The sequence below is a fragment of the Myotis nattereri genome (genome assembly GCF_964212035.1).
Source record: "Myotis nattereri genome assembly, chromosome: 10".
Classification (NCBI taxonomy): Eukaryota; Metazoa; Chordata; class Mammalia; order Chiroptera; family Vespertilionidae; genus Myotis; species Myotis nattereri.
In genome coordinates this window covers 70,273,171-70,345,259 of record NC_138085.1, presented here as the reverse complement: position 1 = coordinate 70,345,259, position 72,089 = coordinate 70,273,171, and the positions used below count along the sequence as shown (strand labels likewise).

General features: G+C 41.9%; 1 protein-coding gene across 2 annotated transcripts; it reads left to right on the top strand.

Annotated features, from left to right (window-relative positions):
• The first annotated feature begins 46,282 nt into the window (after window positions 1-46,282).
• YPEL5 (yippee like 5) lies at window positions 46,283-70,410 on the top strand. Of its 2 annotated transcripts, none has more exons than XM_081101407.1 (3): window positions 46,283-46,396; window positions 66,885-67,049; window positions 68,542-70,410. In XM_081101407.1, exons 2-3 carry the CDS (start codon window positions 66,909-66,911, stop codon window positions 68,764-68,766), a joined length of 366 nt encoding a protein of 121 aa, XP_080957533.1. In that variant the 5' UTR covers window positions 46,283-46,396; window positions 66,885-66,908; the 3' UTR covers window positions 68,767-70,410. The 2 variants fall into 2 exon arrangements, with proteins under 2 accessions (XP_080957533.1, XP_080957532.1); XM_081101406.1 differs by lacking the exon at window positions 46,283-46,396 and adding an exon at window positions 47,268-47,421.
• The last annotated feature ends 1,679 nt before the right edge of the window (window positions 70,411-72,089 follow it).

The window sequence follows — 72,089 nt, the reverse complement described above, 5'->3', positions numbered from 1 at the left end:
GCACATCATAGAGAGCAGTTGGGCGGCCTTAGCATATCATTAGTATATTACGCTTTGATTGGTTGAACGGCAGATCAGATGACCGGACACTTAGCATATTAGGCTTTTATTACATAGGACTGGAGGCCCGATGCACAAAATTCATGCAAGGGGCTTGGCTTTGTCCAAAAGATCATCCGGAAGGACATCTGGCCTAATTAGCATATTATGTTTTTATTATTATAGATATTTTTATCCTTCTTTCAGCATTTTCTCATCTATTACATGTGAGTGAAAATATCGACCTCTTAAACTTCATTTGGCCTTACCATCATTATGGGGTAATATCAGCATTTTAAGCACAGTGAACATTAGTTGTTAAATTAGTATAAAGTATCATTAGTTGAAAGTAAAAGAAAAAAGAAGCATCTCTAAATTTTATGAAAAATAGATTTCTATCCTACTAAGCTCTTGAATAACAATAGCGAGAAACCCTTTCATTAAAGATTTTGGAATTAGACTTTTTTATATATATATTTTATTGATTTTTTACAGAGAGGAAGGGAGAGGGATAGAGAGTTAGAAACATCAATGAGAGAGAAACATCGATCAGCTGCCTCCTGCACACCCCCAACTGGGGATGTGCCTGCAACCAATATACATGCCCTTGACCAGAATCGAACCTGGAGCCCTTCAGTCTGCAGGCTGACGCTCTATACACTGAGCCATACTGGTCAGGGCGGAATTAGATTTTTTAAAGTATTTTCTGCAGAGCATGAATCCTGCCAGGATCCCCTAATAAAGAGGCTCCATTGTCAAACTGATTTTTAAAATGCTGCATCACAAATCCTAGACCTCTTCCCACCCTACCTCTCCACCCCTGTGGTAACTTCTAATGCACTATAACATACCAAAATGTGAAAAACTGCAGTTAATGAATCTATTTTGGTCACAATTCTTCTCATCTCTTATTTTTAAAATTTGTTCATACCTTTTACAACTAGATCATATGCCCCATGATAGCGCAGATTTTGTTTGGTTCCCTGCTGTAACCCTAGTCCTGTACACAGTCGTGGTTTAACAAATGGTTATTGAGAAAATAAATGAACCAGCATTCCAGTGAACACATATTAGAAACTGCTAATCTAGAATCATTACGTATGAGCTAGTCCTGACAACTAAGGCTAGTCTGTTTCAAAGATGAACAAGAATAGTGACTTGAACTCCATTAATGTTGTTTCCACTGAAACTGACTTCCAAACCAGCAAATCAAGCAGAGCAAAGTTGTTCCCAAGACCAAGCATCCAAGCGAATTAGTGGAGCTCTCCAGGGGCACCCAAAGTGAGGTGGTTTGTGCAGCCCTCACAGACTCAGGCTGAAGAAAGCTTCTCAAACTTAAATGTGCATACATATTCTGATTAAGTGGGTCTGGGGTGGGGATTGAGATTCTGTATGTCTAACAAGACTCAGGTGACAGGATGCTGGTGGTCCATGGACTGCACTTTAAGAAGCAAGTGGTAGAGAATCCATGGCATTAAGGGTTGCCAGCACTCATATGTCCATTCTATGGCTATGTAAGGAAATTCTTGTTGCATCTCAGTGACACATATTGTCTTCTATTTGTTTTCTGGTCCCACTGTAGACCTGGCCAGGACCCACCACAGTCATGGAAACAAACTTAGTGTTGTGCTTAGCAAAATAATATTTATCCCTGTGATGTATATCTTCTACAGTATTTTTTGTTGTTTGCTTTTATTTACTTGCAATTTATCTTTACTGTTTAAAGTATTATAAATGTCCCCTCCCCGCCCGCCCCCCCTTGACCCTCTTCACCCTGCTCCCACCCCCTCCCCAGTCATGGTTTTTAATAGTTGCATGCTATTCCACTGTATAAACATACAATAGTTACTGAGTAAAATCCCTAGTGACAGATTGTTTATAATTTTTCATTATTACATACAAAAGTGAGATAAAAAACCTACAGCTTAAACTTTGACCATGCACTTAATTAATTTTTCCTTAGGATAAAATCCTGGAAGTGGAAATACTTTATTTAAAGTTATGCCTTTGGGGGGAGTGTTTGTTTTTTACTTCTTGTTTTCTCTTCATTTCTGGAGCCAAATGTCACAATTGTTATAAAAGTGTGTGGATGTGTGTGTGTGTGTGTGTGTGTGTGTGTGTGTGTGTGTGTGTAAGACAGGGAATAAGATAGAAAGTGAGAGAAAGAAAAAGACTAAAAGAAGTCAAAACAAAAACTGTTATATCTCATTAGCATTAGTTCAACTCCTGCTTTATTCCAACTTTTCTTTGCTCAAATCAAAAAGTTTACTATTTCTTCTCACTGTTGAGCCCTGGACCTCTAGAAGATTCTCTAAAAATAATCTATCAGCCCTAGATGGCTTTGCTCAGTGGATAGAGCGTCGGCCTGTGGACCAAAGGTTCCAGGGTTCAATTCCAGTCAAGGGCACATACCTTGATTGCTAAAAGCAACCAATTGATGTGTTTCTCTCACATTGATGTTTCTCTCTGTCTTTCCCTCTCTCTTCCACTCTCCCTGAAAATCAATGGGAAAATATCCTTGGGCGAGAATTAACAAAAAATAAAATTAAAAATAATTTAAAATAATCAATCACAAAGTGGCCAAAATATTGGCATTCAATAAGGAACATTTACATTCTCATCATTTGCTCTCCAGAAGCTTAAGAGGTGGCCATCTGTAGTAACAGATGAGAATCATTCTCTTCATCAACACATTAAACCAGGGCATGGGGGGAAGCGGGGCACTATAGAATCTACAAAACTGCAGATAAACAAGCATGTACATTTTTCTGGGAAGAACTCTACACAAAAATTTCAGACATTTTTTGTGATATAAACGAAAGTATTTTTTAATGTTTCTTAAAATAATCATGTCTGAATTTAAGTTTTTACTCCACTTTATTCCAATGCCACCAGGATAGCTTTGCTCAGCTCCATAAAAGAGTTTATACACACAAGTATTGAAAGTCTTGTAAATTAGCCACAAAAATTCATGCCACCACATACTGCCACCATAAAGGAGGGAAAGCAAGTAGAGCTAAAATAGCCATTTGTGTAAGGAGCTTTCTGTAATATTTTAAATAATTTATTGAAGTATGAATGACCTACAATTCACCCACTTTGAGTTTGTAGTTTAAAAAGTCCCCTTATACCTATCTGCAGTCAATCACTGGCACTGGAATACTAGGCAACCCCTGACCTAGTTTCTGGAATCATAGTTTTGCCTTTTCCAGAAGTCCATCAAAATGGAATTATACAGTATGGAGTCTTTAGTGTGTGTGTCTTTTATTTACCACTAGAGGACCAGTGCACGAAATTTGTGCACGGGGGGGGGGGGGGGTGTGAGGAGGTGGGAAGGTGGTCACTGAGCCCAGCCCAGCCTGCACCCTCTCCAGTCTGGAACCCCTCGAGGGATGTCCGACTGCCAGTTTAGGCCCAATCCCTGCTAAACTGGCAGTTGAACATCCCTCTCACAATCCGGGACTGCTGGCTCCCGACCGCTTGCCTGCCTGCCTCCCTGCCTGATCACCCCCTAACCACTCCCCTGACAGCCTGATTGACGCTTAACTGCTCCCCTGCCGGTCTGATTGCCCCCAACTGCCCTCCCCTGCTGGCCCAGTCACCACCAACTGCCCTCCCCTGCTGGCCCAGTCGCCCCCAATTGCCCTCCCCTGCTGTCCTGGTCACCCCCAACTGCCCTCCCCTACCAGCCTGGTCACCTCCAACTTCCCTCCCCTGCTGGCCTGATCACTCCCAACTGCCCTCCCCTGCATGCCTGGTTGCCCCCAACTGCCCTCCCCTGCCGGCCCAGTCACCACCAACTGCCCTCCCCTGCTGGCCTGGCTGCCCCTAAATGCCCTCCTCTGCAGGCCTGGTCCTCCCCAACTGCCCTCCCCTGCTGGCCTGATCGCCTACAACTGCCCTCCCCTGCCGGCCATCTTGTGACCACATGGGGCATCCATCTTGTGTGAGGGCATGGTGGTCAATTTGCATATTACCTCTTTATTATATAGGATGATGGTTTTAAGACTCATCCATGTTGTTGTGTGTATTCATAGTTCTTTTCTTTTTATTGCTGAGTATTATTCCATTGCTTGGATAGTCCATATTTTGTTGGTTGATATTGAGTTATTTCTAATTATAAGATACTAGGAATAATGCCTCCATGTGTGATTATATGGTTTGTTTCTTGGCTAGATAGGAAGCAGAATTGTTGGATCATAGGGTAAGTGTATATTTAAACTTTATTTTAAAAAAACTTCCAAGCTGTTTTTTAACTTTATTTTTATTGTTGACATTATTACAGATGCCCCCACCTCCACCAAGCCCCCTCCCCCCTTTCCCTCTGGCCATCACTACACTCTTGTCTATATATGCATATATGTTCTTTGGCTAATCCCTTCACCTTATTTCATCCAGTCACTCCCTCCCTCTTCCCTCTGACAGCTGTCAGACTGTTCCATGTATCCATACCTCTGTTTCTATTTTGTTCATAGCTGTTTTGATGAAAGCTGTTTCATATTTTCAATTCCACTAGCAATGAAAATTTCAGTTGTTCTACATTATGTTCAACGCTTTACTATTGTCAATCTTTTCAACTACTCTTGGGAGTCTAAGAGTATCTGATAGTGGCTATATTTGCATTTCCCTAATAACTGCTGACACTGAGCATCTTTCATAGGCTTGCCAGCCAATCCTACATGTTTTTTAAAAAAATGTCTATTTGAATAATTTGTCCATTTTTAAAATTGTTTGTCTTCTCTTACTGAGTTGTAAATGTTCTTTACACTTTTATATATGTCCTTTATCAGATATATATTTTGCAAATATTTTCCCAATCTATAACTTTTCATTCATTTTCTTAATTGTCTTATTATCAGCAAAAGTTTTTAATTTTTGTGAAATCCAATTTATAATTTCTTAATTTTATGGTTTATGTGGGGGTTTTTTTGTCCTAAGAAATCTTTACCTAACCCAAATTCTGAAAGATGTTATGTTTGCTTATAAAAATATGATGATTTTAAATATTTCTTATTCATTTTTAATTAATTTCTGTGTATGGTTTGAGGTAAGGGTCAAAGTTCATTTTTCCATATAAATAACTAATTGTTCCAGCACCACATATTGGAAAAATTATTCTTTCATCATTGAATTACATTGACACCTTTATTTAAAATCAATTGGCCACATAAGGGCAATCTGTTCCATGACTCTCAATTTTGTGCCAAAGATCCACAAGTCTATCCTGTGCCAATAAGATACCGACTTGATCACTATAACTTTTGGGGTAATTCTTGAAATCAGGAAGCATAAGTTCTTCAATTTGTTTTTAATTGTTTTGGGTTTTCTAGGTCCTTTGTATTTCATATAAATTTTAGAATCAAAGAGAGAGAGGAGAAGGAAGGGAGGGAAAGAGTGAGGAAAGAAAAAGAACACAGCTATAAAAAATAAAATGGCAGTAAATATGTACCTATCATAATCATTTTAAATGTAAATGGATTAAAAGTTCCAATTAAGACATAGGGTAGCTCAATGGAAAAGAAAACAAGACCCATATATATGCTGTCTACAAGAGACCCACCTCAGAATGAAAGATGCCTTTTATTTTCTAAGTTGGAAGTTTAGAATATTGATTTTAGCCCTTTCTGCTCCTATAATGAAAGATTTAAAGCTACTTATTTCCCTTTAATTATTGCTTTACTGACATTTTACAAATTTTGATACACAGCATTTTCATTTTTCATTCAGTTCTAAATATATTCTAATTTCCCTTGCGATTACTTCTTTAATCCACAGATTATTCAGAAGTGTGTTGTTTATATTTTCACATATTTGGGAGTTTTTCAAATTCCTCTGTGTTGATTTATAATTTAATTTCACTGTGGTCCATAATTTTAAGTTTCTAAGTAGAGGCATTTCTTTTATGGAGATCAAGAATAGCCTTATTATACACAACAAGGAAAATGAAGAGTGACAGAAAGGATAACCAGTTGTTCCAACACCATAGAGTGAAAGGCTATCCTTTCACCACTGAATTACCTTGACACATTTCTTAAAAATCAATTGACCATTTAAGGACTCTCTGATCTGTTCCAGGACTCTCAGTTCTGTGCCAGTGATATACAAGTCTATCCTCATTCTAATACCATGTTGACTTGGTCACTGTAACGTCACTGTTCAGTGATTTTAAGTTCCTGAATAGAGTCATTCCTCACATGGAAATCAAGAATATCTTTATGTACAGTGAGGAACAGGAAGAGTGCCAGCAAGTTTTACCGCCTACAAACATACATTCATTTTAAAATTCAGAGGCCTGTGAAGAGTCATAAGTAAACCCTGCCCCTGAGAGCAGTGAACTGTTGCTCAGTCTAGATGTCCCTTTTTTTGGTAAAGCTTTCCCCTACATCCCAGGCAGAGTGATAGCCTCTGATCTCTCAGATTTGTTTTGATGTACTTGGTTCCTGTGTTTACTGTGGTGGCTAAAAACCAAGATGGACCTACTGGGGTCCAAATACTGGCTTTGACTCTCACCTGCTGTGGATTTTTAGTGAGTTACTGCTCATATCACTGCCTTTATGCCTTTCACTCTTGTACTCAAGACATTTGTAGCAGATAAATATAAACTGTTTCTCATGTCTTACTCAAAGCTTTAACTTTCGTTTCCTCTGTACTTTTAAAATATCTACTCAGTCATTCTATTGTTAGATTGTAGTTAGAGTCCAGAAGACATCATCATACAAAATATTGTTTTTCATTTTCAGGGACCCAATCAATTTTTCTTCCAATGGAGTAAAAACCTTTTTTAACAGCACAAAGCCACGTTAAGTTGGCATAAAATAACCTAAAAGAAAGCTTTCTCAGAACTTTGAAGAATTCAAATGGGATTGAAATAATGGAAATTTCTATCCTAACCACAATCCTATCCCTGGCTATAAGTGTAATTTTTGAGCAACAACTATTGCAAATTACTAAATTGCTTAAAGTGTTCTCATTTTTATCATGAAAGGTTTGACTTAAATATAAATATACATATTTAAATTTATATATACACATATAAATACAAGTACACACACATATTTAAAAGTATGTAGCATGGAAAATGAAATCCACTCTCCTCACTCTAATTAAATTCCCATTTCCTAGAGGAAACACTGGTTGTTTTTTAAAATTGTCATTTAGTAGCCTCTAAAAGGCTATTATTGACAAGTTCTGGATGGCATTTTCCAGGTAGATGGAATCCTGGCATTTATTTCTGACTCTATCGCACTTTACTAAAATTTAAGTAAAAAAAAGAAAAGGGAATAAAAAAGACACAGGCTCACAAAGACAAAACAGTATCAACAAAGTTTTCTTTTCCCTGCTTGGGAAATCCAATTCACGCCCTAGGGCAGGGGTGGGGAACCTTTTTTCTGCCAAGGGTCATTTGGATATTTTTAACATCATTCACGGGCCATACAAAATTATCAACTTAAAAATTAGCCTGCTGTATTTGGTCAAACATTTAATTAACTCATTCCTAAGGCCTTGGCAGGGCCAGACCAAATGATTTTCCAGGCCTTATACAGCCTGCAGGCCGGACCTTTCCCACTCCTGCTCTAAGGTCTCAATATAAACGATTGGCCAAGAATCACCAGACATTTGAGGAAGTGAAGTTAACAGATAATATACAAACTTGAAAATGCACTAAGAGCAATATATTGCATGATACTAGAAACAGGTGATAAATAGAAAAATTAAAAGTAAAGAGCTTAAAAAAAGTCTTTGCTTATGGTGAGTGGAGCTCTAAGGTAAATGGGGTGAACAGGGACCTACAGCTTTTCCACATAAACTTTGTAGTATTAGTTACTTTTTTAAATCATGCATATGTATTAATTTGACAAAATTAAAATTATGTTTCTAAGAAGCCACTACTTGTTTGTTTGTTTGTTTGTTTAACAGAACTTTGTATTTCTATTTCACACTTGATGATGTTTTCACTCTGACTTAGGGAAGATAGCTTCAAGTGAATGACCAGTAGTTTTCATGTTTGCAACATTTTCTGTGCATCTATACATCATTTGGAGAGTTCCCAACTTCATGATGTCATAAAAAACACATTTAAACCAGGAGATGGATACTCTGCTGCAGTCATACATGAATATTTATGCATTATAACCTCCCATCTGGCTACAGATATGACAGTACTTATTTTATCAGTTGGCAAAGCAAATGCTCTATCCTCACCATCTTCAGTAGAACTTGATCCACATTTTTCACGTGCTTACAGTGCACTGTGCCCTGTGCTAAAGCCCTTTCCATGCATGATTACACCTAATGCTTATAACAATCCTGAGGTAGGTACTGTTATTATCCCTCATTTTACAGCTAAGGAGACCACAGCATAGAGATGTTAAATAACTCACCCTAAACCATCTAACTAGAAAGCTACGGCGCTAATTTTGTCAGACTTCAAAATCTACGCTGCTATCCGGTATACTATTCTGCTTCTTGTGCATTTTATAGCAAAATTGTTCTTCAGTATATCTGGTCCTTATTTCGGTGCTTCCGTACAACACTGGTTGAGGTGTTGTCGCCAATGCAATGATCCATTTCCCCCACACGTTGTCCATCTATCTGTAAGTGCTGTGAGATAAAAGCATCATTGCTTCTCCTTTGCTCCAATGCCATTTCCCACTCAGTATGACTGTGAAAAGATTCACTCGTAAAGAGCCTGCAGGGAAAATGAGATGGTCTTCATAATTCAAACATTCCCTCTAAGAATGCCCTCAAGGCTATTCGGAAGAGCATCCAAAAACAGACAGCTCTTGGGAGAGCATGACCAGGTGTCATCCTACCTACAAATGATGGGAGACAGAGGCATAGAAATTTGGTTCCTGGAAAATTTGTTTCTTGAGGATTTCAGGGTGACAATGCTGGGGTCATAAGAGGGTCACAGAAAAAGATTCAGGTGGGGAACAGGGTAGAGTACCTGACGCGCTCATCACCATGGTCCTCTCATTCACAGCCATAAGACAATCCTCACACACTGACTCATGCTGTTCTGCTTGTAGCCTTTGGAAAGCAACATTTCCTTGACAGCATTTGCAAATTATGTTTTGTTTTTCTGCTCCAGAATAATCTGCACTGCAGAAATTCTTCCATATGTCAAAGTTAGTCTCATCATTTTGCTTAGAGGAGGTAGGCATGGGAGAAGACTGCAGTTAAGGAGCTAGTTAAACCAGAACATGTATAAGTGCTGTAGTGGCATCCTTTTGGCATAATGCTCAAGAATTTTCTGTTCCTGTAGGCTTCACCTCATTTCTAAAGTGTAGGTGATTTTGCATTAGACATCAGGTTCTGACAAGAAAAATGTGGCAATACAGCTGAAATATAGCTTAATGTACTGAATTTTTATAACACTAACACCTTAGCTGTTATTGCATATATACTTATGCTAGCTAACTAGTTCTCATAACAACATGGTGAGGATGCATTACTGTGAGGAAGCATTACCTCACTGTACAAACTTGCATTGTCATGTAGTTGTGTACATATTCTATCCACTTCACTTGATTGTAGGCTCTTTGGGGGCAAGGCCTGGAGTCCATTAAGGGACACCCACTAAGCTACGGTGATGTCGTGATGGGAGATGGGACCATGCCACCAAATAACAATGGCCAGCCTTACCCTCTTAGACCTAGAAGTTTCCAAGCACAGCAAGTGCTTGAATGGCCAGTCTCCATTCAAAGCAGAAGAAACCCAGCCACATCTCTGTACTCTGTTCCAGCTCCTGTGTGATTGCTTGAACAACTGTGGATTCCATAAGACACAAGGTCGAGAAACTAAGATGGCGGCATAGATAAACACCGGGAAATAGTCGCCTCCCACAGCAATTGAAAATTATCCCAAAGGACGGAGCAAACATCGTCCAGAAAAACAGGAAGGCTGGCTGAGTGTAATTTCTACAACTAGAAGACAAGAAAAGCACGCTGAGAGCCAGAGGAGCTGTGGAGGCTGAGTGCAGAGGTACGGCGGCGGCTCACGCGCGCGGAAAGGGGGTGGCACCTGAGGACTCGGCTGTCTTTTTGAATCACAAGCTCCCGACTGCTCTGATCTCCGGTTCTGGGAAGTCTCTGGGGACCCAGGACACATACGGGGAGAGGCTGCTCTCTCAGGCGGCAGCGGGCGAACTTGAGGGCGGATTTCCCTCAGAGGTGCTTGCAGCCATTACCGGGACACTGAGACGCGCGACTCCGGGCGCGGAGAATCAGCCATTGCTTCTTTCTCCGGCCTTTTGACTCCCTGAGACCCCGCCCCACCCAGGCTGCGGCAGAGGCTTTTGCATGTGAATGCCCCGGCCCTTTGCAACCTGATAATTACCTAACTGCAGCCAGGCCAGCCAGACCCGGAACTTCCAAGAGAAGGCCCAAGGCCCCGCAGCGGCTTGCATTGCTTCACAGCTGAGCCTCTTCGCCAGGCTGTGAGGCCTCAGGCAGGGGCTGAATTAGCACCTCCTTAGATCCAGGAGCCACTGTACCCAGTGGTCAGAGGGGGACCATTCTCCCACTTCAGACACAGCTGCTTCCCACAGCCAATTGGCCTGGAGGTCAATTCCTCCCAGTGATCCTACATCAACCAAGGCACCAAGAGTGCACCAAGAGTGTCCACCCCAGGTAACTGGGGAGGCTGAGCTACTGGGCCCTACAGGACACCTGGCGCACAGGGCCACTCTATCAACACAGGGAAGCAGCCAAAATGCGGAGACAGAGAAACAGGTCACAATTGTCAGAAACGGAGGAGGACAGACGACTGGATATAGAGTTCAAGGCCACGTTTATAAGGTTTTTCAAGAATTTTATGGAAACCGCCGATAAATTTAATGAATCCCTCAAGGAGTATAGTGAGACCATGGAGGACATGAAAAAGGACCAACTAGAAATTAAGCATACACTGACTGAAATAAAGAATATTTTACAGAGATCCAACAGCAGACAAGAGGATCCCAAGAATCCCAAGTCAAAGATTTGAAATACAAAGAAACAAAAAATACCCAACCGAAAAAGAAAAAAGAAAAGAGATTCAAAAAGTATGAAGATAGTGTAAGGAACCTCTGGGACAACTTCAAGCATACCAACATCAGAATTATAGGGGTACCAGAAGGAGAGAGAGGGCAAGATATTGAAAACCTTTTTGAAGAAATAATGACAGAAAACTTCCCCCACCCGGTGAAAGAAATGGACCTACAAGTCCAAGAAGCGCAGAGAACCCCAAACAAAAGGAATCCAAAGAGGACCACACCAAGACACATCATAATTAAAATGCCAAGAGCAAAAGATAAGGAGAGAATCTTAAAAGCAGCAAGAGAAAGACAGTCAGTTACCTACAAGGGAGTACCCATCCGACTGTCAGCTGATTTCTCAACAGAAACCATGCAGGCCAGAAGAGAGTGGCAAGAAATATTCAAAGTGATGAATACCAAGAACCTACAACCAAGATTACTTTATCCAGCAAAGTTATCATTCAGAATTGAAGGTCAGATAAAGAGCTTCACAGATAAGGGAAAGCTAAAGGAGTTCATCACCACCAAACCAGCATTATATGAAATGCTGAAAGGTATTCTTTAAGAAGAGGAAGAAGAAAAAGGAACTCTTACCATTTGCCACAGCATCGATGGAACTGGAGAGCAGATAAATACCACAAGATCTCACTTATTTGTGGAATATAATGAACAACATAAACTGATGAACAAGGACTGATCCAGAGACGGAGAGGCTTTGATTGGACTGGCGGGCCTTGGAGGGAAGGTAGGGGAGGGTGGGGGCAAGGGGGAAGGATCAACCAAAGGACTTATATGCAAGCATATAGGACTAACCAATGGACACGGACAACGAGGGGGTGAGGGGATGAGCGGGGGGGGGGGGGGGGGGGTAGAGGGTACACATATGTAATATCTTAATCAATAAAAAAAAAAAAAGACACAAGGTCTAGGTTCAAGAATAGAAGCTTTTTTTTTTACTTCTGTTTTCCCTCTAGCAGTCTTCCAAAAGTCTGCCTTCTCCTAGGCTGTTAATTCTGGGAAAATTACAATGCATTGTTATTTTTGTTGGGGGTTGGCGGAGGATAGTACAGAGGTTGCATATAAATAAAGTATGAAGAGCTTGCAAACAAACATTTTGAATACCACTCCTTCTACAATGTTATCATTGTATAAACTTTCACGTGCAGTTTTAAATGTTCCTAAGAGATGCTTTTCTAAAGCAGTTAAAGCAAAGACAGCATCCAATAGAGATTCTGGTAGGACAGAAGTCTTTCTACCTGTCTGACCTGCATGGAAAGGTATGAGGCCTAGAAAGGTGCTTTCTAATCCTTCCTAGCTCCATATCCACTGTTCTCGGCCTGGGGCTGCTGCTGCTGCCACTGTCCTTTATGTCTCCAAGGCCTGCGGTCTTGCTCAATGAGGCTGCCATAATTCTAACCGGTGCTACACCCTTATATGCCTACACCTGTCCACCTCCAAATGATCGCACAGCAACACCACCAATGCTACCACCTTGCTGGGACCACAGCCACCTGACACCATCCCCTGCATAGTCTCAGCCAGTTATTCCACCAAAGTTCAAAGCCACTGTACGCTGTCTGCCAGACAACCATTTTGTCCCTCATGCTCAACTTTTCCCTTATGCTGCTTCCACAAAGCTATCATTATGGGTAACCCGACTGCTGCCACCGAGACCTCTTCCCAGCTGGCCAACGGAATTGCACACTAACACTTAAGCTCCCACACGTATCATAGTTTACTAAGGGCATAGTTAACAGCAAAGTTTCACAGTTGACTTAGCTTTTGTCCAGTGGTTCTCAGACCTGGATACAGTAGAATCACCTGGAGAGCTTTGGAAATATAATGGTTCTTGGACCTCATACCCAGAGATGCTGATTTAATTGGTCTGAAGTAGGGCCCAGGCATTGCTATGCTTTATGAATGATTCTAATGTGCACCCAGGATTGAGAACTACTGCTTTATCATCTTTAGGTCTCTACCTATATGTGAGGCATAGGTGGTGCTCATCAGTTTAACAGGCCACATCAAACACATACAAGTTAACAGAATTAACTGATACTGAGTAGTACATCTATAACATCTTAACATTTTTATAGCACTGAAGAGATAGATGCCCTTGTGGTGCTCAGGGCCTGAAGGCCCAGGGGAGGGAAAGCAGGGCACTTCTTTCTTCTTTCAACCCTACTTCCAGGGTCTCTACCACCTCCAGACCTCTGAGGTCTAAGCAGCTACAACTAAAAGAGGCAGGAGGTAATCCACAAGTCCAACGTGACAACAAATGATCTTCCTTCTCTCATGATGACGAAGTGCTTCTTGCAGGCCAATGTGCATCTTCCTCTTACCTTTAAGAGTTGTCTTCTGCCACCTGTTCTCAGTGAATAGGGCGTAGCATGTGTGGAAGTATAGTCAAAAGTGAACCTCTCTGGGGTTGCCAGGCTCTGACAGCCTATTCTGATCACCATGGCAGCCCCACAATAAGGCGTGGGCTGGAGGCGAGAGGTCCTATGGTATCATGAAGCCAGGCCCCCACAGCAGGCTCACTGGTTCGGTATGTCTTCGCCACCAGTGCGATGGGAGTTAGTGCAGCTTCATGGTGCAGTGTGAATGCTGAAGTGCTGGGCAGTATGCCCCTGTTTGAATTCCACTTTAATACTTCCCAGTTGTGTAAATTATAGGTAGTTATGATGACTTAAGTCATAGAGTTCTACTGAGGGTTAAATGAAATAATGCATATAAAGCTACTTAGCACAGTGCATGCTAAGTAATTAATATTTGCTAATAGCGCACGTAAAGTTTTCACTTGGCATAACTTTAGAAACCATTCAGGGGAACAAAAAACAGAGAGAGCCATGAAAAGACATGCTAACTATGACTTTCGCTGTTAATTTTAAAACAATTTAGAAGTGCAAATGCGGTGAATCCTGAGGAAGAAAAAAATGAAGTAAAATAAACCTCCTCACCCAAACCTCCCTCTTGTGTGTACTGAGGAAAGCTTCCTTCATAAATCAACTCTGCTCCTTCTCCCTCCTGATGCAGGATTGGGGGCCAGGGAGGACAGAATGATTCTGAATGAGACAATTCCAAAGAACTCGAGCCAAAAAAGCAGCCTTTGCAATCTCACCCCATGATTTCAAGGGAGCCGGTGAGGCTCTGGGACTTCTGCCGGACGCCCTTTACCCAGGCAGTTAAGATCTCCCAGGGACCACTGCAGCCAGGGCCATAAGGAAAAATGGACTGTGCCCGTTAGAGGGTGAAGTTGCTCTTCTGTTCCACAAGGCAGTTCCCCGCGTGTTCATGTGCCAGGGCAACAGAGTCATGCTGTGAGGGTCTAAATCGACTCTCCCCAAACCTCCCAATGTCCTTCGTTTCACTCGTATCTAAACAACTCTCAGGGAAGAGAAATTCACTCTCACCTTTGGTAAAGAAAAAAGAAAAAATCAATAAAATAATTTCCAAACTGTTCCTTACAACTCGATGCCCCACTGATCAGAAGGAGTCAGGAATGGACGTATTAACTCTGAAAGAAAACAGCTTTTGGAGATGAGATTTGATCGAGTTGGCTGAGCAATCGTTGTGCTTGGAGTGCTCTGTGCCAATTTGCCACTCAGTAAAGCACGCGGGGATACAGGCCACAGGGACAGCTCCTTTCATCTGGCACCAGCTTCCAGGTCACATCTATAATTGCTATGAAGATCATGAAACCATCCAACGACTTTAGACAAAAGCTTAATTCTCAGAAAACGAAGCAACAACTAGTTTGTAACAAAATAATATAGGTCTCCTTGGGACCCAGACCTTCACTTGAGCTTCTTAATTGACAGTACTATCTTTTACTAAAGATTTGTTTCAAAGTTTAGTTCCCATTAGTCCCTGCCTCCACCCAGCCCTATTCAACAAAGTCTTTGAGGCCCAGCTCCACACAGTCCTGGAACCAACCCTGACCAAGACAGAGTATATCAAGTCCCATGGCTTTTAGTGACTAGGTTTTAGATAAGCTGTGTTAACACAGAGCCAGAGTTTGGGATGATGTCTGGGCCCTTTGTGTCATTTTCCAGAATTATCCTATATCCATCTGACGATAACAATGTCATTTTCTGGAGACCCAGTTGTTGCATCCCACTTATTGCATTGGAAAGTCTTTTAGACATTAACAGGTTACCCTCCTCAAGAGACTGTGCTATAACTACTCAGTTCCAGCAGGCCAGTCCCAGAGTGTCTTACCACCAGTCTGCATAAACTGTGAGAAATGTTTGGGGGGTTTTTTGCTACACCCAAAAAATCTCATTAACTATAAGCTACATAGCTTTGGGCAAATTACCAAATATCATATAAACTAGGCTAAACTTTACAGAATGCAGGCAGGCTATACCGGCAAAGCACTAGATATATGCTCCCAGGCAAGTGAATTTACAAGCTGCCAGCATCAAATGTGTATTTTAGGTTTACCTAGTATAATGTGCAGCTGATGCACAGCCCAGATGGTCTTTTCTAGCACAGCACAGCACCCATCCTCCAGTGTTGTGAGGGCTGGCTATTAATGCCCTCAGCTACCCTCTACTTTGAAGAATTGTCCTTAGTCCCGTTTCCACTAGCCTGGGGAACCCACAGCCAATGACTGGTTGACACAGGATACAAAGGATTGCCTCTTCACCTCAAAGTTGGACCACCTGTGTGGTATGATTTCCACTCCAGAGCATACATGGGATCAGGCTGAAGCTGGGCTCTACCTGAGACTATGTCCTTGCACACCAACCCCCCACCTACACACCATTTCCTACTTCCCTTATACCCCTTCTCTCTAGAACACTCCCTCCATACATCACTCTCTCAAAAAACCATCATTCCAATGCCAGCTCAGGCTCTTCTTCTAGGGAACCCAAGTCTGATCCATGGGGAAAATGGAACAGGAAAAGTGTGATGGCAGGGAAACAAATTAGGAGGTTTCTGCAACAATTCAGTTAGAAATATTGGTTCTTTTCTTTTCTACTCTGAAATTCCATGACTCTGGATAGGATCCTTCCAGTAGTCATAGCAAGCTCATTAACTCTGTTCTGTATGTTAGAACAGACACAGGTAAAACTGGCACATGAGGCTGTATAGTGGTCAGAGAAATAACCAACAGAGCAAAAACAAAAGTATTTGGTTTACCAGGCATCCAGACTGGAAAAATTTACTATCTCCCAGTTCTTCAATGTTAAACTTTCTATTGCTTAATGTAGGTGATAGCTACAGGGGTGTTTATTTTTAAACTACTCGGCATATTATGAATTTGTTTCTGCAACAACAAAATCAGTGAATCATCTATCTGTAAAATGGGAATATCACCAAATTCGCAAGGTATTGTGATCCTTAAATAATAGTTGTAAAAGTTTTTCATTGCTTTGTAGAGTGGAAAGCATTATAAAAATGTAAATTTGATTGATATTCTTTTGGATTGTTAATGCAACTGATACATTGTGTCTATGAAATTGAGGATTTGGGGCCCACATGCTACTGAAAAGAGTTCATTGGTTTTGTGTCTTGTGAATTGCATCTTCTGAATTTTTGTTGGTCCTGGGCCTGCCTCCTCTCTGACCTACTCTCTGACACAGATCCTGAGCCACCGCCATACTGTGCCCTTATACTTCCCCCAATGTATCATGTACCCTCTGAACCCTGTGCTTTCTCATACACTGTTGCTTCTGTCTGGAATTCTCTAGTTCCCTAGGCCACCCTTCAAAGTTATCACTCACTTACTCACTCAACAAATATTGAGGACTTATTATGTGTCAGGCACTGTTCCAGGTACTCGGGATAAGTCCCTGCCCTCAGTACTTACATTCTGGTCATGGCCAACTCAGACCCTTCCCTCTGTGGTTCAACACAAGGATCACTACCTGCTCTAGGATAATTTCCCAAATGTACCCTCCACACTCCCCTCCCACAACCACAACTCACCAATCTCCACTGACTTAATGACTCTCCCTCTTTGCCCTCATACCATCCTGTGCTCTCAAATGCTAGTCTATCTTGACCATTCATGTAAATGGGGAGATCTCGAGAATAATGACTGTCTTTCAACTTCATTTACAGAGAAGAGCACATACAATAATAACAGCTAATGTGCATAGAGTGCTTAGTTCTAAGTAATTGTATGCACTAATATGTTTAATTCTTACAAAAAAGCATATGAGGTGGGCATTACTACGGACCCAGTTTAAAGATAAGAAAACTGAGGCACAGCAAGGCAAAGTCACTTGCCCACAGTCGTAGAGCGAATAAGTGATGGGAGCGTAATTTGAATGCAGATATCCCCACCTGCTCTCTGCACTCCACAACCTCTAAAAGACACTATCGTTGCTTGAGGGTAGAAGAAGGGCAAGGAGAGTGTAGGGAGGAGGGCCATTCACTCGGCAAGTAACAGGAGAAAGAAAACTTTTTTATCAGGTACTTGGAGTTGGGATGAGCCTAAGAGAAGAGAGTTTTCTATCTAGATTTCTGCCTCTATTCCCATTTCCTTTATCCCTTCACTTCCCAAAGTTAAGCTACCTAGGGATTACCCAATCAATTAGCATATGCTTTAATTAATGGCTTTGCTCAAGTTACTCTGAGTTCTTTCAAGTCCCCAAAGACAACATCATGAATAAAGTGGGGGATTGAGGACTCGGGGATTGCAGTCTCCTTCCTGTCAGTCAGCCGCGGATCCTTGTGGCTCAGGACATCTTCTGGGACACAATGTCAAGGCAGGCTTTCAAGGCTGGATTCAGCCCCAGAGACCACCTGGTCCAGCAGCAGCAAACTCAGAATGCCCGGGAGAGAGCAGCCAAACGAACTGTGGCAGGGTATCAGACAGCAGGTGTCCAGTGACTTGTGTAAGAATCAAACATAACAAACACTGCCTAGCAACTTTGTTTTTTATAACTTCATGTGGAACTCCTGGTTAAACATGGCATATTAAGCTCATGCATTCCATCAACCCTGGTAAAATGACAGTTAAAGGATTTTTTTTAAAAGTGTGAATTCATAAGGACAAAAAGGGGAGAGAGAGGGTAAAGCAGACAATGGTATCAACAAGACTTTGGAAAATAGGAGTGATAGTTGACTTAATAATACAGAGAGAGCTAAAAACTAAGCAGGAAGAGAGAGAATTTTCAAGAAGCAAGCCGATCTGCACCTCAGAAACACAGAAAAGCTGTGAATTTGGAAAAATCAGAAAACTCAAGAGTGTGGGGTAAAGGACAGGGCTGAAAAGGAGAGGACTGAAAGCAGCTAGGAGCCCCACCCTTAGGAACCAAGTGACTACACCTCCCACTTTTGGAGAAAACGGAAGGTATTAGCCATTAGTGTAACAGAACTAGAGAGGTTCTCTTGAGCACATCAGACTTACCAGGAAACAAGGGTCAGGTACCTCAGTGAAAACAGTAATATAAAATGAAATTCTACATACCGAAGAGGTAGATCAGACATAAAGATTTTGCATGTCTTTCTTTAAACTTATTCATAATATATATTTGATTGATGTTTTTGACAGTATTCCAAATAGTATTTTTAATTTCTATTTAATTTCCATTTTCTAACTGTTTGTTTTCTTGACCACAGACCTTGTATCCAATGACCTTACCAATTTCACCTAATTTTGGAATCCCACACCTATGGAATCTTATGAACTTTTTGAGTTTACAGTTGTGTCATCTGCAAATAATGAGAGTTTTATTTTTTCTTTTCATTCATTTTGCCTTTTTTTCCCCTTGACTTATATCCCGGTTAGGATTTCCATTACAAAGTTAGAGAGAAGTAGCATTAGGAGTATCATTGGTCTCCTTCCTGAGTTTATCAGGAAATTTTTCAAAATTTCATGTATATTTACTGTAAATTTTTATTACTTTTTGCAAATTCTTGTTATATGAATAAGAAAGTTTCCTTTTACTCCTAGATAGCTGACAGGTATGTGTTTTTTAATCATGAATGGATATAAACCCTTATCAAATGCTATACTTCATCTACTGAACTAATCACATGACTTTTCTCCACTATTGTGTTAATTTGGTCAAAATTGCATTGGCTAATTTCTGAATGTTAAACCAACTTAATTTTCTATATTAATCCAATGTGGTCATGATAAAATATCTTTTATATATATTGCTGGATCACGTAGCTAATATTTTGTTATTATTGAAGGGAGATTTACCTATAATTTCCTGTGATGGTCCTTAATAGGTTTGGGTACATTACTCAATATCTGTGAGCTTCTACTTCCATTTTTGTATAATGGAGACAATTTGCCATAATATATAGGGTTGTTGGGTGGGTTAAATAAGGAAAAATATATGAAATCACTTAACGCATTTCCTGGTACGTACTGAAATACTAGACTGGACTCCAGCTCTAATTAGTTAAAACTTGAGAATAAAAATGTATACAAAACAACTCCAAGAAGAAATCAATGAAAATAAAAAATGTTTCATTCCTAAAATTAGTGAGTAGGATTTGACACCCAACAATCTAATTTGTAGAGCCTCAGATGATGTTCAGATGCTTACTTAATATCTAGAGCAAACTCCAGACCAGGAAGAATAGGAGGGGATAAGATCCCCACTATGCCCAATTTTTCACTCCCCAGCAATAATTCCCAATTCCACCATTTCTGTTAAAAGCCTGAGCTTGTATCCAGGCGACTGTCCTTTATTAGTACTATGACCTTTCACAAATCACCTAACCTTTCTGGGCTGCAGTTTCCTCCTCCGTCAAAAGAGCAACAATAATTCCCATACTGCCTATTTCATAGGGTTGTTCTAAGAATGAAATGGGAGGGATGTTAAAAAGTTGAAACCAGCTACATGCAAATATAAGCTGTTATTACTACCTTATCATTACTAATAATAGGCCAAGTGCTTTCTATTGATATCAGTTAATACTTAAGTAAGCCCATGAGGTAGGAACAGACCTAAGACACAGGATGATTAAGCAAATTGCCCAAGGTCCTAGCTTTTAAATGGTACAGCCAAGATGTGAATCCAGCGTGAGGCCAGGGCCTATGCTCTTAACCTCTAGGCCAGGGGTCCTCAAACTACGGCCCATGGGCCACATGCGGCCCACCGAAAACATTTATCCGGCCCGCCAGGTATTTTTGCTGCTGCTGCCTGTCCTGCTTAGCAGCCGACTCGTCCCGGGCCCGCAGTGTGCATGTGTGGAATGTCTGAGGGACCGTGAACTGGCCCCCTGTTTAAAAAGTTTGAGGACCTCTGCTCTAGGCTTTATAGACTAAGAAAAAGCTGATTTTCCACTCAAAACAAAAACTTGCCTGTTTCATATTGTGACAGGTTCATAATCTATATATATAAAAGGCTAATATGCTAAGTGTCCCTCCACCCGTCTGACCAGTTGCTATGATGTGCACTGACCACTAGGGGGCAGATGCTCAACACAGGAGCTGCCAAGCTGCAGTGACTTGGCAGCGGTGGTTCTCAGGTGATGCACCCTGAAACCAAAGAGGAGGAAGCCCAATTTCTCGCAGGGCCATACAATTCCATCTTTGGCTGTGGGTTATATTGTTGCTGGGGCACTGTCGGCCCGAATCTGGTTTACTGCACATTTGCATTTGCGTTCCACACCCTGTATGACAGCAAATACCCCTCAGGGAATGTCGGAGAGCCAGTTTCAGCCCGATCCCACAGGCCAGGCTGAGGGACCCCACCTGCAGGAGGGACCCCACTCACTCTGCCGGGGAGCCACCCCAGGTGTGGCTGGCTGGGGAGGGACTCTGGGAGGTTGGCTCCAGGGCGTGTCTGGCCGGTCTCACCCAGTCCCACCCCACTGGTCACCTTCTAATTAATTTCCTTTCAATGTGCACAAATCCATGCACCAGATCTCTAGTATAAAGATCCAACATGATTTAACGTAACAACTATTAAAGAGGGGAAAGAAAAAATGCTTCCTTTTATAACTATCCCTCGCCCCTTTGAGAATCATTTCTTCTCTCTTTCATTAAAAAGATAAAAAGCACTGTCACAGGAAATGTTTCATCTCATAAAGCTCAGCTAATCAAAAGTTTCCTTGGCCAATTGCCCCAGATGGGCGACTGGAAGACATTAAGACTTTAGGGAACTCACAGTTCTCCTCTTAATCTGGTATTAAATTGTTCTAACATTTCATTGATTCAAAGATTGCTCTCCAACCTACAGTAGCTTCTGCCTCTCGACATCTTTGTCAGGTCTCTCTTGTCTCATTGGACTTTGCAAATAGCCACAGGTCTTCTCAGGCACATCATTTCTAAACACACCTGATATTGGCAACTCAGCTGAAATTCTCAGCTTAGAAACAGAAGTTGTAAAAGAAAGTTCCAGTTCTGTGGCATGAGTAAGCCTCCTATTCCTCATTGGTTCAATGGGATTCATCACATCAACTCCACCTTCCTGGGGTTAGTATACAGATTTAGTGAGACAATGCTTGAAAAAGTACTGTGAAAACTGAAAAACACTATTCACAGTAAGAAAATACATTTGTGACCTATCCACTTGTGTGAGGTTGTCAAAAGGACACTGGGACTCCATAGTGTTACTCTCATGCAGAAATTTTAAAATGTATACTTCTCGCCCTAACCAGTTTGGCTCAGTGGATAGAACGTCGTCAGCCTACGGACTCAGGGTTCCAGGTTCGATTCCAGTCAAGGGCATGTACCTTGGTTGCGGGCACATATCCAGTAGGGAGTGTGTAGGAGGCAGCTGATCCGATGTTTCTCTCATCGATGTTTCTAACTCTCTATCCCTCTCCCTTCCTCTCTGTAAAAAAAAAAAATCAATAAAATATATTTAAAAATTAAAAAAATAAAATGCATACTTCTCTCAGTTTCACTTTTGCCATAGTTTAGGCTCTTTTTCCCTCTTAACATTTCCTCACTTAAAATCTTTTTTAACTTATTTATTTAAACATGAAAAAGTTGTCCCCTTCCCCAGACCTTTCACTGCCGGAACCTGAGATCCAGACATTTGAATGTGCTTTCCATACTCAGTCCCCTTGGATTCTCCTCCACGATTCCCACCCTTATTCTTCTTCTCCTTTCACAACAGGCAGATTTACCTATGATTGGGGCCAGATAAAACGGGGTGTTTGTTTTCCACACCAGTCTTTCTGATCCTCACCCCACCTCCTCATGAAGTTCTAGATCTCTCTATTCTTCCTTAATCATTCAGCATTTGTTAGATGCCACCTGTGTGCCTGGCCCTGTTCTAGGAACAGAGGGTACAAAATCAAACAGAACAAAAACCCTCAAGGAACACAGAGTCTAGTGAGAGGGACAGATTACTAACCCAACAAATAGACGGCTACAAACTGATGTGACTGGTGATAAATGTGATGATGGAGAGGGCACTTTGGAGGAACAGCGAGCCCAGGACAGGGCTGTGGCTAGGGAAGGCACTGCAGAAAAAGAGTCCTAACTGTTAGCTGTTAAAGAATGAGTTCCACTTAGCGAGGTGAAGAAGAACAGAACATCCCATGTCAAGGGAAGAGCAGGTGCAAGGCATGAAGGCATGAGCGAGCATGGCCCTTGTAAGAAAATCACATGAAGCTGAGCACAGGCTTCATTTGAGAAAGTACTGGAAAGTAAAAGATAGAGATTTAGGCAGAAATATATCAAAGCATGGAGGGTGGCATTTGCTAAGCTAAGAAGCCATGGGAAGCCAACAAAGTAAAAAGGTGGTAAAATAAGATTTCTGTCTTAGAAGTTCACACTGGTGGTTGCGAGACGGGCAGATTGAAAGATCCTGGCTGGAGGCGTGAAGACCAGTTAGGAGAGGAAAGAAGTAAATAAATGAAACCTCAATTAAGTCAGCAACCTTGCAAATAAAGGGAAGGATGCACTCAGAGATATAGAAGAGAAAGAAGCTCCAGAACTTCCTGGTGGGGTTGGGGGAAGAGGTGAATGGGAGGGGGCCTCAGGAGGATGACACCCAGGTTTCTGGCTTTGCTATTAGGATGTATAGAGCAGCTATCACAAGGGCAGCTTAGAACAAGAGATGAGTTTGGTTTTCGCACATGTCACAAGTGATGATTAGGCTAAGTGAAAGGTGCCAAACACAAAAGACTATATACCATTTGATTCTATTTTCATAATTTCTTGAGCAGGCAAAGCAACATAGTGACAGAAAGCAGAGCAGTGGTTGTCAGGAGCTAATGGTCAGGGCAGGTGGCCACTGCAAAGGGCCAAAGGGAAACTTTTTAGGGTGGAGGGATACTGAGAACCAAGGCTAAAATGTGAAAAGAAGTTTACAGAACGGGCAATAGTACACTTTTCTAAGACCATCTTCATTGAGGTGGCAGTCACTGAAATTCATGAAACTATACACCTAGAATGAATGAATTTTAGTGTACAAACTTACTCAATTAAAGCTACTTTTTCCGTTAATCCTCACCTAAGAATACTTTTTCAATTGATTTCTACAGAGATGGAAGAGAGAGAGAGAGAGAGAGAGAGAGAGAGAGATTAAGATTGATTGGTTGTCTCCCACATGTGCCCCAACTTGGGCTGGGTTTCAAACTTGCAGCCCAGGTATGTGCCCTTGACTGGGAATTGAACCCACACAGACCGACACCCTAAGTACTGGCCAGGGCTACTTTTTAAAGCAATGTCCTTCAAGACACTCAGGTGGAGATGACAATAGTCAGATGTCTGCCTTTGAACAAAAGGGTGGATGGGGAGATTGTATAAAGTAGAAAACATAAGCCAAAGACTGTCCACCCCACCCCCAAAACAGGGAGAAGGAAGAGAAGCCCAGAAAGACAGCTGAGAAGAAACAACTAGAAAATCAGAAAATATATAAGGAGAAAATTGTGAACAATAGTTGAGGGAGAGTTTTTAAAGGGGGAGAATAATCAACTGGGAGCTCCAGAAAGATAAAAGCTAAACTCCAGAGTCCTTTGGCTTTGTTCCTCTGGAAGACCTCAGTGGAGGTAAAATCAGAGGTTTCCCTCCCTTGTCCTGCCTTTACAATACTTAGCATTGAGGCAGCAGACTTTTAACATGTTTTTAACAGCAATAACCTGAGGAAGAAAATGGTAAAATGTGTTGACTTATAAAAATTTAGTAATTTTTAGCCTTGGAATCTAATTTATGAACATTCTGGCCATAGGTGTACCTTTTTGATCATGCGTTGTAGGTAAAACTTAAAACTAAATTGGAATTGCACACTCTTTACTGTGGGGTGCGGTTACGGTGTTTTGGCCAGGTTCAAGCCTCGGACTAATGAAAGGACAGGGTCCTCTCATTGCCACGTGCAAGTCCCAGCTGGAGGGCAGGGCCCCCCCCAGCACAATTATAGCCAACGGCTGTGGTTGTAAGCTTGAACCTGTGGTCCAAACACGTAGCCCCACGTGCCTTGTGCTAGAGTTCAGGTGCATGTAGTTGAGTAGGATTGGAGCTCACGAGAATGCTGTAAACAACGTGATCACGCCCCTACTTTGCCTCGTGGCATCTGCTATAAAATAAAGACACGGCTTGTGGGCGCTGTCGTTATCTCCTCATCAGGGAGCAGCGTCCCACCGAGACCCAGCTATTATTCTCTTGTCTGTCTTTTCCTTAATCCTTTCACCACCACCACCACCACCACCACCACCACCACCCCCCCCCCCCCCCCACTCAGGATCACCCTTGGTCGTGCAGCCACACTTTACCTGGAAGCAAAGACCTAAATGTGGTGGTGAGGGCTAGACACATTGATGCCAGGAATTTAAAAACTGTAAGGATCACATACTGGAAATACACAACCCATTTGAGCCCTGCCATGCTCAATGCCCAGAACCAAAGGGGACAGACAGGAAGAGGAAAATTTACAGGATAGGAGATGATAATACATTATTTTAGGTCCAAGAGTGACACCCAGTGGTCATAGAGATCACTCCAGGCTCTCAACAACTTCCGCCTTTTGTTCAGGGCACAGAAAACAGACCTACTCCCAGGCAACATCCAGCCAGAGCTGCCTCTGGCTTCCCAGGTCAGGAGGGCAAATCAGGCTGAGGGGTGGTTAGAGTTAAGTGCTAGTGGGTGAATTAGCTATTCCCTGAGAAACACAAAGGGACCATCTCTTCCTTTCCCATGATGAGACCCGTAAAGAGAAAGCTTGACAGTCTCTGAAGCACTTTTGCATTTATTGTCTCATTTGATTCTCGCTCAACTGTATGAGGCAGATAAAGCAAGTTGTCACAACCCCATTTTCTGAAAAGAAGACTAAAGCACAGAGAAGTGAACATGTATCTACAAACATAGGTCTTCTGGTCCTAAGGCAAGTGCTCCTTCCTTCACACCACAGCATCAGGACTTAGCCAGGAGTAACGCCTGCCGGAGACCAATTCCAGCATCTCATAATTTTAAGAGTTTCATCAAAAGGTTGATGAAACTTGGGAACTCAACAGGGTTGAGTCACACATATAGTCACCTGTTGGGAATGGCTAAAGGCATTTCCCCAAACCTGAATAGGAAACTGATTGTGGCTGCCAGACAGTTAAAGGGCATCTTAATCTACATGTTATTGCCTCCTACTGGCCAAACACCTGAACAGCCTAGGCTATTCCCCAAACTGACAATGCCTCTGTACCCTTTGAAACCTTACCCTTTGAAGTGTATTATCTCTACCCTGCCTTAGGACAAATTGTGTTAATAAAAGCAAGGGTCCTAGGCAAGGAGGCAGTCTTCAGTTCCTTTAGCTGAAGGTCCTCTGACCCCCAATGCCTTTCAAAATTATATCTCATCTCTGGATTCTTTATTAGTCTCTGAATTCCTATGTCATCTACGCGCAGCCCCTTTTCCAGATTCCTGAACCCTTCTTGATGCTGGGACATGAACCCCGGCAAATGCCCACTGGGCCAAGTCAAGGGCAGAGGCAGAGAATGGCCCTGGCAGTGCACAATTCTGGAAAAGTCTGCACACATCACAAAAGGGAAACCAGCAAACATCAGCTTGAGTAAGGAAGGGATATGACATCTCAGAACTCACGAGTCACCACCAAGGAACAGGAGAAGCAGGAAAACATTTTTACACAAAACTAGCTGTCTAGGTAAGGGCAGGTAGTAAACAGCTCTGACACATCTGATCCAAGATAGCCAAATGGAAGTAAATGATAAAATTCTACCCAAAGAAACCTGTGACAATGCAGGATTTTATGATAAGTAAGCAAACTTGCTGCTCACTCCAAAAATTGGAATATGGAAAACGGAAAACATGATATATACTCTCTGCAGAAAGGCAGAACACGGTCTGTGAAAAGGTATTTTGAGGACTTGTGCTTCTGCTAAAAGGATGACCAGATACTGCAGAGTAGCAACTAGGAGGTAGGGGAGTGGAGTTCATGCTGTAAGTATCTAAAAGTGAAAAGGATATAATAAATATGTTTTAATGTATACCTAAGCTCATAGGAAAGTAAGAAAATCCTCAAGGTCAAAAAATGAAAGGGGAACTGAAAGGAGATTGATGAGAGAGCCTCAGGCTGTCCTGGCTTCTGTTCAGAAGCTCGAAGCCATGTTTTAAGAGTCCCATGGAAGATCCAAGAGCAAGCACTGTGGAGGCTGAAAGCGAGACATCTTCTGAACCCAGGATCTTTGAAGGGCTACATGCTACACCCTTGGAAAGGGGAGAACTAGAGGAAAATGTCAACATGGGAGCTGACAGGCAAATTTGTGAGTCTCAGGCCCAGCTTAAGGTTGAAAAAAAAAATGAATGGATACTTTGGGTGAGAACTTGCCTAGAAAATGTTTGCAAAATCTAATCTTACTATCTACAACTATCTTACTATTAATTTTGTGGAAGGCTTTGCATTTGTGCCATGTCTCCACTTTTGTGATTTGTGTACAGCTCTAAATTTACTGAATTGCCCTTAATCCTCTCACGCATGGTTTCTCCCTTGAGTCTTTTCTATTTTGGGTTGTTATATAAAACTTGCTTTTATTTACTATTGATGTCAGTAGTTCAGTTGCTGCAAAATCATGATTTTTATACTATAAATACTCTAGTATCTCATTTCTTTGCTCTCTGACTGTTCCAGTTATTAAGCTAAAGTTTCTATACTTTGCTCTGTGAAGCTATTGGCCGAGACTCCCTAAAACCACATTTCTGCCTTACCAGATGGTTCCCTCTGCAAACAGGAGGTGTCAGAGGCAGAGTGCAAGGATGGAGGAGGAAAAAGACTTTCTCTGTTGGCTTCCTGTCTGCTTCCTATTTCCGTGAATATCTTCTCCACCCAAGCAGGAGTGCTTTCCCATGGCAGCAGCTGAATTCAACTCTAGCAGAATAAGCCTCATTTCATACCCTCAGAGATACCAGCACAGCCAACCGGGACCCCTCCTCAGAGAGCTGGATCCCAGACCCATAGGCCCTTCCTCTCAGCTTACTAACACCAGCACCAGATGAGCAGTGGCCCTCCTGAAAGGTCTACATTTCAGCTTCATGAGGCTCTCCCAGCTTTAGGAATGGTATCTGCACTTCCTGCCTCTCTAACACTTGAGGGTCTTTTGTGTTGGACTGTTTCAGAAATCTACTCAACAAATTTATACCCGGTTAACAACTTTTCATATTAAATTATCTCTGTTAAAATAACTGGTATATCTCTCCAATCAATTATATCTTCTTTGATTTCTCTCTTCACTGTTTTGTAGTTTGCAGTATACAACTCTTGCACATACTTTAATTTAGGTCTAATTTTTTTCATTTATGCTATTTTAAATGGTACTTTTTAAATGAGTTAAAGGATTGAAGGACTCGTTATGTTAAGATGTCAATTCTTCCCAAATTCACCTATAGATTCAATACAATCCAAACAAAATCCTACTAGGTTTTTTTTCAGATATTGATAAATTAATCCTAAAATTTATATAGGAAGGCAAAGGGAATCAAATTAACCAAAACAATTTTGAAACAGAAGAACAAAGTTGGAGGACCCACACTACCATATTTCAAAATTTAACATAAAGCTATACTAATCAAAATAGTTTATTACACCTTAGTGAAAGGGTAGATATACAGATGAGTGGAACAGAATAGAGACATAACAGACCCTCAGATATATGACCAATATTGATCAATTGATTTTTAACAAAGCTGTCAAAGAGAAAAGATATCCTTTTCAACAAATGGTGCTAAAGCAATTAGACATCCATATACAAAAACAAACATATAAAATAAACCCAACCCATATTTCATACTGTATATACTTTCAGATAAATAAATACTAAGAGTTTTTATCATCAGCTGTCTTCACCTATGACATAGACTACAAAAGATTGAGACGAGATATACCATGCCTATATTAACTGGCAGAATTGATAGTTCTACTATATCATCCTATATAATAAAAGCCTAATATGCAAATTGTCCCCTCGACCAGGAGTTTGCTCACTATGACGTGCGCTGACCATCAGGGGGTGGCACGGAACACGGCAAGCGCCAGCAACCCGGCGCTGGCAGCAGGCAGTGGTGGAGGCGCTGCCGGCCCCAATGGGTCCCAGTGAGAGCCGGACCATGGTGGATGGTGGAACAGGTGAGCTGGTGGCACCAGGCCAAGGTGGGTGTGAGTGGGGCCTGATTGCCCCCAATTGCCCCACAGATGGCAACCAGCATCCATTACAGAAAAAGGGCAAATAGCAATATTAAAATATTTCTTCTAATTATTTTCCTTTCAATGTGCATGAATTCATGCGCTGGGCCACTAATACAAAATACAATTTAACAGAAAACATTATTATAAGTAATGGAGGTCACTATCTAGTGATAAAAGTCTCAATCCTCAAGAAGATATAACAATTCTATACTTGTATGCAACTAATAATCTATCTTGAAAGTATACCAAGCAAAAATTGACTGAATTAATAAATCTGACATCATAGGGAAATCCTTTAACCCACCTTTCTCAGTTAGCGAAAAAAATCAAACACTCAAATAATAGTAAAGTTACAGAAGATTTTGAGCAATATCTTAACAAGCTTGATCTAACAGTTATAGAACCCTTCCCCCCAACAATTAGAGAATATGCATTCTTCTCAATTCCATGTTGAGATATTACAAAAATTGACCACATATAAGGAAGGCCATAAAGCAAGAATCTATGAAGTTCCAAGAATATGCTGTACTAAAGACCCAATGCAGGAAATTCATGCAAGGGGCTCGGCCATCGCGGTCCTGCCCCCGCCCCCCCCCCATTGGTAGTGTTGGAAGGTGGTCCCCGGGGGACGATGGGCTGGCCAGTGTAATTAGCATATTAGCTCTTTATTATATAGGATTATTATATAGGATATGAAATAGTTCACATTTTTTTTTATCACAATACAATTAATACAAAAACAGCCAAAGCAAACAAACAAAAGCACTTTTAAAATGCACATTACCAAATAGAGTAGCTGATATTCCCAGTGGAACTTAAGCTTAGAGGCAAAAATAACAACCTCAAAAGAAAAATCAACAAACTGAAAAAAACATACTCCCAGCTGCTCACCAAGCCTCCACCCTTGTTAACCTGACCACTTCAGGCTCTTCACCTGGGCCCTCCCCCTTGTTCTTGAGACCCCGCCCCCTTGTGCACCTGACCACTGACCCACCCTGGCCAGGCAACTGAGCTCCTCACGCAGATGGGGGCCCTTCCCAATAGCTGGAAGTTGGGTTAAGGTCCGAACACCCACAGCCCCAGATCGCCTACCGCTCACAGGCGGCCTCCTACCCCATGGGGCGGGCAGCAAGCAGGGGGCCGCCAGCCCCCACTGAAGACAGCCATGGGGGAGGGGTCCATGCACCGAGGGATCCCCCCTCCCCACCATGGGGGAATCTCACACTGCAGTGGCCTGTAACCCTGACAGCCCTGCCTGTGGGCTTTGAAATCGGAGAAAGAGTGGTGTTGAGCCCCTGAAAACCCTTTCCATTGTGAGAGCAAATGTCCTGCCCCCTCCAGGGCCACTTACTGCTCGCAGCGTCCCTGGGGGCCAGCTCTCCGCCTCCTTCTCAGGGAACGCCCTTCCTTGAGGACAGGGGCCTTCTTGCTGTCATGCCGAGTCTGGACCACAGGAAGGTGGGGCTTCTGCTTCCTCTTGGGACCCTCCTCCCCATTCACGTGGCCCCATCAGCCTGTCCAACTTGACCACTTCCAGCTGTGGACCTGGCCCCAAGCCCTGGTTCACGTGACCAGTTCCAGAATTCACCTGTGCCCAGGCCACCTCTCGGTCACGTCAGCACTTCCGGCTGCCCGTGTGGCCCCTCCCCCTTGATGACGTCACCACTCCCAGCGGGTCACCAGGCCCCCACCCTTGTTTTTGTTTGTTTGTTTGTTTTTACAGTTGAATGTGGCAGAGCACTATCAACTCCAGTCAAAGAGACCAGCTCTACTGGTGTCAGCGAAAAGCCCTGCCATTAATATAGCACACTTCCGACACACCCTTGTTAACCTGACCACTTCCGGTTCTCCACCAGGGCCCAGCACTCCCCCTCCGCCCGTCACCACTTCCAGCTGTTCACCTGGGCTCTCCTCCTGAGTTCTTGAGACCCCGCCCCCTTGTGCACCTGACCACTGACCCACACTGGCCAGGCCACTCAGCTCCTCACGCAGACGGGGTCCCTTCCCAATAGCTGGAAGTTGGGTTCAGGGCCGACCACCCACAGCCTCAGATCGCCTTCCGCTCACAGGCGGCCTCCTACCCCATGGGGGCGGCAGCAAGCAGGGGGCTGCCAGCCCCCATTGAAGACAGCCATGGGGGGGTCCATGCACTGAGGGATCCCCCACCGTCCCCACCAGGTGGAATCTCACACCTGAGTGGCCTGTGACCCCCCCAGCCCTGCCTGTGGGCTGTGACCTCAGGGAAAGAGTGGTGTTAAGCCCCTGAAAACCCTTTCCATTCTGGGAGCAAATGTCCTGCCCCCTCCAGGGCCACTTACTGCTCGAAGCGTCCCTGGGGGCCAGCTTTCGCCTCCTTCTCAGGGAACGCCCTTCCTTGAGGACAGGGGCCTTCTTGCTGCCATGCCGAGTCTGGACCACAGGAAGGTGGGGCTTCTGCCTTCTCTTGGGACCCTCCTCCCCACTCACGTGTCCCCATCAGCCTGTCGAACTTGACCACTTCCAGCTGTGGACCTGGCCCCAAGCCCTGGTTCACGTGACCAGTTCCAGTGTTCATCAACCAATGGCATCCTAAAAAGGAATGAAGACTTTTGGTAAGAACTTGCCTAGAAAATATTTGCAAAATCAATCTTACTAAAATATTGAAGTTGTCATTAATTGAGATACAGAAGACTGAAAGTAAAGCAGGTTTTAGGGCAGGAGAATTATTTGGAGCATATTATAAATATATATGGTAAATATAAAATTTATATATATATACATTTATATGGTAAATATAAAATTTATATATATATGTATATATATATATACATTTATATGGTAAATATAAAATTTATATATATGTATATATATATATATACATTTATATGGTAAATATAAAATGTCTATTAGACATCCAAGAAGAGATTCTTTGCCCCCGTTTAGACATATCAATATGAGTTCAGAGCACGTGTCCTGGTTGTGCACTGAAGCCCCGGGAGGGGGCGTGCAGGAGGCAGCCCATCAATGATTCTCTCCCATCACTGTTGTTTCTGTCTCTCCCTCTCCTTCCCTCTCTGAAATAAAAATATTTTTTAAAAAATAAATAAACTGAGACTCACAGGAAGGATGAGGGAGCACAAGGGAGCAGATGGAGAGGAGGGTGGATGAGGTGATGGCGTTGGCGGAAGCTCTCTTCTGCTTGCTTCAGTGATCTCCTAGGAATAGGAAGCAAGGGCTTCCACGAGAGTACAGATGTCCTATTGCAGGTGACAGCAAAGAACTAAACTAACAGGAGTGGCACCAGCTGAGCTAGAGATAGGCCGTCTCCAGGCCCGGCCCCACCCGGGGCCAGCCCACGCCCAACCCCGGCGGCCCTGGCGCTGCGTGAAGGTGGCATCACTCGTGAGGATGTGAAAAGAAACAGATGGAGCTGCCTGCATGCTACCCACCCCTTCTCCATGGCATAGACCCACCCCTGCGAGCCCGGACAGGCTCCCCGGCCCGGCCTCCCACCCCGCGGCCTCGGCGCCCAGACCGCAGAAGGACCAGGCTTTGCGTCAAAGTTCACCGCGAGCCGCGCAGGCCACTGTTGGCCAAATACAAACAGAGGAAGACGCCCTGCCTCGCAAGTTTCTGCACTTTCATCTACGGACCCGGGGCCCCGTGGACACATCGGCCACCAGGGGGCCAGGGCTCTCTGTGCTGCGCCAGGGACTCACCTGTGCTTGGCTCCCAGCCTCCCACGTGGTGGTCGAAGGGTCACTCGGGGGTGGGGGTGGCGCACCTCATCCCCAGGGCCCGGGACCTCGGCTCCCCGTGAGGCCCAGGCCTCGGAGGAGTGCGCCCCGCCTTCCCCTCCGACCGGTCGGGACCTGGGGGCGTTCGCACCATGTTCACACGCAGGCCTGCGCGCATCCCGGCTCATGGCGTTCCACAGTGAACGTACCCAGCACTCATGCAGCGAGCAGTCTCCCTGACCTTTTCAAACCAAGTTCCCTCCTCAGACACTGAACATCGCCTAGGCCCTAGGGTGTTGGCACACCTGAGCCAGTCGCCACTTACAATCCTTCACCGCACAGTGAGCGGCATTGCACACAGCGTCCTGGGCAGAAATCATCAGAACGATCAGCGGTTCTCAACCTGTGCCTCGCGACCCCTTTGGGGGTCGAACGACCCTCTCACAGGGGTAGCCTAAGACCATCGGAAAACACATATATAATTACGTATTGTTTTTGTGATTAATCACTATGCTTTCATTATGTTCAATCTGTAACAATGAAATTGGGGGTCACCACAACATGAGGAACTGTATTAAAGGGTCGCGGCATTAGGAAGGTTGAGAACCACTGTGGCATTGGTCAAATGGGGAGGCAGGGGAGTGCCGCGGAGAAAACCTCCGAGTTTAAATTGAGTGCAAAGGAGTTTTGGTCTACGACGTGGTAGAAAAATGAGAAACCATAGGACGTTTATTTGGACTCAAGGGGGCCTAAAGGAGCAGGTCTTCGTGTGGAGTGCACATCGGCGCCCGGGACTCACAGTGCCGGCCCTTTCCATCCTCGGGCTGTAAAATGGGTACAATCGCAATCATGGTTTCCCAAGTCAGGCCCAGAAATGTTGGAATGGTTTTCACAGTGTCTTCGTTTACACCATTTCCTTTTGAAACAGTTTTTGTGTCTCTAATCAAAGTCATGTGAAGTTTTCTTTCCAATGTACTAGATTTAAACTGCAGAAAATTTCAGAGGACCGCAGAGCCAAGGCTTAAATGAGTATTTTGATTCTGCTAAGCCATAGGTCAAGTTTTGTGGACGTCTTTCAGCTGTTTGTCCAGATTCAAAAGGAAGATACTGAGTCAACATGAAGCAGGTTTTATATTGGTTAGACAGATTTTCAAAATTTGATTGATTATTCTCCATTTTTGGAAAAAAAAATATTAAGAGCTTAGTTGAGGTATAATTGACATGTAACCAATCAACTTCACATATTTAAAGAGTATGCTTTTATAAATTTAAAGATCTGTGCACACCCATGAAATAGTGAACATATCCAGCACTCATGTAAAATATGAATGAAAATGTTCAGTATGCCACCTCTGAGTGGCAGCATTTAACCATTGGTGCACAATTCTCCTTCTTCCTGCTTCCCTTGCCCCTGGCAACCAGGGCTGCTCTGAAAGGTCACACCTCCATTCACCTTGGCCCTGAGTGAGGTCACATGAAACAGAAGCCCCACCAACCTCAATGCACAAGTAGCAAAAACAAGAAACAAACAGATTTATTTTTACCATGGCACAACCCACCCTATCCAAGCAGGTATTAAGATGGCTGGGAGCACTCATGTCTTGTTAGCAATTTAGGGTGTGGTGCTTTCTGGTGAAATTCGGCATTGCATATTAGGCAGTAGCGCTTTCATGTGATCGCCCATACCAGTAGAGAATAATGGCACCTCTGGGAAAGCAGTGCTCTCTTAGCAATACTTGGGCTTCTCAGAACTTGACAGGATGGTAGGCTTCCCCTCTGAGAGTTAAAGTATAAACCAACACATAATAAATAGGAGCAGAAATAAGCAGTCACCTGAAAGACAGAATGGCTCTTGAAACAGAAAAGTTAGGATCATTATTTGTTTTATTCCATTAACATGTCTAAGGAAAGAATGTAAATTGAAAAGGCAATATTCAGAAAGGGGAGCATAGCAAGGAGAGTCAGAGGCAAACTCACTCAACGAACATTTATTAAGCACTTGGGAACAGAAATGACACAGGGCACAGCAAAGCTTTAAGTCCTTTCACAGTCTCTCCTGACTCCTGCTGGGTGCCACTGTCGGAATAATCTTTCTCAGGGATCATTTTCATCACGAGCACTTGCTCTCCCATTTCCTGTGGTCCCACATGACTTTCATGGACAAATAATACCCATCTTTTCTCCTCTCCAACTTTTCTCCTCTATAGTCTGGTCTCACAGGCCCACTGGCTGCTCTCCCAGCATGTCTCTAGCTCTGCTCAGGTTGCATAGTTCCTTTCCACCCCTGGCTGCCCTTGCCCCCTCTCCCCTAGAATTCAAGCCCTGCCCTCCCTATTAGCCCCAGTTTAATTTTACATCCTCTGCAAATATTTTCTTGGCTTCACCACCAGATGATTATTTATCTTTCCTTTCATGAAAAACCTATCTATAGAGATTATATTTTCTGAAGCCCAAATTGGGGCATGTGGATATAGAATTTTGTACTTTTGACAGATGTGAAAATCAGTCTGGGAAATGTTGCAAAAGCTCAAAAATTGGACTTTGGGGGACATCTTGATAGTGCCTGGGAACAAAATATTTGAAATGGTAATGATATAGGGCACCCAGAATACAAGGGCCTGTCTTGGCTTTTAGCATGAGCTACATACAGTGCATTATTAAGTTCTTTTATTCATATCATTTTCCCAAAACTAAACTTTAACTACTTGGGGACAGGAATGGTATCAATACCTAGATATACTCCCAACACCTAAGCAGGGTCCAGCAAATACTATATGGAAATGCTTGTGAATGAGCAATTTCAAATCCATAATCTCTGTGGGGAAATGACTCTCATATAGTGTCCCCATCATCCACACGTCCTTATTCATCCCCCTGTTAACAGCACCCCACACCTGGGATGCAACTCATATGTGTGATCCAGTGGATGAGGCAGAGTCAGAAGTTGACCTTCAGAATCTTATATCATTACCTCATCCTCTAGCCAATACTTTAGGGAGAGTAAGAAAAATGAGCATTGCTATAATGGAGAGTGAGTTTTTGAAACTTTAACATGCCTAAGAATACACTGGAAACTTTAATAAAATCTGATTCCAGGGCCTCTCCCCCAGATTCAGTAAGTGCAGGATGGTGCCTGGAAATGTGCAATCTCACACCAAAACTCAACCCTCATCTGAGACTTCCAGCCTTCAGGACTATGAGAAATGAAAGTTTCTTGTAAACCATCCAGTTTATGTTATAGCAGCTGAACTGATGATGAGACAATTGCAACAAAAAAGACCCATCAAAGACGAACTACGATTAGGTGTTGGGCCAGTGAGAAGAGCTCTGGTGGGCCTGGTCTTCAAACTTGTATTTTTAATAAGGAATTTTTTTCAAAACAATTTTTCCCAGAGCCCATAACAAAAGAGATAAAAGTGGTAACAGTTTCCTTGGATATTTTTAAATTATTCTCTATGCAGCATCACTGTTTAAAGATATCCCAGAGTAACTCTGGATAGCTAGAGTTCTCAGGCAGTTTGAGAAGCCCTTGGGCCACTGGGCCGCTGAGGGCCCATCCAGCTCTGACATTCTCTGGGTTAATGAGGATAGCTTGTGACGGGCAGGATGGTCATCTTTCACGCAAGTTTTTTCAAAGAAGACGGTGGTCAATAGTATAATTTGTGGGCTTTGTACATTCAATGTTAATATTTAGTGAGATTTAAGAAGGGGGCAGATGCTAAAAGAGAAAACTAGAGTTGATCATATAGGACTGTCTCCATGAAAAATCCTTTGGGCTTCCTTGCGGTGACCCGCACCTTGGAGAGGGTCCGACGGGTAGAGGCGGAGTGGGATGAAAGACCAAGAGTCCGGGGTTGGGAGGACTGGCACAAGGCACCAGCACCAGCACCAGTACCAGCAACTTTATTCTTTACACACACTGCTTTATATCTAAGCTGTGGCTGGTCATGCTTCATAGATCACTGCTAGGACTTGGCCCATTATAGGGAAGTAGCAGATTGTTACAGGCTGGGCAAGACTGGGCAAGCTTTGTCTAGATCCATCTATGTTTGATAGTTACTATGACAATCAGGTTATGTTTTAGTAACTGCACTTTTAGCCACCGAGGTCGTGCCTCGGTCAAGCCTTGTCTAGTTCCACTTTGCTGCAAACTCTAATAAAGCCTTAAACCTTTCCTGAGCTTTGACCTTAAAACCTTCCAGGATTGACATAGGGTAGAGTCCAGGGCTTTGCCATGTCCTCTGGTCAGCTTAGACTTTGCCAGCAGCATGACGGTCTCCAAGACTTCCTCACAAAGCCTGTATAATGTGAATTCACTTAAAATGAACTGGGACCCGCCCCCTTCCCATCTCCCCCTGCTCCCTCCTGCCAGCTTCAGCACCACGGGATTCTTTCCTCAGAATATAAATTTAGCTCCTCAAGGAGGTTGAGCAAAGCTCATGGCAACTGTGCTCCCTGCAGGTGGTATGAGTCATTCAGCCTCCAGAGGGGCCTCTCCTCCGGGGCTTGTCAGCCTGTCTTCAGCCAGATAGCAGGGCCTGGTTAAACACACCTGTATTGCACTGTTCACTCTCCCAGCGAACCAAAGCTGTAATTAAATCACTCCACAAGATACTCTGTTCCCTGCATTTAGCTTCTCTAACTCCAGTTAGTTTTTTTCCTCCTTTATACAATTTATTCACAATGGACAGTTCTTTGGATGAGATGGTGAAAGTAGACAGACTGCAGGGAAAGAACACGCCTTTCTTCCCACCCTAAATTCTAAATGCTTGAAGGGTTTTAAGCTGAATATAATTCTTTTTGCTTTGCCCTTGCCACGTCACACTAATATGCTTATTCCGGTCTTTCCCATAAACATATATGTTCCACTTCTCTCCCTCTCAATCTTCTGGCTCATGGTTTTCCCAAAAGGCCACTTAAGTGATATTCCCAGTTTTATTTAAACAGGGGGTCGCAGGCTGCCATCTAGTGCCCAAAAGGGGACTTGCAGGAATGAAAGACATCAACTGCAAAAGCGCGTTGTTCCTAATCTGTCAGTTTCTGGGAATGATGATGAAAGTTTGTCACACAATCAGACAGGCTGTATACATTAAGATCTAAAGAGAAAAAAAAAACATTCCCCTACCCTCTCCTGGTGTAGTTTACTTGGGACTCAATGGGGACCTAGTACAGAGGACTTTCAGTACTAAAACCAGGAAGGTTCTGGACAAAGAGCCTATCAGGCAAGAGAGTACATTTCTTCCCAGCAACTCAGTCTAGTGAGAGAGAGGATTGGAGGATGGGGCTCTGCCTGCCCCCAGCCCCCAGATGGTGAGGGCTAGTGGGAGTTAGCAGCAAGCCAGATGTAGTGCCTACACATGCCTCCTTTTTAAGAAATAGCTGTATTTATTGCTAGGTTTTACTATTGGTCAACATATCCAGCTTATTCTAACCCTGTGTTTTTCTTAAATCCATATCTTCTGCATCAGTTGATCTGTCATGATTTATGGGAAATGGACTCCATGCTTTAGGGCAGTGATGGCGAACCTATGACATGCGTGTCAGAGGTGACACACGAACTCATTTTTTTGGTTGATTTTTCTTTGTTAAATGGCATTTAAATATATAAAATAAATGTCAAAAATATGTCTTTGTTTTACTATGGTTGCAAATATCAAAAAATTTCTATATGTGACATGGCACCAGAGTTAAGTTAGGGTTTTTCAAAATGCTGACACGCTGAGCTCAAAAGGTTCGCCATCACTGCTTTAGGGTGTGGGTGGATGGAAGGGTTGGAGGTGTAGAGAAGTTAGATATAAACCAGGGTCCTCATTCCAGTCTTCCCGGAGCCTATAATCTCATAAAGAGGAGGGGGGAATGAATTCAGTAGGAGAGAAGGACAATGACAACCTCTGTTGTTCATGAGTGGGGATACTGAGGCTGGGAATACAGGAAGCTGTTTGCTCAAGATTGGGATGGAATCAGTGCCCGGCCAAGGCTGGAACCCACTAGATCACCCTGGCAGTTGCTCACACAAAGCCTCCGGGAAGAGCCCACTCTCAGGGAGGCCAAAATTAAGTTAGGGGCCAAACTTTTAGCTGCCACTGTCCTTACAACAGCCCCCACTCCAGTCATACAGACCTTCTTTTGGTTCCTCAAACAAACCAAGTGCATTCCTGCTATCTCAGGCTGTTTGCTCTTATGATTCCCCCTTACTAGAATGTTCTAAATGTGCCCCAGTCATTCCTGGCTTCCTCCTCCAGGTACAGTGCAAATACCACCCCCTCAGAAAGGGCCCAGGGAAGACCCCTACAGAAGTAAACCCACACCCCCACACCAGGGAGTCTCTCTGCCCTAGCATCATGCTTGTCATCTTTATTGTACTTAGCCAGCATCTGACAATATCCTGTTCGGTTCTCTCTCCTACACCCCAGCCCCTGCCCACAGTCTGTAAACTCCAAGGGACTAGGATCATGTCTGTTTCATTCACTGTTGTGTCTTCCCACTCAAGGGGGGGGGGGGGGGGGGGCGGGGTACACAGCCAATGCTTAATAGCTTTGGAATGAATGAATAGGGTACTTTATAAACACATTTACTTCAAATTGACATGGAAATTATTTGTAAGTAACTAAATTCAGAGCTGGCACAATGGAAAGGAGACTAGCAGTCATAAGACATGAATTTAAGCCCTAGGTGGATTTTTTTTCTCCCTAGCTTTTGAGGGTCATTGTACTGAAATTTCTGGATTTCGGGCTGGTTCAATGTTTGGAAAAAAAATAAAGCAATGCCTGGAACATTGATTGTGGGAGGGTCAAACTAGAGAGTATATAGTAAAATGCTTGGTAAACTGTAAAATGCAGATAAATGTATTATTGTAACTGTACACAGGGAATTAATACAAAATTTATTGATATATTTTTCTTAGCCTATTCAGAAACTCATCTAAGATATAAATGGACCCATTTCTACAAATCAGGGCAGAGTATATAAATTGTGTCTATTCTTGGACTCTGTTGTGTGTGTGTTTTTCACACTTTGCCCACTGACCGCTGACTTCACTTTTGAACAATCTTTTTGTCTGATTGTTTATTTTCTTTTTTAAAATATTTTTTGTCTATTTATTTTCTTTTTAAATATTTTTTCCTATTTATACATGTAATATATGTTCTTGTAAAATTTTAGTAAACACTGAAAAGTATGGGGAAAAAAAACCAAAATTACCTGTACTAACAAATCTAGAAATAACCAAAGTATTTTGAAACATTTTCTTCAAAATTCTTTTTCAAAACTAAAACTGCATGTGAGTCTCATTTGTACAGAGCATAGAGTGAATGTGCTACATAACAGTGGCTCCAGGGAGCCAGCTGAGACACTAGTGGACGGGGGCAGATGGCACAGTACAGTGCTGAGAACATATGAGTCCGCTTCTGACTCTGCTTCTTGGAATCTTGGACAAGTTAGTTCATCTCTGTGGGCCTCAAGTTTCCTCCTCTGAACAACGAGAAACAGTAATTCCTACCACATAGAATGATTGTGAGCACTCAATAAAATAAAATATGTAAATTGACAGAAACATAGTGGTGTGCAATTGTAGTCATATTATTAGAACTGTTAACAATAATATATGTAAAGGTGGTGGCTCAGTCTTGAAGCAACAGAGTTAAAATTGAGGCGAAGTTGGCTGGATCTAGACACCATGGAATAGGACAGAATAAGAATCCTGCTCTCATTGCTAGAATCTAGCCTTGTGTCGCCGGAGAATACATCCCATATCCAAAGCTTATTCCTTCCTTGAAAATAGTAATCAAGAACATGGAAAAATCAATGGAATCCGAACAAACCCCCAGGTCAGGTGACAACTTACGGATAGCAATCAGAGCACTCTATCACCAGCCAGCCCACTACCGAAAGTTAAGTGTGACAAAAGCTGTGATGTGTCACCCAGAGCACCCTCAGGATGGCAGCCTTCTTCCCCAGCTGCTAGAAGCACCCCTGGCAGACCACCCCATGCTGTCAGCCACCCCAGCGATGATCTCAATGAAGAAAACTGCCTTGCTAAAGGTCGCATCCCTTTACCGGGTGACCCACATCTTATGACTAATGATGAGGGAGTGTATAAAGTCAGAGGAATTGTCTTAAAATGCAAAATGAAGTTTAAACAACTGCACAGACTTTCCGTTATACTTGGAATCAAATCCACCCCCTTTGGCCCTTTGTGATCTCCCCATTTTAAACCCCTTCCTTTCACTCCCTACGCCCCAGGCTCACTAGCCTCTCTAGGCTACGAGGAGCTCCTTCCATGCAGAGACCTTTAACTTCCTGTCCCTTCTGTCTGGGGCACTCTTCTCCGGCATCTGCACATGATGCTCCTTCTCAAGTAGCCCCTCCTACACAACCTCAAATAGCAGCCCCATCCCTACCCTGGACACTGCTTAGTTTCCTTCCAGGCGCTCCCAACAATCTGCAAGCATTTAATTGTTCAGTGTTTCTCTCACTAGAGTCCATCACCCGTGAGTGACGAATTTGCTCTTACTCAGCTCTGCATCCCCATTTCTAAAACAGTGCTTGGTACACAGTAAGTGCTCAGTATATATTTATTGAATGAAAGAATAAAAACATACAGACACAGCCAGGATTTTTTAAATAATGGTTTCATGTTATATATATTCTTTTCAGCTTGTTCATTTCACTTAAATATTACATAGACGACAGTCTATGTCAATTCATCTAAACACTACGTCAATACTTCCCAACACAAGGTAATTAGGCCAGGAGGGTGGAGCCCTTATGAATGGAATTAGTCCCTTTAAAAGAAGGCAGCTCACTCTCGGCCACGTGCGGATACGGCGGTTCTCAACCTGTGGGTCGCGGACAATGAAAATACATCCTGCATATCAGATATTTACCTTACGATTCATAACAGTAGCAAAGTTACAGTTATGACGTAGCAACGAAAATAATTTTATGGTTGGGGGTCACCACAACATGAGGAACTGTATTAAAGGGTCGCGGCATTAGGAAGGTTGAGAACCACTGGAAGATGTTGGCAGTCTGCAGGTCAGAAGAGGGCTGTCACCAGCACCTGACCATGCTGGCACCCAAATCTTGGACTTGCAGCCTCAGAGCTGTGAGAAACAAGTTTCTGTTGTTTATAAGCCACCTAAACTATGGGACTTTATTATAGTGGCCCAAATTGACTAAGACAGCCATTTCCCTAATTCCAACCTTTTGGTACTGAAAAGGTCTGGGGGCTGCCAATCATAAGACTCCACTCATCTGGCCATGGTGACGGGTTAAGGAAGTTCAGGAAGTCAACTTGCAAAGAAAAACAGAAGCAGAAACAGAATCGGCCAGTCTTGGCTGCATCGAAGTTCCCTAAGGCCAGATCAAACCTCCCTTCTTGTTCCTTGGGGATGTGGGCTACTGGAGTTCTGCTACTCACAATCTATCCATGTTGACTGATACTAGTAGTTTTGCAGAAGATGAAAATTCTTCACACGAACATTTTTTTTGTATCAGTCCTCAACAAAAGGTGAGAACTAAATTTTAAAATGCATGTGGTACTAAAGTTTATCTCTATCAGTTTCCTTATTGCTAAAGTTAAATGTATGCATTGTAAAATACGTTTATGAAAACTAGGACAGTGTAAAAGATGAATATTTCAGATTTTTGTCAACACATACAATGGACTTATTATTTTACAAAAATTAGATCAGATTATGCATAGAATCTTACAGCTTGCATTTTCCACTTAATACTATATTTTGGATATCATGATATATCACTTCATATAGATCTGCTTGCTGGTGTTTTAAATGTTTGTTTTATGTTCAAAGTGTGTCCTCCTAAATGCTTATCAGTAGTAATGGTGGGAGTGTATTATCTCATTGATAGGAATCTAGCTTAGAGCCCAGAGACCATTACTATTGACTTTTTTTGTGCAGACAGGTTTTGAAAGAAGTTGGCTGGTTCATCTTTCACCTCCATGATATAAATCATGTCTGAGTATTGGCAGTATTTCAAGTTCTCTCCCTATTCATGGTTGAATCACACAAAAGAGCTATCTGTCATTTGTCTGACAGCCTGTGAGGTGACCTTAACATTCTGTAATGTGGACAGTTTAGGAGAAACAGCAGAACTGCTCATGTTGGACTTAGCTTCATAATCAAGAGCCATAGAGATAATAAAAAGAACTAATACAACAGTAACTATTATTGAGCACTTGATAGGTGCCCGGGACACGAGCTAAGCACTTGACATCAGTTATATTATTTATTTTTATTTAAAATATATTTTTATTGATTTCATAGAAGAAGGAAGTGGGAGAGATAGAAACATCAATGATGAAGGAGAATCATTGATCAGCTGCTTCCTGCATACCCCCTACTGGGGATTGAGCCTACAACCTAAGCATGTGCCCTTGACCAGAAACAAACCTAGGACCCTTCAGTCCACAAGGTGACACTCTATCCACTGAGCCAAACCAGCTAGAGCAGTGGTTCTCAACCTGTGGGTCGCGACCCCTTTGGGGGTCGAACGACCCTTTCACAGGGGTCGCCTAAGACCATCGGAAAACACATATATAGTTACATATTGTTTTTGTGATTCATCACTATGCTTTCATTATGTTCAAATTGTAACAATGAAAATACATCCTGCATATCAGATATTTACACTACGATTCATAACAGTAGCAAAATTACAGTTATGAAGTAGCAACACAAATAATTTTATGGTTGGGGGTCACCATAACATGAGGAACTGTATTAAAGGGTTTCGGCATTAGAAAGGTTGAGAACCACTGAGCTAGAGCATCAGTTATATCATTTAATCCCACAATAACCCTAAGATTATCACTATCTTTAGTAATTAAGTTGAAGCTCTCAATCATGATCAGTCAGATGGCTAAGAAGTAGCAGTGCTGGAATTTGACCAGAGACTAAACAACGCTAAAGCCCATTCTCCTTACCACCATTTATTCTGCTCCCCAACTTGCCCCGCCCGACTTGGGACATTTATCTATCCTCACCACAGGACTCGGATTTTGAGGTACAAAAGTTTTTGTTGTTGGAGAAGTTTGTGGAAATATTACTACAGCTTTTGCTGTTGGTTTTAAAATAAGTTTGGGGTAAGGTACTACAAAATCTTCTTGGCTGGTGTCCTTGATGCAGGTAACGGTTAGGGGTTTGTGGGCTGAAGTTCTGTTCCCTGGCCACTTTAATATTTGCTGAGTCAGACATGTACAGTTCAATACTAAATATATTTATTGCTGTGCAAGTCAATTTCCAGAACTTTTTGCATCTTGCAGAACTGGTGTTGGTTTGTTATGTTTCTAACTTTATACACTCAAAGAATGTCAGAGTTAGTACATGTCAAGTGAGGAAGGAGTTTTTATCCCCAAAATTCAAAGCTGATTTAATGTTGACTACCCACTATTTATAAAGAAAGAGAAACCCTACCAAATATAATAAACTCGGGAAATTTTTTTGACAGAAACTAGTCACACGTGTACTCAAAGATATACATACAAGGGTACGTAAACAGAAGTAAAAGGCAAATAACTGGGAAGAAGTAGGCAAACTTATGATCCTTTTCAGACAGAAGAATTTCATAGCCAATAAGTAAATTACAAAATTATTATCATACCTACAAAATAACAAGTAACCAACTAGCTTTATAATAGATAGTAGGAGAAGTGCTCATTTACGAGTACAGTAATCCCTGTATTAGTTTCCAGGGGCCGACAGAACAAATTGATACCACAGATTGTGTGGCTTAACCAACAAATTTATTTTTCAGTTCTAGCAACTAGAAGTCCAAGATCAAGATGTCAGCTGGTTTGGTTTCTACTGAGGCCTCACTTCTCGGCTTGCAGGTGTCCTCACATGGTCTTTTCTAAGTGCACACACATTCCTAGGGCTCCTTTGTGTGTTCTAATCTCTTCTGTTTATAAGGACACCAGCAGGATTGTTTTAGGGCCCACTCTAATGACCTCACTTTAATTTAATCACCTCTTTAAAGGACCTGTCTTAAAATACAGTCACATTCTGAAGTACTGGGGGTTATGACTTCAACATATAAATTGGGGGGGGGGGGGTGCGGGGGTGACACAATTCAGCCCATAATATTCCCAGAAAATCTACATTACCTAAATATGATTCTAAAAGATATATGAACAACCTAAAGGAAGGAGCTGTACCATGAAATTTTACTGAATGACATAAAAGAACATTTGAATAAATGGAAAAATAAACCATGTTCTTGGTGGGGAAGTGTCAGTATTATAAAGTGCCAATTTATTCCAAATTAAATTAATAGATATAACACAACTATAACCAAAAGCCCAATAAGATACTTTTCTAATCTCTCACCCTTTTTCATTTCTTTTTCATGTCTGTTATATTCTTCACTAGAGGCCCAATGCACAAAATCATGCAAGGGGCTTGACCCTTGCAGCCCCGGCTTTGTGCGATTGTTCTGCTGTTTAGTCTAATTAGCATATTAGCTCTTAATTATATAGGATTTCTACTGGGCATGTCACCATCAGCTCATATCCATCATCTTTTAGCCAAAATCAATCTTCCCAGCCACCCTATATCTAGCAATGGGAAATCGTCACCCTACCAATCATCTAGGATAGTCTCTGGTTTACCTTTGAAAATTCTATCTTCTTTATCTACCTATACAGACATTCTTGGCAAAGTTAAACCTGCCTCTTCAGTTCCATTCCTATCTGTCCTCCTTACCTCATATTTGGATTCTAACTCTGCACATTATCATCATTTAGGTTAATCTTTCTAAAATATGATTTTCATCACTCTCTTCCAAGTGTACAAATTTTGTGTTCAGTAACTCTACTGGGTGACGTTGGACAAGTTAATCACTTCGCCTCAGTTTACTCATCTATAAAATGGGTGTAATAGTGCAAGCAAAGGACAAATTTCTCTGTTCAGAATGAGGCTGAGTGACCTTCCTACAAGAAACAAGTGTTACTTTTGTAATTAAAGCAAAATAAGAAAGGATAATGACATTAGTGGTCTTATCCGTCCAAAAACGGACCACATCCACGGCCGACTGACAAACTTTTAAAAGTTTAAAACTTCCTTTCCTCTTGGAAAACTCACTTACCAAAAAATAATTAGTCCTCTTGCCTTTGATGTTCAGGTGAAAATACTGGTGAATTTGGGATTGATGAGGAGCAAATGCTGGGATTTGCTTCAAAACCTCTGTCCCACTAAGCAAAAATTCAAGGAGTTGCAAATAAAGCTGGGCACACTTGAAAAATACTTTTTTTCCATACATACTCTCAGGAGTTCCTCCTATATCCTCAGATTCAGAGAGTTTGGGTTTGTAAATTTAAAAAAATGGCCCTCCATAAGGAGTGGCAAGAGTAAACAAGCTCAAAGAAACTACATTTGGTGCATGTTAACCACCTAAGTACCTCCTTTGCCTAGAAAACAGCCGCCTGTTTTCATTCGTCATCACTGGACCTCAGGAAGCTAGGCCTCAGCCAGCACCTGGTGACGCTGACGACACCCCAGGTCTCACAGCTGCAGCAATTAGCCTGCGCCTTCTCCTTTAAGAAGCTGACTCACGTGGACGCTGTGTTGTGCGCTCTCAGCTGGGAAGGGGAGGTGGATCCTAAGTCTCTTCACATTGGACACCTCTGGAGAGGGGGCAGAGTGCTCCTCTTTGATTGGCTGTACGAGTCCAAGGTGTCGGGTCAGGGGCGGGGCGAGCTGCCGGGAGCTTGCCCGGAGTCTCAGCTTCGGCGAGGAGTTGGCATCGCCGCGGAGGGGAGCTGGAGAAGGGGGTTGGGTGAACCAGAGAAGGGGCGTGGCCTAGCGGAAGGGGCTGGGTCCTAGGGAGGAGGCAGGGCCTAGAAATGAAGGACGTTCTGGGCCAATCGGGACAACCGACTGTTTGAGGGGCGGAGTTACTCCGGGTGATTGACACCGAGGCCCAACCAGGGAGAGGCGGGGCCAAGGCCCGGGCCTGACTAAACCTAGAGACTAGGGAGGCCGAGGGGCTTCATCCTGAGGAGGAAGGGCCGCAGGCAGCCGCGGATCTCACAGCCGCTCGGGGTAAGACTGGCGGGGGCTGGGCTCGGGGCCCTCCGGGGAGCCACCTAGGTCGGCGGCTTCGAATCAGCCCGGGGTGGGGGCCCAGGCAGGAAGTACCTCTTCCTCGTCGCGCTACCCCCAGGGTCCCAGCGAGCCGCCCCCGGCCATTAAGGGCGGCCCCCGGCCAACGGGGCTGCGGGTCGGCGAACTGAGCTGTTTCTTCTTTGTGAGGCCCAGGCGCGGCAGCTGCCGTCGGCCCGCCCCCGCCGCGCAGCCGGGACGACCAGCGCGACCGTCACGGCCGCGACCCTCAGCTCGGCGTCCGCCCTCCCGTTCCAGCCATTCCCCCCCGGCGCCGCCTCGGAGTCCCTGCCGGCCGCGGCCGAGGCCTCCCGCCTCTCCTCCTGGGCACTTTGGCCGGCGATTTCCCCCCTCTGGGCTGCCCCGCCCCCACGGGCCGCGACCCTGCCGCAGTATCGGGGGCGCGCCCCGGGGCTCGGCGCCGCGGTGGTAGGCGGGAGGCCTGCCGCCTCGCCGCGCCCCTGTCCCCGGAGTCAAGTGCGAACTCGGCTCCGAGTGGCGGGGCTGTGAGGACGCCCGGCGAGGCCTGTCCTTAGAGAGGACCACGTCCGCGGCCGACTGGAGGGCGCCGTTGGCTTTTGTTTCCCGCCCCGCGGGGTGGGCGTCTGCCCCCCGGCTGAGCGGAGGGGAGAAGCCCCCGCGGGCGCGGTGTGGCTGTGGGACGGCCGGGGGGCGCGGCAGGGCCCCGCGCCGCCGCCCGCTCAGCTGTGGGGACGGGTGTTTGTTGTTCCGCGGAAGGCCCCGCGCCCCGGCCCCTCCCTATTGGCCGGCGGCGTCACGTGCCCGCAATCAGCTGGGCCCAGCCGGGGCTGCGGGCAGCGCTGAGCTGGCGGGGCCTGGGCGGCCACGGGTCCGAGGAACTCGGCGTCCGCGTCCGGGTCCCGCGGCCGCCCCGCGCGCCCTTCCTCCTCGCTGCCGGGAGGTCGGCGCGCTCTTGCAACCCCTCCATTCTCCACTCCTGCGAGGTAGGTGGGGCCGGGAGGACTGTGAGCCGCAGGAGTGGGAACCTGGACTGCTGCAAAGATCTGTTTAATCCTCACGCCGCCTGTTCATCCTCCCTCCCCTCCGAGGGAGAGGCTGGAACGTGTACAGCTCATTTATTTTTAATTTTTTTTTCTGTTAACAGAACCCTGTTGGTAATCTGAGGATTTTTATTCCAGGTTTCCTTGACAGGTGGAAAACCTGAAGTAACCTCAGGCTAACCTTTTTTTTTTTTTTTTAGAAAATTAGACTTGCTGGTGAAGTAGCGGGGTAATAGGATATTGGCTATTTTTTTGCACAGCCACATAGGAAGTGTTTCAGCTGCTTTCCAACACAGGGTACATACATATTTATGCCAGATGTGAAGTGTCTTGGTGTATTCTTTTCCTAAAAGTTTATTGCATACTTGTGCTGTGTTAGGTAAGAAGGAAATTGCAAAAAAAAATTTAGAATTGTTTCTCTTACAGCTAACAATTTAGTGAAGAGTCGTAGGCAGATGGCAGTTGAGTAAGAATGCAAAGTTAAATATTAGTTATGAAATGAGTGTTATGAGAGAGCAAAAATAGGGCAGTGAGCGATGAAGTAAGGTGAATTTGGAAGCGTTCTGAAGTGGGTTGGTATTGATTAGAGCTAGAAGATGAAGAGGCTTTGGGTTGCTATTAGGCAAACAGGCCTGGGAGCAAAAACAAAGGCGTAGAGCAAGTACAAATAGTGAGAATGTGAAGCTTGTGCAGTTTGGCACACAAAATATTTTCCAAATATCCCATTATTTTTATGGGTATACACTGGAACACCAGCTAGAGTCACTATATAGCTCCTTGGAAAGGATTGATGTCTACCTTTTTAGAGGGTGTCCTCACCCAGCTCAGTGTCCAATACAGGCCTACTAGTTGACTTTTTGTTTTTTAATTATTATCTCTAGAAACCATCTTATCTATAGGAGAGGGAGATGACGAGTAAATTATTTAACTCTATACAAGGGCACTGAAGTGAATTAGATTTTAACAACTTTCCTAAAAAGATTAGTAAAATCCATGTGGGTTTTACTAAAATAATATCTGGTTAGGTCATTGAGGATTTACCCCTAGACTTATTTGCCTTTTCTTATGCTCTACTTAAGTGGTAGAAGAGAAAAAAACGTTTAGAAGCACTAAAAGGGAAAAGGAAATAAGGCCAAAAATAAAACTGAAAGAAGAGCTTTAGCTACCAGCCTGCAAAAAAAACTCCATGAGACATGAAGCTAGTCCTAAATATAATCATGAGTTGTGAAGATAGTCCCAAGTATATTTGTGCCCAGAATGCCATTTTCAGTTATAAAGTATCTACGTGACTATGTAAATCAATACCAGTTTCTCTGGTAATCCTGTGTAGTAATGTCTGGGTAAAGTAGGAACTGATCTTAGCTGTGACATGAACTTGCTATTTGACACCTGTATCAGGAAACCAGGTAATTAAATTATACTTCAGTCTATTCAGTGTGAGACTGTTGGACTCATAGTATTGCATCTCAACAAATTAGAGATTTTGAATTTGTCTTGGCAAAAGACTGGGGAGGTTACCAACTTGGATTGTTTAGATGACTCACTGAGTTACATGAGTAGTCTTATTTTCTAGTGATGACTAAACAAAAAGTGTTACAGAAATACAGTAAACTTGAAAAACATTTAACAACAACAAATACATTATTTGAGGATACACAACAAAAATATAAAAGTTACAGTCAAATGGAGACCTGATTCCACCACCAGAAGATCATTTAACATAGCAAAGGAAACTGGTCAGGTATTGCAAAAGAATTAACGAAAAAGAAAGCACAGCTTTCTTGTGTAACCAAAACCTTGGCTTGGTGAGTATTTTGTACAAAAATCGGAAAATTGGTTTGTGGATAAAACTCAATTTGTTATTTTCCTTTGTAGCTTTTCAATAGAATGTGGTTACAAATCACTATGAAAATAATTAATGAGATTACAATAACATTAAATGTTAATTATAGTAATCAGCCCAGCACTGTTAAAAGTTCCTTGGGTTTTGTTCCTTTCTTTGTTTTGGAGAGACTCAAAACCAGAAATACAAGCATGCTGCTTCATGTTTCCATTTTAGCTGAACCTTTTGCAAAACAAGCTCTCCTGAATGGCAGATTCCTTTAACCCTTTCTGTACTAGGTTTCCTGCAGGTGAGGCTTGTATCCTACCTTTGCCCACCACCACCTTCTGGTGCAGTTAGAAAAGCCCCTCTCAGTTCTGGTGGTTTGTGTTTTCTGTAGTGTTTGGAAAGTCTATCTGTGAAGTAGTTCCTTAGAGATGCAAATCAACACCTACTATTCTTGGTATTTTTAGGGCTGGTATGTGCTGCCTCCCTTAGGGTATTCTACTTGCCAGAGTTGAGTCCAAATTGGATTATTAATTACTGGGAGGCAAGTACCTATTTTAAGACCTAGCACTGTGACACTAATAATTTGAGATGCTTCAGAAAGCATCTAACTTCCCTCCTTGTAATTTCTGTCACCTGGTCACTTAGCTTTTCAGTAATTAACAGGAGGTGAAGCTAGTCAGTTGTTATTTGTTCTGTATTGTTTCTGAGCCTTGCTTTCTTCATCTGTAATAGCAGAGGGAAGTTGGGGTGTGGAATGGTGAAGAAGGTAATCTATTTTACTAGATGAACCTTTATTTAACATTTACTTTGTGCCAGGCACTGTTCTAAGAGTGTATTATCTCTCCAGTTCTCACAACTCAGGTGGATACTACAATTCCATTTTACAGGTGAGGAAGGGAAAGATACATTCCCCAAAGTTTACACAGCTTTTAAGGCACAGAACTGAGATTTGAACTTGGGCAGTCTAACTCAAGAGTTCAACTATCTGAGCTATATTGTTTAAATCCTGGGGGTGAGGAGAGAAGAAGGCAGAAGCTGGGTATATATTATCTATTTTTATAATCTTTTTATAGTTGATCTTCAGCATGCTGAACTGATTACAGAAAATTAAAGATTTTAGCTAGTAAAAACCATTAAAAAAAGGGAGCAGGATTAAATTGACCTTCTCAAATACTTATTGATCCTTGAACCTGAATGCTAACCAAATTTACTTTGAGAAAGACTGCCTGCTTTCTAAATGAAAGGCTCTTTCACTGTCCAAACAGGTTTTTAACCCTTTGCGGTCGTTTGTCTACTCTCAGCCACCAAAGCTTTTTTACCGTTCCGGTCCTATGTCTGCTCTCAGCCACCACAGCAAGGAACCGTACAAATCTTAACTCTATTCATTCATGTATCAGTTCATAATTTCTCTGAAAGCTCTTAAGTGTCTAAGCGACCTTGTCACGAACCAAAACATTGCCCCGACAAATCGGAGATATCGAAACTCAATATAAACAAACGCGGTCGTTCCACACTCGCCATGCAAAACGCCGTGGCGAGTCAGTCGCCTTTTGAGAGTGAAGAAATCACAAGCTTCTGAGATACTTCGCAGAATTTCAAATAAAGCTTTACAAATTACGTTTAACTGTAATTAGGCATTCTCGCTTGTTAAGATATTTCAAAATAATGCTCCAAAATGGCAAAAAGAAAGTTACCGAAAGAAGTGTACTGCGAATCTGAAAGTAACGATGAAGAGTTTTATTTTGGCACCTTGAATACTGACTCTGATGTAGAAAGTGATAACGTTTGTAGTGATTCTACTAGTAGTGACGTAGTTCCAAAAAAGAATTAATAAATCTTGTTTATCCTTCATAATCTTGCATGTTATGTATCACTGCTCTTTCAATGGAAATTAATTCCGACACCCATGTCCAAATTTAATACGACCGCAAAGGGTTAAGCAGGGGTTTTGGGTATACTTTCTGTCAATGGCTAGGTAGTGTTAACGTAAAAAAAACCATTGAAACCTGTAAAGAATTTTTGTGAGTTTATTTGAGCCAAACTGTCGACATATGCCGGGAAGCAGAACCTCAATGAATTGAGATAGTGCTCCGGAGAATGGCAGGGTTACATTCGTATTTATACATGAAATTCATTGGTGACAGATTTAAGGAGGTGGGATTAAGCGAAGCGGGGAAACCTCTGTGATAGGATAAAAAGTAAAATGATGGACACATACTTAGGTGGGTGCAGGATCAATTAACATGATAATGAAGGAATTTGTAGTATCTGCCCTGGCGCCCAGAACATTTGGTTATGCCCCAGGGCTTCCAGAAAAAGGGAAGTTACAAGTTACCCAGACACTTCAAAGGAATGTTATCTTAGAGGCAAAAAGGCAAATGGGCTCAGTAAGGATCAAAGTTGATCTTGTCAGTGAAGATACTGGCTTAGGACATAACTGCCCACCATAACTGCTTTTAGTCAAAGTTTAATTTCAGACCATCTTTTGTGGTTACTTTAGGTCTCTGAGTCTGCTAGGCTGCCACGCAGGCCTTCCCTGAGCTTGTCAGGTCAGCGTGTGGCCCCTTTCGTCCACACATCCCCCTTTTGGTCATAAATCAATCCAAAGGATGCATTGATGACCAACCTTTTGGTTGGATAACGGAGTCCCACGGTGCTAGGAAGGCTCATTCCTAGGATGTCTCAGTGTCAGCATGTCTTGCTGAACAGGTGGACCACTGGGGATGGGGCAAGACCATAACCTTAGATGGCATTTAAGGTCGAATTATTATTATTTAAAAAAGGGCAGGTAAATGGGAGGCAGTCAGGTCCTTTACGTCCTGGTTAAAAAGTATTCTGGATCATTTCTAATTTTTGAGCCATCATGATCCGAGTCTTTTTGCTATTTGTCTTAAGTTTTGCTTTTCTGCATCTAGTATAACATTTACATATCATGAACACAAAAATCACAAAGGTCTTGGTTACATCCCAGGGTTTGGAATGAGGAACCTGGTTTGCAAAAGAACAGTTTACAGAAGCAGAATTATAGTTCTGGGTCTCGGGGTCACTGGATTGACAGAAACACCTTATCCAGAGCCCTCGGGTCTTGAGACCACTGAGTTGCCAGGAACTCATTAAATTTAGAGTAATTGTGCTGCCCTGGCCTTGGGACCACTGAGTCAACTGGAATGCATTATCTGTGGTCACTAAAACAACCTAGGATAATTGCGCTGTCCTGTTTCCCAGGTACAGAAGAACGTGCTTTCCAAAACCAGTAAGATAACAATCAATGGGATGGTCATTCAATTGAATGGGATGATGTATACAATTCAGAAAATCAAATAACTTTTCCACTGCTAAGCAAAGCAAATATGTACCACACTTCATTCCCCACTGGTTTTATGTACATGAGCCAAATCATGGACTCATCTTTACTAGTTAGGGGATTGTACTACCCTCTAACTACAAGTAGTTAGACCGAATTAATTTTTCTAAACTGCCAGTTTGGCACATTTAATTTTCATTTACTCACCCCACTTATTTTAGGGGCATTCTCTATTCTGTTCCTGCTCTTCTGTCCCCTTGTGCATCTAGCCCCACTTGTCCCTGGACTTTCTCACTGGCTAGAAAAAAAAAATGGTCTTACAGTTACCAAGTGCCCTAGTGCCATGGTCCCCATTAGTACTGTCCTCACTGAAGTCCAGTTCCACTCTTGCGGACGTCGAGCCTCCTCCTGGCTCTCACGGGTGAGGCCGCTGGCTGCCGGGATCAAGGCCGTTTCCTGGTGCAGGAGCTGGGAGTGGTGTAGCCAGGTCTGGATGCCGTCAGCAGGGCGACAGTGTATAGTCCTTTTCAAGTTGGGGTGAGTCCTTAGGTAGTGAGCTTCTTTACCCACACCGAGTCCCCAGGCTGGAAAGGATGTACAGAGTCCGAGGTGGCACTCGCAGGGCGTCTCGAACAGGCTTATGGGTGGCTTGTAATTTCTGTAAGAGATCACATCCAAGAAAGGGGTACAGGCATTCTGGCAAACACAGGAATTTATGAACCACCTGGTGGCCGCCTAACTGACATCAGAGGGGGTGGCAGAACAGTCTGCAGCTGTGGTCCCGGTAGCTCCAATAATGGTGACTTCCTGTCCTGAGAGGGGAGCTACCTTCTGAGTAACTACTGAGTGCTCTGCCCCTGTATCAACCATAAAGTTCCCAGTCTGGCCCCCGATTTTCATTTCAACCATCGACTCATGGGGGCCCATTTGGAAAGAGCCCAGTCTGTCCCAGTCAGAGTCAGCTGTTGTCAGTCCGAGGAGGTCTGCCTCAGGCGGCTCTGGCCGATAGCGCTGGGTGGTTTGGATGGCCTTTCCAGCTTCTTCTGGCCTGCTCCTGCCCTGCCTGCCTCTTCACTCCTGCTGCTAAACCTTACTCTGTCCCTTCTTACACACGCAGAACCCGACCCAAGGCAGCAAGGTCTGAGCAATTTTAAAATTCCTTAACATACATTCTAAAAGAACTAATCAAAATAAGGCTTAATTTTTTTTAACTTCATTTGTCCTTGGGTGTGGACAGCAAATAACACTAATCAGATTGACATAAATGATTTAACCTTTGTTTAGGGAGGCAAATGCAAATTATTTACTCCCAAGTGTCCTTGGTTTAAGGAAGATAGGATTTCTGCTCAGTTTCCCTATTTTACTTGTTTCAGCTTACTGGCCTATCATGCATTCAACTTTCTTTTAACATTTCTCTTTTCCTTCTCATTACATACAAAACCTTCATACATTTCACACTTTCAAATTAGCCTTCAAACCCTCTTTCTCTGTCCTTCAAAAATGCATAGCCATGCCTCAGACCTTCCATTAAGTATTTCTCTTTACCTTCCTCCATCACACCTAAGCCATACTTTCCAGTTAGTTAGAACTCTTAGCCTTAATTTTTAGGTGACATGTAAATAATTAACATTCCTCAGATTAGTAATACATTCATTTTTTTTTAAGAGACACAAACAGAAATTTTACTAGCTAAATAATTTTAAACAAAGACACATACTTAAACAATAAAGACAGCTAACATTCCCCATTAAAAACTTTGAATCACCACAGCTAGCAATATCAGTTTGTGAGTATACAGGCCTTTTTGACGTCATCTTGGGATAGCTGTCTGCCTTCGTGGTCAGCAACTTCTCATCCTTGAAAGACCTCTGCTGTTTCTGGTCCTTGAAAAGTCTTTGATCTCCGCTCCAGATGGAGATGGGTGTCAGAGATGGAAGTAGATGTCCATTCACAGTCAGGTGCCTTTTTCAAATGAGAAATGTGAATCCAAAGCTAACTCCTTTAAGTTTGGCTGCACATGGGTTAGTTAGTAATACCTGGTAAGGTCGTCTCCAACGAGGTTGGAGAAAGTCTTTTATTTGGTATCTTTTCCAACACACCAAATCTCCTGGTTGTAAGCCATGATCTTTGAAATCTTCGTCGCCCGGAAGTGCACTGTGAAATGAATCTATTACCAATTTTGTAAGTTCCTATAATGCAGAATGTCTGCTCTTTACTTTTCCTTATATTTGGGAAACAAAAGATTTAAAAGTCAACAATATTTTAAACAGTCATAAGAATAATTATCCTTAATTCATTTAGTCCCATAGTTATTTTTGTTTATCCCGATTATTTGCCAGTAGGTTTTGAATTCAGTTATTCCTTGAAGTTCTATAAATCTTCATCCAGTTCAAAGATATGACCTGCTTAAAAACCTGCAATTTAGATTAAGTCAGAGTCCTTTTCATGGGTTTTTCTAAACATATAATATACCTTACAAATGCATCAGAATAAAGCTGTCCACAAATGACAAAATTTAAAGGTGGCATGGTTGTAGATTTGATAAAAACTTTGCTTTTCTATAATATAAATATGTAAGATTTTAAAATGAGGCACATGGCTTATTGCAAGCAGTGTTTTCAGCATTGAAAATAATTCATAAACTCCCAATCTGTGAAAAGCAAACACCAGAGCATCACTGGCAGATGCCCCCATGGGGATCCTGACTCTTGGCTGTCCATTCCCTGACGGGGCAGCTGCTACCCTACCCCATTGAGAGCCTCCTGTCTGCACCTGGCTCTGCGAGTTCTTTGCAATTAAATTTAAACTGTTTTTTTTGTATTAAGAATTTCAGCTGAGATCACAGAGTTAATCCTCTTTCTTTCTTTCTTTCTTTCTTTCTTTTTCAGACCAATAAGCAGCATATTTTGAATTCCTAATTATTTCAGAGAAAGCAAAAATTATTTTCTCAAAAATTTCTACATTTTAGGCATCTAGCTACCACAGCTACACATTTCTCCCAATTCAACCCGAACCTTAACATCAGTAACATTTTTAAGAATAAACTTCAAAAATATAAGACACAATCAACCAACAGATTCAATTCTACCCTCTAGATTTCGTACGAGGCATACTCAGATCAACATTATGTATTATGTCACTTCAAAATACCTAGACATAAGTTTTTATCATTTGACTCAGTAAACTCTAAGGTCTCAAGTTCCCAGCAGCTCTGGAAAACCACACCTGAGGCTGGCAAAACAGGCCTGGCCCATCCCTTGACTTTAAAACGACCATTTTTCTCTGGGGAAAGTCAAGAAGCAAATTTGTAGCTACATAATTTCTTGAGATTCAAATCCAATTATTATTATTAAGTCATTTACTTCGGCAAATTTTTGTAACAGAGACAATTTTACTGAATTTTCTTTTGGAGGCTTGTTGCTAGAACAAGCCTGCATTTCTTCCCTGGGTAAAATTCGCCATTTTTTTTTTCTAAGAAATAATCAGTCTTGGGTTTTATTCTGTACATGTGTGAAGAGACTCCAGTTTAAAACTCTATCTAAATGTCCAAAAAGAGGACAATTGCGCGCATTAGTTTTAAACCAGCTTTTCTCTTTACATGTGAACAGAAGTACCAGACGCATTTTTAAATTTTGTAAAACTTTTCAATTACGAGAAGGAGATTTTAAATCAGAATACTTGGGGAGGAGGCGTCCATATTGGACCACCATGAGTTCCCTTCTCCCCTTCCCCACATCCTGCTTTGGGGAAGTTTCAGCAAATGACTCAAATGGCGTATTTTCCCAAAGTCATGATTAATAGAAAGACATTTTAAAATTTTTTCCTATTTCACTACAACAAAGACACAAAAACATCAAGGCGCACAGAACACACTAAAGTTTACAGCAAAGAATGTCCAGCATTAGAAACTACCAAAGCAGTGTCTTTTGTCCCTGGTTCAGGAACTTCCCTTCTCTAGAATTTCAGTATATTCCCAATGGACTATTCAAAAAACAAACAAACAATGGGCTAAAGGAAAAACAGGGTGTAGACATTAATTAACTTCAGAATAGTTCTGAGACAGTCTCTAAAATTTTATTAAATTCCATCTTATTAGAATAAATTTTTCCTGTGCTTTTCTCTAGAAGCTTCCAATTTTCAAATCAAGATATGCTTCCCATGTACTCATTCAGTTTAATTTCAGAGCCGGCATTTTCTAATTTCTGCATGCAAAATATTAACATAGGTACCCCAAACAAACTGCATTTTAGCCATTTCTCAGTTAATATTTTAAAGTACTTGCAAGTAAAGGCTTCCTATCAGGAGTATTAAATGAGGGCTGGTGTCTCGGGAGTTTCTGGCCTTGGAGGCACAATTTCCCATGTTAATTTTTTATTATTATTGAATATCTGTAGTCTGAGCAAACTTTCTAGACATGTTATGCAGTGGGTCAAATGTGGCCTCAGTTTCTCTCCCGGCTGTCTAAAACCACAGGAAAGGTTTAGGGCCCGGGCAGACCAAGCCTTAAGGTGGCCCCCTAGATAAGCCATTTATACAGTGAAGGTTTTCTTATTTGCTCAGACTCTCAGAAAGCAATTCTAGTCTGAAGAGCCGAAATCAAAACCAGCCACCCATTTTTTCCTCCAGTCCTGCCTTAGCCTAGGTTCCGCTGTGAACCCTTAACCTGGGGTCCTAATCAACCCCAATTCCACCTCGAGGATTTTAAAACAGCTCAAATAAAGTCCGACCTTCCACCAAAGGAAGGGAAGGTTCTGGATCCAAGAGAAAACTCACCCAAGTTCACTTGGTACGGCGGGGAGCCGGCGGGGCTCAATGGGCCCCTTGCTGGATCCTAGCACCGAGTCCGAGCCCGCAAGGTGGTACCGGGTGAGCTTCTTTGGAATCCTGCCGCGACTACGCCAATTAATGTTAACGTAAAAAAAACCATTGAAACCTGTAAAGAATTTTTGTGAGTTTATTTGAGCCAAACTGTCGACATATGCCGGGAAGCAGAACCTCAATGAATTGAGATAGTGCTCCGGAGAATGGCAGGGTTACATTCGTATTTATACATGAAATTCATTGGTGACAGATTTAAGGAGGTGGGATTAAGCGAAGCGGGGAAACCTCTGTGATAGGATAAAAAGTAAAATGATGGACACATACTTAGGTGGGTGCAGGATCAATTAACATGATAATGAAGGAATTTGTAGTATCTGCCCTGGCGCCCAGAACATTTGGTTATGCCCCAGGGCTTCCAGAAAAAGGGAAGTTACAAGTTACCCAGACACTTCAAAGGAATGTTATCTTAGAGGCAAAAAGGCAAATGGGCTCAGTAAGGATCAAAGTTGATCTTGTCAGTGAAGATACTGGCTTAGGACATAACTGCCCACCATAACTGCTTTTAGTCAAAGTTTAATTTCAGACCATCTTTTGTGGTTACTTTAGGTCTCTGAGTCTGCTAGGCTGCCACGCAGGCCTTCCCTGAGCTTGTCAGGTCAGCGTGTGGCCCCTTTCGTCCACAGTAGTGAATATTGTAATCTTTGTAAACCATAGGGTTTCAGTTGCAACTACTCAAACTCTGCCATTGAAGTGAGAAAGCAGCCAATTATAAATAAATATGCGGGTGTTTGTGTCCCAATAAAACTTTAAGACACTGGAAATTGAATTTCATGTAATTTTCATGTGTCACAGAATAGTCTTCTTTTGATTTTTCTCCCCTACCAGTTAAAAGTGTAAAATTCTTAGCTTATGGGCCATACAGAAACAAGTGGTGAGCTGCATTTTTCCCACAGGCCTTAATTTGCTGACCCCTGCTTTTAAGGAAATTATTTAGCAATAAGCCAGACCAAAGAATAAGCTACCGTAATATTTAATGTGTGTGTGTGTGTGTGTATTAATACCACTAATGAAAGTGGAATTTGCAATTAAAAGATACCCAAAAAAATGAAATATTTAAGTATAAATCTCACAAAATGTATACGAGATCTATATGAGGAAAAGTATAAAACTCTAATGAAATCAAGAACTAAATAAATGGAGGGAGATTTCATGTTCATGGTTAGGAAGAATCAATGTTATTGAGATGTCAGTTTTTCCTAACTTGATCTGTAGATTCAATGCAGTCCTAATCAAAATCCCAACAAGTTACCTTGTGAATATGAACAAACTGCTTCTAAAATTTCTATAGAGAGGCAAAAGACTCAAGAGTAGACAACGCAGTATTGAAGAAGAATAAAATGGGAAGACTTGACACTACCTGATTTCTAGACTTGCTATAAAGTGATAGTGATCAAGATTATGTGGTATTAGCAAAAGAATAAGACAAATAGATCAGTGGGACAGAATAGAGAGCCCAGAAATAGACCCATAGAAATATAGTAATCTGATCTTTGACAGAGAAGCAGGGCAATACAGTGGAGCAAAGATAGCCTTTTTACTAAGTGGTGTGGGACAACTGTACATCCACGTGCAAAAAAATTGGATCTAGACAAACACCTTACACCCCCTTCAAAAAAATTCAAAATGGATCACGGGACTAAATGAAAAAAGCAAAACTAAAAAACTAGAACATAAGAGAAAACCTACATGGTCATGGGTACAGCAGTGACTTTAAATGTAACACCAGTGGCATGATCCATGAAATAAATAATTGGTAAGCTTAAGTTTATTAAAATTTAAAACTGCTCTGTGAAGGACAACGTCAAGAAAATGAGAAGACAGGCCACAGACTTGGAGAAAATATTTGCAAAAGGCATATCTTATAAAGGACTACTGTCTAAAACAAAAAATAAACACAACGAAAAACAAGAAAACCTCTTTAAAAAATGGGCCAAAGACTTTGACAGACATCTCACCAAAGACGTGGCAAGCAGCATGTGAAAAGATGCCCCACATTATATGTAATCAGGGAAATGTGAATTAAAACAAAAATGAGATACCACTACACACCCAAAAGAATGGTCAAAATCCAGAAAACTGACACCACCGAATGCTGCCGAGGATATAGCCCGAGATGTCAAACTCACGGCCCACAACAAATATTTTTGCGGCCCAGCCAATATAACAGTATGTAAGAAACATACCGTTTTAATTAAAATTTCGTGACTTAATTTTTACAATATCCTGTTATACATAATTAATAAGGAACTACAACGTTCGCACCATTTCTCTCCACTAATAACTAGCAGCGAATATTAGCAGCCGGTTGCCACATCATTAGTCTTATACTGACTTGTTTGTTGTGCGCAACAGGAAATATTTCGCTTTCAGAGAACAAGATAAGTTTATTTGTGTTACACTTATTTATGCAGTTATTCAGTGTCTGGTAAGTTAATGTTCAAGAAAAAATACTAATTTTTATTAAAATGTTCTATTTTATGTGAACAATTACTCATTTAAGTTCTTTGTATTCAGCATGTCTATTGAAATAAACCTATGTTTCTATCAAAATTGAAGTTTTTGGTTTTTTTTGCAGCCCACATAAACTTAAACCTTGTTTATTTGGCCTATGTTATCTTTGAGTTTGACATGCTTGGTGTAGGTTCATTAATTATAACAGATGGACCATTCTGGTAGGGGATATTGATAATGAGGGAGACTGTGCATGTGTGGAGCAGGAGATATATAGGAAACCTACCCTAATTTGCTCTGAACCTGTAATTGCTCTAAAAATTTAAATCTCAATTTAAAAAATAGTCTTTTAGAAAATTGTTTTATTGTCTTGGATTCAAACTACATTCCTGGACACTGCCTTTCATGGATTCCTAACCAGTTTATTTTCTATATTTTTATTGACTTCAGAAAGGAAGGGAGAGGGAGACAGAAATGGGAACATCAGTGATAAGAGAGATTCATGGTTTGGTTGCCTTGAGTCAGAACCCGGGCATGTGCCCTTGACAGGAATCGAACCTGGGACCCTTAAGTCCACAGGCTGACACTCTATTTACTGAGTCAAACCAGCTAGGACTCGTGGATTTCTGAAAGAGAAGTCCCCTCCCCCCTTTTAAAAAATAGATTCTATAAATCCTGTAAATTTCTAAAAAGTTACATAAAAAGGGAGAGGTCCTAAAATGTGATCACTTCCCCAGAGTCTCCTATTAAAATAGTAATTGAAAATTCTAGGTTGTAAATGTGCTATTTGTTGAAGGGGGAGGAAATCATATATACTAGTAATATAAAAGGCTAATATGCAAATTGACTAAATGGTGGAGTGACCAGTCGCTATGACACACACTGACTACCACGGGGCAGATGCTCAATTCAGGAGTTACCCCCTGGTGGTCAGTGTGCTCCCACAGGGGGAGTGCTGCTCAGCCAGAAGCCAGGCTCACGGTTGGCGAGTGCATTGGTGGTGGTGGGAGCCTCTCCTACCTCCGTGGCAGTGCTCCAAGGACTCCTCGGGGGATGTCTGAGGGATCCTGGACTGCTAGAGGGCACAGGCCAGGCTGAGGGGTCCCCTGTCCCCCCAGTTCATGAATGTTGTGCACCAGGCCTCTAGTAACTAAAATAATGATCTATATATCATTATGAATTTCACTTATATTTTCAACCTGGCCCCTCACTGTTTCCAGTAATTTCAAATAAACTGATAATAGGCTCCCAGCTAAACAATCAAGTTTGGTACTTAAATTATTTCAACTTTTTAGGGATTTTAGTAACCTGGAACTAAGAAAAGCTAATATCAAAGAGGCCTTATTTATAAAATTATTTGGGAATGGTAGTTACAGAAATTCAGATTATTAAATTACTGTTTTTTTTCTTGAAAGTTGAGAAGGAAGAAAACATCTTAAAGCTTTAACTTTGGTTATAAACTTGAACTTCAACACCAACAGATATCAAAACACGCATTTTATTTCTTAAGGACACACTAAGATGGCCCCCGGAATCAACACAGAGAATCAACACATGTTTTAGCATCATGTGGCTGAAGAGATTTTAAAATCCTTTGAGTCCAAGCGAGGTGATTAGCATATTTGGGAAATACTTTAAATCTAAAACAATCAGAAAGTAGATCAGTGGCTGGCTGTGGCTAGAGATGGGAAGAGGAATTAACTGCAGAAGGGTTTGTGGGAATTGGGGGAGGTGATGGAAATAATTCTAAAGCTGGTTTGTGGTGCTGATGGCACACTTTATAAACATACTAAAAGCCATTCAGTTTTACACATACAGTGGCTAATTTTATGGTATGCATGTATTCCTTTTAAAATATGGTATTTTGTTTTGTTTTAACGAATCAGCTATATTCTGTCCTGTCAGAAAAAAAGTTTCAAAGTTTGTAATCTATATGAGCCCATGTTTTTAGTAGCACTATCTAATTTAGCACAAATGGGACCTGTGATTGTGTGGTGGATTTGATAATATACTCCACACTCCCTAACTACAAGACATTTATCTAGAAGTGATGAGAATTTGAATTAAGACATTGACTAGGGAGAGGGAGGTAAGACCTCTAAAAGTGATTTAGGAGGTATTGCCGATTTTGTGATTTCTTCTAAGGATTTGCCAGGGTTTCTAGTTTAGGAGTGTGTGTGATTGGAATTGCCACCAACCAAGATAGGGAATACAGGATCAGCATGGAGGCAGGAGGGGTACATGATAAATGGAGCAAGATGTAGTTCAGATACCAGTCATATAATCTTTATTCCTCTACAAAAGGGAGGTAATAAATACCTACTTTAGAAATTGTCGAGGTTAAGTATGTAAAGTACCAGAGGCAGTGTCCCATACAGTGTAGACACTAAGTAATCATTAGGTCTAAGGAAGAGTTCAACATATCATCCAGGTTCAGAGAGGTCTGATTCAGTTATTATGTCTTAAATAGTCAAGTGGCATACTGATTGATGGCAGCCTCTTGAGAGTTTGGATAGTGTAAGTCAGTAGTAAGTTGTTTCTAGCCCTCCAAAGCTAAGGCTTAACACTTGGAATCTAATGACCCTACAGAGGTTTTCCTACTTCTCAAGAGCTTTGACAGCAAGTGTTGTTTGCTTGCTTTTGCTAGATTCCATGGCATTTTAGCTTATCCCTCTTGGCAAATAAGAACAGTTTTCTTATGAAAACTACATTTTACAGTTTTATCCAATAAATATAAACATATAAATGGCGGCCACAATTAGGAATGGTGATTTTGCACTGATATATTTGGTTTTGGTAATGAATCATATAATTGACTACAGTAAAAATACTTGGGTAAAAGTAAAAAATAGAATTTGAAGCAGGGAGAAGGAAGCATGTTAAATCTGTTTACCCCACTTACGAATGAAGAGTTTGCCTGTATCCAGTAGCAAATGATCACAGCTATATTGTAATTTTGAACCAAAGGTAGAATGTTGTAGGCAGAAGGCATAGGGAAAGTTCATTTTGAAATCCAGTACATTTTCCACAATAGCATTGTATTAGCCATGGTCAGTTCAAAAACATCTAGTTTCTCCTGCATTATGGTTGAAATAAATCACAACATGCTTTTTTATTTTTAGTTTGAAGTAATCAGGTTTAAAGTAATAAGTTCCAGAAACCCACGCTGGAAGCTAAATCACTGTACAAATACTAGTGTTCAGAGAAATATGGAATCTGAGTGTTATCGGTGGAATTGGAGTTCTTGAGTGACAGAGGAAAAGAATTTATGAGTCCGTCCCCCCCTCCCCCACCCTGACCATGGGAGGATGGCTGCTGTTAGAAATCTTTATTGATGATGAAAAATGAAGAGGTTCCCCTTCAAGGTCCCACCTTTGTCCATCTTGTCACGGAAAAAGTCCAGTTTTGTCTTCTCTGGGGCTAGAATAAAGGCCACTGCCCAGAATTTCTTTTCTTACATTAAAGTACTAGTACAGTCCGATCTAGCATCTGGCTAGCTTAGCTTGTGTTTCCAGCTGCAGTCCATTGTGTATGGGGTCCACATGGCTATGGAGAGAGAGCAGGTGAGTGCAGGTCACAGAGCAAGAGAGAACAAGAGCAAGATCCAGGGAACTCGAGGGATTTTTTTTACCGGGAGCTTCTTCAAACTAACCAATTAACTCTCCAAGATCTTGCACACTTCTGATGGGTTCCACTCCCTAGCAGCCAATCCATTATTCCCCTGGCTAGACTGACAGGCAAGCACCTTCCCTACATCTTCCTTACTTCTGTGCTCCCCTATCTTCCCCCAACAATCCAGTACTGGATGGGGGAAGGGAGGGGTGTTAATCCCTTTGAGGAATAATACTGTGTGAAGCTGCAGCTTCCTGGTGAAACTTCACAGGTAAACATGCTTACAAAGTCTGGCCTCCCCTTACTTCCCTTTTTTAATATTAACATGCTAATTATGATGATAACATGAAGACTATGTCTTAAAAGGTGAGAGTGTAAAACTTTGTTGTTGATTATTTTCTGTAAAGGACCAGTAGTAAGAAACATGACCAAAATCAACTCACAGGATTGATGAATGATTTATTTCTATCAAGAGTAGGGGCCCCGTGCACAAATGTGTGCGCTTTGAAAGGAACTGTGGAGGCCACGAGGCTATGGTGGACACGGGTGGGTCTCGACCCATCCTCTGTGTCCGCGGGCCCTGGTCCCCTGTCTACTGGCAGCCCCGACCCCGCCGCTGCTGCCGCTCCCAAGCGCTGACAATGCCAGCCCCACTCACACCTGCTGACAGTGTGGAGTGATTGGGGCTGGTGCCAGCAGCAGGCGTGGGCAGGGCCAGCACCATCAGCGGGTGCTAGCTGCAGCTGCTGCCCCCAATCACCCCTCAGGAGCAGGGGAAGGTGGAGAAGCCCACAGGGGCGATCGGGGCCAGCAGCCGCCACTCACCCCACTGACAGCGCTGGTCCTGCCATTCACCCCACTGACAGCGCCTAGCGATTGGGACTGGCAGCGGGTGCGAGCACCGGGCGGAACTGTGGCACGAGGGAGCAAAGAATTTTCAGTAACCACCAGAGGCTTGCCCTGATGACAGTGACCGGTGCCCCACCTTGGTCTGGCGCCTCCTGGTTGTCAGCGCACATCATAGTGACCAGTTCAATTGTTCCGCCATTCAGTGTATTTGCATATTAGGGTTTTATATATACAGATAGATTCTTAAATGTATTAATTATGTGATGTAGGATGGAGATTGAGCAAATGCAGTGAGAGATGTAAAGTTGTAGCTACCTCTCAACTTTAGTTAGTTGTTGCTCTACATAAATACTTGCCCATGTTGCCAGGTATCCCCATTGTTTTTTTATATATATAAAAAAAAGACCAAATAAACAGGTTCTTTAATGAAATCTCTCAAATCTTCAGTGGCAGCTCAACTGTTTTTTTATTAACACATTAAGCGCCCTGTCAGTCACCGGTGACTGACACTATACTTCCCGTCGGAAGACAAAACAGGCTGGGCACTTAATGTGTTAAAAACAAAACTGGTGCTCGCTTCAGTAGCACATATACTAAAATTGGAATGATACAGGGAAGATTAGCATGGCCCCTACGCAAGGATGACATGCAAATTAGTGAAGCATTCCATATTTCTTTTTTAAAGAATAAAACTGTAGGCCAAACAAAACATGGCCACATATGCTTTGTGAGAAAAGGGTTATTTGTCTGTTTTGTTCGCTGCTCTATCCCTAAACCACCAAATGAATTCAGCCTGCAAGCCTCGAATTTGCAGCCTGTGACTTTGTAACAGCATTGTGTTCTTAAGCACCATCTGGAAAAAGTAATGCTATCATATTAAGGGCTGAAACAATAGGCAGTAAATCTTAGCTATTGTCCTTTTGCAGAAAGATAGAAAACTACATATCATGTCTTAAGTCTCAGTGTTTTACCCAAGGTTTATTCATAGACATTCTTATTTGTGGACTGGTTTTCCTTTTGCCAGTTATAAATTGTATATCAATAATCACATTTACTAGTGGGCTTCACATTAAAAAAAAAAAAAAAAAAAGGAGGCAGAAAGGTACAAAATGGATGGCACACTTAAACCCAGTCATATCAATAATCACATTTACTAATGGGCTACACATTAAACAAAAAAAAAGGAGGCAGTTATAAATTGTACTTATATCCACCATTTGTTTTCCATTCCTTATTAAACTTCCATATTATAATGTTTAATGGGAGTCGTAATGATCTTTGTGATAATGGCATTTCTGATGGCATTAGAACTTCCAATGGCTGAGGAAGTTCACAGGTGTAAGGAGAAATGGAACTTTTTAAAATTTGTAATGGAATTTCCCCAAATTTAAGATGACAGTGGAATCTTTTTCATAGTGGCAACTATATTCTGCATGCCATTTCAAAAACGTATAATATTCAATATTTAAAACACAAGAGCTAACAACTACACCCAGGAATAAATTACTTTTTAAATGAAAACTATAGTATAGTCTTGACTAGATCTAAGTTGGATTCAGAGTTTTCTCTCCTCCCACCCCCATGTTTCATCATGTCTGTGACTTAACCATTATGATATATTAACTAAGTTATGTTATAATGGTTCATCTTTCCCTTCACTGTACTTGTTTTTTAGCCTTATGCCAAGCTTAGACCATCTTGTGTGCCCTCCTCTTAGAGGAGGCAAAGTACAGTAATGGAATAAGTTTGGCTTTGAGTTGGGTTATTTGCATTCTTGTTATGATTTTTCTGTTCTTGAAAGTTGTGTAAACTAGGACCAGATAATATCTTTGGATAATCTATGAAATAGGGGTGAGAGCCTCACAGACTTGTGATGGTTTTTGAAATAAGTGAAGTACCTAGTACAGTGCTCCATGGACTCAAACTTTACTATAATATTGGTGCCATCACCCCTATATTGTTGTAGATAACACTTGATGATCAGAAACCCACTTGTTTTGTGATTGCCCCTTTTTCTACTCTTATCTGATCAACTCACTCAAGTTCCACAAGTCTTTTCTCGAATTACCCATACTCACAATGTATACTTAACATTTGAGCTAAACCTTTTTTCTCACTTCTCTACCTGTGGCTTTCATCATTCCATTTCTGATATTCCACATTCTTACTCTTTTTTCATACCAACCAAAAGAGAAGCGATACCCTTTCTTTTTCTGCCTAAGCATGCTTAATTCCTTGGCTTACTGCTTCTAAAATATTCTCTCTTTTTTTCTTTAAAATATTCTTAGATTGCATGTGCCAATTTCTTGGTTCAGTGCATGAACTTTGGATCCTTTTGTTCGGTCAGCTATTTCACATACTGAATATTATAAAACAGAGATCACATATATAAGTGGTTCCCTGTGACCCCCACCAAGTAGATACTAACAATTTTTAAAAATCATAATGCATTTATTGTCCTTTTCCATTTGCTCCTAGGGTTTTAGAACTTCAACTATAAAAATGGGCAGAATTTTCCTTGATCATATTGGTGGTACCCGTCTGTTTTCTTGTGCAAACTGCGATACGATTCTGACCAACCGCTCAGAACTCATCTCCACTCGATTTACAGGTGCCACTGGAAGAGCATTTCTTTTTAACAAGGTTTGTGGGAAAATCAGTTTTATTTCCTAAGTGGGTCAAGTGGTGGATATATTTGACAGTAGTTCCAGAATACTCCTCAGAACTTGGAGATACCAGGAAGGCTTAAGAATGAGAGCTGCAATCTGTAGAAATTATTACCCACTAACTTGTCTTTGAGTGGACCTTAGGAAGGTATTACTAGAATATGATTTTTTAAATTGGAAGTTGAAAGACGGTTATAATAAGAAGGGTAGTCTCCATTTAGAAAACATTAGTGTAAGAATTTAGTAGGGACTTCATAGACTATGGAAGGAAGGGGCTGAGACATCCCCATATTCCTGTCACTGATTTATTTTTATAGGGAGATAGCTTGACAATGCAAATGAATAAGAATCATCTAACCAACTTCCCTTGCTCTAATTTATGCTCACCAGTCATCCCTCTGATTATGATTTAGTTTATTACATAGGTTTGCCAACAGGAAGTTTACTCATTTACAAACAATTGTCTAATCTATCTGCTTCTCTAATTTCTGACTTGCTTTGAAATTAGTTGATGTGATATCTGCCTCCTGGAGTCTAATGTGTACTAGTGAGGTTGAATTTCCAAGTCTTTTAGGCTAAGGAACAGAACTAGTACAAATGCATTGCTCTTAGAAGGTCATCTAAACTTCCCCAATGGACACCCTTCTGTTCAATTCAGAAACAAGTTTTTCTCTCAAAGAATTGGTAGTGTATACTCTTTGATCTTTATTTGGATATAGGGCATGAGCTGGCACACCACGGCAGGCCAGCTTCCTGTGTTTTTTTAAAAAAAAAATAAAAAAGTTTAATGAAGCTCAGCCATGCTCATTCATTTATGTATTATCTATGGCTGCTTTTGTGCTACAACAGCAGGCTAAATAGTTACAATGAAGAACGCATTGACCTCAAAGCCAAAAATATTTATTATCTGGCCCTTTATAGAAAAGTAAAGTATAGCGTATTCAGAATCATTGGAAATTCTTCACAGATTCTTTGAACTCTCTTGAAAACAGTGTGTTGTCATGTATGATATAAAGTAGGCTTATCCTAGTCTGTATATAAAATGTATTTTCAGAAACAAATTCAGTAAACTTTTAAATAAAATACCTTTTGTGTGCTAGGTCTTTTACATTGGTAGCCTTGTTTGCACTCATGATTGAGTAGTGAATAATAACAATTAGACACAACCCTACAATTTATGTATCAAAGTCAAGGACTCTTCTGTACAACTCAGAAATGTAACTAGTATTTATAGTGTGGATTGGACTAGTACATTAATGTGTGATCTCATTAGATGTCCAGTACAGTGCAATTCCAGATGTTTACCTGTCCCAGCAGCTTCTAAAAATAGCTCTTGGGAAGGGGTGTTGTAGGTCTGATAAAGTAACTGCTGTTTGCTTTTCTGAATTTGCTGTTAACTGCACCAACCAAGTATTGTGTACTTTTTGGCAAATAATTTACTTTTGCAATTTTGTTTTCACGTTTCTTAGGTAGTTAACCTGCAGTACAGTGAAGTGCAAGACCGGGTCATGCTTACTGGCCGCCACATGGTTCGAGATGTGAGCTGTAAAAACTGCAATAGCAAACTGGGATGGATCTATGAGTTTGCCACTGAAGACAGCCAGCGTTATAAGGAAGGCCGTGTGATCCTGGAACGTGCTCTAGTTCGAGAGAGTGAGGGTTTTGAGGAGCATGTACCATCTGATAACTCTTGAAGAAAAAGAGAGAACTTCATCTTTTCCCAGGTCTCCTTCACTGAAAACAAAAATCTACTTACATACACTGTCACCTTAGCACAGAGTCGGATTCATGAACTGCGGAACAAGAGGTTATGAGAATCTAAGATGGAACCTTTCTTTCTTTCTTTTTTTAATTTTCTATTTTACATCCAACAACAGTATGTAGAGAGAATATTATGCAGATGCTGTTAAATTTTTTTCCCTACTTTTACATCTTGAGGCAGAATAATCTATCTGCAGCTACATGGTGGGCTATGTGAGAAAAAAATCTGGGCTATTAGAGTGGAAAAATGTGTTTTATGTAAATTTTGAAAGGAAAATGTGTTAAGAGCATGGTTTTTAAATGTATTTGGGCTTTATTTTAAAACTTTTTTATTTCACTTGATTTGCTAGCTTCAGAGAAGAGATCCGAGTTTGTGACCAGCGCTAAAGGTTCAGTGTTAGTTAGTATGGCTTGTGCTGGCCATTGTGCCATAATCTTGTTGGAGATGAACCATAGCACCAGAGCCCATTCTTCCTTGTCGGTCTTGACCCAAAGATGCCACCATTCCTAGTTACTTGTCACCACGTAATTGGTGTTGATTGGAAACTTTTCCTGAAATGGGGCAGAAATGCTTGGTGTCCTTTCCATGTAACGTAAGCATAGTAATATAAATAAAGTAATAGTTGAATGTTTTTGGTCCTGTGTTGCTTTTAAAAAACATTCTTTAAAAGAGTAGAATATTTGATCATTTTCATATTGCTGTTTCTTTTCAACTCTTAAGCTAAATTGACTGCTTATGAGATACTACTTTGTTTAAATTAAAGCATACTGTTTAAACCCCTACAGTATTGTATTTAGAAAACAGTTGAACAGAATGTCAATGTGCATTCATGCAGAAAGCATATCATCTGCATCTGTTCTAAAAGAGAGGGGGAGATGAAGCAGCCTGTCTAAAAATACTATTCTGCAAAGCATTTCAGCCTGTCCTCAGTTTTGCTTTGATTTTGACAAGTCTGTAGAGCCTAATAGTTTCATCAAAGGACTAGCTCTCATAAGCATTATTTTCTCAACTCTTTCCTAACTCAGCTATTGAAATTGAAGCTGTACTTGGTCCCTTCAAGTGGAAGGGAATCAAATTTGACTCAGGGTGTTAATCTTAGCCCAAAATTTACATTATGAGCTATTAACATGTAAATGTTTCTTTATTCAAAGTATTTCTAGTAATCTAGTATTTGTTTCTGGTAGAGTAAATGACATTAAAATTGGCTAATTTGAATGGATGTTTGAGTGCCCAATTTATAGGTCTTTGTCTAAAGAGGAAATTTATCTCAATTAGTAAATCTGTCATTGATATTAGACGTAACTTGTCAGTTCAGTTAAGATTAAATTTCTCTTACCTTCGGGCTCTTGGTTAGAGGCATAGAAATCTGGTTAAGTAGGTATATAATGCATTTGAGATAAGTGGACACAAATTCTGTGTTTCCTTCACTGTGGACTAAATCTTCAAGCATTAAGAAGCAAGATTCATTCCCATTAATTTCATACCGGTCTTTGATTATATGCAGATTCCTAGTAGCATGCCTTACTTATAGCACTGTGTGCATTTGCTGTTATAATAAAGTATATTTTGACTTGCATTGGTGCAATACTGCTACTTATTTTTCACTGATCCTTGTCTAGTAATCACCTTGTCTTAGTTTTATCTATGAACACATACATCATATCTTTGAATGACTATAGCTGGCTTCAGTTGGCGCCAGGTGGCATTGTGGCTTAGTTAACTCTACCTAATTTACACCTGGGATATTTAATTCTCCAGTATTAACTTTTCTGAGATTATTTTGCTTCAGATGCTGACAACTACAAAAACAACAAAAAAAGTCATATCGCTAGGTTAACTTTAAGGTGACTGAGGCAGATAACCACAACAAGCAATATGGAAGATACAGTCAGAATGGATTCTTTACAGAAAAGCCATCACATTCACTTGAGATAGAAAACCACTAATGAAAATGATATTGCTTTGGGATGGGAAGATTAACCAAATAAGGTGAGTATACTGCAAAATAAGTAGGTTACTGAAGGGTGTACACATTAAGCTTTTTCCTTTGAAAACTTTAGAATCTTTCCTCTTACTTTTAGGTGACAATGACTAAATTGTTTTGATCTTAATGTGAATGCTTTTATTTAAAGAGACCCTAAGGTGAATATTGTGAGTAAAAAATATGCTAGTGATTATGCAATGATTTAAGTTACAATTGTGACAAGCTATTTTGAGGTTGGAGGAGAAAAATTGTGTAGCCATGTCTGTTTTTTAAATTTACGTATTCATAAAAGTTATATGGGATGTTTAAATGTAGAGTCTGAGCCACAGGGCAAGCCTAAATCCATCCACAGGTAACTATTGTTTGGGCAGGATTGGAAAACTACTGATTATAAAAATTATTCAAGAGACATATTTATGATGGTTCATTTCCACAATTATAAAAAAAACAAACCCTCACAGTTTAAACAGATAACCGCTAATTGGATGTCTGAGCCGCTACACACCGGGAGCCATGTAAAACTCAAACGCTTAATTCTAATCTAGGGACGTTGTGAATTGGGAACAGAGCAAGACTGAACTGAAAAACTCCTGTTTGGCCAGCACTTTGCACTGATATGAAGATATGTTTTAGAGATAAAGCAGAACTGAGGAAAAATTAAGGTAGATTCTACCTATCCTAAAAGGGGTGTGAAATGTATGGCTTCTTTATTTTAAGATATTGCGATTTCCCAAATTAAAACTTCTATATTTAGGCATAGAATGCATTCCAAAAGCACCATGAAGGATTTTGCGACCCCAGACATCACTACATATTTAAGTGTTTTTTTATCATCTGCAATTTGATCACTGGGGTGGCTGGTTAAACAGTAAATTATGCCCCTGTTCTCTCCCCTAGTACTGAATTGGTCTCTGAGGGAGAGCCAAGAAATCCAGATTTTTTTTTTTTTTTAGCAAACTGCAAAGATAAACCTATCTACTAAAACATGAAAATCACTCATACAGTTATTCAAACTCAATGTGTGGTTGTGGTGTGTTACCACCTGGTAAACCAGTATTTGTCATAAGAGGTCCACAGGCTGAGAACTGTGAATAAGAGAAAATAGATTACTATGATTTCCACCTGTTAAAAACTGACTTCAAAATGGGTAAGTACAACAGTTAGTTAAGGTGACTAAAGAGAGAAAAAGTCTCTGGGAAGATCAATAGACTTTAAGGCTCTGTCCTCAAATGCTCATAGAGATATATTGGCTATGAGAATTTGGCAACTGT

Excerpts from the sequence above, each read along its gene's own strand:
- YPEL5 (XM_081101407.1), top strand. The coding sequence starts at position 66,909 with ATGGGCAGAATTTTCCTTGATCATATTGGTGGTACCCGTCTGTTTTCT. Across the intron at positions 67,050-68,541 it reads GAGCATTTCTTTTTAACAAG|GTAGTTAACCTGCAGTACAG; the intron begins GTTTGTGGGAAA and ends CACGTTTCTTAG.